Source organism: Cnephaeus nilssonii (assembly GCF_951640355.1).
Source record: "Cnephaeus nilssonii genome assembly, chromosome: 5".
Lineage (NCBI taxonomy): Eukaryota > Metazoa > Chordata > Mammalia > Chiroptera > Vespertilionidae > Cnephaeus > Cnephaeus nilssonii.
This window is the reverse complement of record NC_137076.1, coordinates 51,921,308-51,993,396: the sequence shown is the minus strand read 5'-3', so window position 1 is coordinate 51,993,396 and position 72,089 is coordinate 51,921,308. Positions and strand designations below refer to the sequence as shown.

The 72,089-nt window shown below is 44.7% G+C and overlaps 1 protein-coding gene across 1 annotated transcript; it reads right to left on the bottom strand.

Annotated features, from left to right (window-relative positions):
- Positions 1–15,798: 15,798 nt before the first annotated feature.
- TMEM154 (transmembrane protein 154) lies at positions 15,799–58,284 on the bottom strand. Its single transcript, XM_079773139.1, has 7 exons — positions 58,153–58,284; positions 41,180–41,452; positions 41,048–41,089; positions 34,694–34,721; positions 33,404–33,486; positions 31,590–31,647; positions 15,799–19,270 (listed from the first exon to the last, which is right to left on the bottom strand). Exons 1-7 carry the CDS (start codon positions 58,220–58,222, stop codon positions 19,255–19,257), a joined length of 570 nt encoding a protein of 189 aa, XP_079629265.1. The 5' UTR covers positions 58,223–58,284; the 3' UTR covers positions 15,799–19,254.
- Positions 58,285–72,089: the final 13,805 nt, after the last annotated feature.

Sequence of the window (72,089 nt, the reverse complement as noted above, 5' to 3'; positions counted from 1 at the left end):
AAGTGGGAAGACCAGGCAGGCAGACAGGAAGGGCAACCCCTTCTCCTCATAGTCTCCTCCTATCCTTGGGCCAAAATTTAGACATTTTCTGACCCTCTGCCTGAGGGGGAGAGAATCAGATGGCCTCGGTCATGGAGACAGCCTGGGAGCAAGGCGGGTGTGGTGGCATGTGGCCAGTCTCTGGTTTTCCTCCAGGATTGCTTTGCGGATTTCAGCCGGGGCGTGGTTGTGCTGCGAGGAATGAGAGTCTTCGTCTGGGCCAGTGTGTTCTGCGGGGAGCTGCAGTCTCAGGTGGGAGCGTCCCAAAGGGATGGTGAACACTGGGAAGCAGAGGGCACCCGGCTGCCAGCCCGGGTGGTGCTTTTCCCTCAGTGGCCGACTTTAGAGGCAGTTTGCATAGTCGTTATGCAAAGCAGTTCGTCTTGAGCCAGACTTTGTGGCTTTCTGTCTCAGTCCTGTCACTTATTGGTTGTTGATCTTGGGCAAGTTAGCCTCTTGGGGCCTCAATGTTATTGCCTATGAAAGGGGGATATTAGCAAGTTGGTTGTGAGGAGTAAACGAGTTCATTTGGTGATATGTCAATGCTACATGAGTATTAGCTTTTATCTGAAGATGGAGGATGCTGTTGGATTTCCTTACGAGAGTCTTAGGACCACTGGTGAAGTGGGTGAGCAGCTGCATAAGGCAAGGCCAAGGAGAAGAAGAAGGCTGGGAAGAGGATCAGAGAAAAGGACGATGTGGCCACCACAGGGTGAAGGGCAGGGGTAAGCGTTCAGCTTGGACTTGGGACCCCTTGATGGTAACAAAAGGAGTGGAATCAAATGAATCAACCCCACATGGAATGTAACCGTTCTATGTTTTATGATACAGTGACCTGGAGCACAGACTCGAAGGCTGTTGGGTGCAGCAACTCACCGAGGAGCTGATGAAAACTTTTAGTCATAAGGGGAGTCTGTTTGGCTCTTGTCTGGTGTTACTTCTTGTGACGCACAAGGTCAGCTGGTCTCCCATGAATTTAGTTTCCTAGGGCTGCCATAACAAATTACCACCAATTCAGTGGCACAAAACAAAGGAAATTTATTCTCTCCCCGTTCTGGATGCTGGAAGTCTAAAATCAAGGTGTCTTCAGGGTTCCTTCTGGAGGCAACAGTTAGGGTTCAGGCTGAGCTCGGTGGTTCCTCAGACCCTCCAGCTGCCAATGGGAATTACCCCTGGGACCGGCTGTGGGCTGGGGTGCCTGTGGCCAGGTGAGCGTTTGCACAGAACAGCACCAGGGCAAACGCGGGAGGGAGGGGCTGCATAAAACACTGTATTCACATGTTTGTACTGCCCCTTTCCACACCAAACGGCTACGCCTCAATCAGGGAATTGCCGAGTCTCCTCAGACCACAGCTGGCCACAGAGAAGGACAGAGAGCCCGGGGCAGGTCCTCTGCCCATAGAAACAGCCACACTCCTCACGGCTGGCCCAAAGGGGCCGGCTCCTGTCCTAAAGGATGGCCTGTGGAACCAAAGACGGCATTCCAGGCCACTTTATTTTCAAATGGGCCAGAGCAAATCAGCGCCCTTCCTCTCATCTGGCTGGGTATTCTTCACGCAGCGGCTCTTAGCAACGGCCTCGTCCCCCCTGATCAGTGCTGCCATCAGAGAAATGATTGCTCAGCACAGTGAGTCATCTCAGATCCTGACACTATAACCGTTCCAGATGGTGAGAACATCGCGACCATAATGGCCCTTCCTGTCAGCGCAGGCTGCAGATTGTTCTCGGAACCGCGGGGGACAGACACAAGCTTGTAGCCTGGAGAGATTTACAAGGTGTGGCTGTGAAGTAATGACACCGGTGCCACCAGCCGCGTGTGGGAGTCAGTCGCTTGTCTTCAGAGCTCACGAGGGGCCAGAGCGCAGCAACTGCGAGAAGCAAAGAACAAAAGGACACATACGACCCAGCAAAACGCCCAGCAAGACATGAGCCGCAGGAGCTCAGGCGGTCTCCGGGGCCGCGCTGTCGTCGTCAGGAAGGCTCTTTGGGCTTCTTTCAGACTGTCCCCTCGATAGGCTGTGGGCCTCAGAGGGAAAAATGGGCATCCAATACGTATGCCTTTTCAGTGTGAAGAAAAAGAGGCCATCTGCGGTTGCTCATGCAGACAGCAAAAAGGCCCAGCTTTTTGGCATTTGGAATCCTCGGGGAAAGATATGCTCAGTTAAAGGAGACTGAAATCAGTTTTTAGAATTTGTGCAAATGACTTCATGAAGCTGGTTGAGTTAAACAGTTCACCCCACCTCCTCCACCCACCCAAATGTCTGGTTTCTTTGGAGAGCCGTGGAGTGTACTAAGCACCGCTAAATTTATTTTTCCTATTTTCCAGCTTACATGATAAAAAATAGTACCGCGTGAAGCCTCATCATCGTTATGGCAAAGAGAAGCGCTCGTTTCACAATTGGTTGTTTAAAGTTAAGAGTAAATCAAGGGAGCAACCACTGAAAAGATGACGCATGGGCTTAATTCCGTGTTGTTACGGAGCTCGGCAGCTGAGTTAATATATACGTGGCGATGCTGGCAGGCGGCTCCCCTTGGTAATAATATTCATTTTTATGAAGGGCTCATTTATTTTTTATATGATCCTCTTTAGCCCTGCCCTCACTTCCCCCCTCTGTACTGAGTCTGGCTCCCAAGACTCTGAAGGTGGAAGAGGAAGTGGAGCGCTGCATTTTAATGGAGGGAATGAGCAGGCTGCTAACTTCAGACAGCTCCACAGCCGTGAAAAATGAAGAGGAAACAAAATTAGGAAAACGCACCAGGGGCAGGAATTGGCGTCAGAAGTGCCAGTTAACCGGTTACTGACTGAGTGAGTCTACGCCCTGTGTATCTTCGTAGGTGTTTGTTCCAAATCCAGGCAGTGACTCATCATGACATGATAGTGGCTCTCTCCCATCCGCTCACCTCCTGCAGGAGGAAACTTTATATGCATGAGGCGTTTATCTTTTTCATCTAATCACTTGAAGAATAAGAGGAGCATGGGTGGGGGGGGGGGGGGGAGGAGGAAGGGGAAGTGCAACCCCCAAAGGAAAATGCTCTAGACCTTCATCTTAAAGGTTGTGGGGCACGGGGGTGGGGGGGAGGGGGTGGGGGTGGGCTGGTGGTGGCTCCAGCTCCTGTTGGGGTGGTGTGCGTGTTTATAGCAGGTCCTGGGCCTGGAACGGGACAGTTGTCACTGCTGAGCAGTTCCTGTGTTTTCTCTGCCCACCAGGCTCTCTGCTCTTCCTAGGTTTTTCTGCCTGTTTACCTTGAAGCTGTCCTCCATTTCGCCCCAGAGTCCTCCCTCTGCACAGCCCTCCTCCTCCGCAGAACAAAGATGCAAATTGGGAAAGGGATGGCTTTTGGGGGGTTGCAGGTTCCAGCTGAGGGAGCGCTGAGACTCCTCCAAACATACGAGAGGCAACAGAGCCACGCGGTTGAGAGGTTGGGCTTCAGAGTTCGACTGCTCACTAGATGCACGACCCTCAGCAACGTGCCTCATCTTGTGCCTCAGTTTCTGGGAAATCCATACGACCATAACACCTCTCTCGGAGGTTTGTTGGAGGTTTAAATGAGTTAGGGCAGATGGGGAAACTGAGGCCTGGGGAAGCAGAACCCCCAGGAGAGAAGCGCAGGAGCGTTCCCACTGCGGATGCCGGGCCTTCCCAAACAAGTGCGCACCGAGTGCTGGCTCTTCAGCCGGCGAACAGTTCTGGCCTTATCGCCGCCTTTCACAACAGACACCAACTCTGCATTTCCAAATAAAACCGGAATCCGGTATATGCCCAATGAAAATAAATTAATTGTAATGAGGATCTCACTTATAGTGCCCATGGATTTTACATGTTTCGTTTGGTACTTTAGTGAGATTTTTACCTTTTTTTTTAAAGATAGGGAAACCATAACTACAACTATTTCCCAGCCGTTCAAATTCTATCACAATTACTAATTAAACACAAAACTATGTAAAGTAGCAAAGAGTAGATAATGACAGTTGGGAAAATGACAGCAATAAAGGGGGAAGGTAGGAAAAGTATTGTAGTACAGATATCTGGGTCTTTCCTCAAAGTAATGATGTCTTGGAAAATGTCATTAATGGCTCATGCATTTGTCATCATATTGTAAGTAATTCAAGGCCAGAATCTGACTATTGTCTTTTTAAACTATCCTACAACACTGAGCTCAGTCTTTTTTTTTTAATTTCTTTATTGATTAAGGTATCACATATTTGTCCTCATCCCCCCATTCCGATCCCACACCCCTCCCCACACCTGCCCCCACCTCACTAAGCTCAGTCTTATGCAAACAATCAAACTATGTCGCCTGGTGAACAGGAGAGGAAGTTGAGGAGAAAGTGAACTAGTGAGAGAAGGGATATGTGAGGGTGAGAAAAAGGAAATGAAATCAAGAATTGGAGGAAGACTGTGTCTGGCTAGTCTTTTATAGGACCGGTGTGTTTAGAAGGGGGTCAGGTGTCACGGAGCAGAGTGGCGGGGTTTGGCAGGTAGGCCGTGATGAGTCCAAGGAGGCACATATGTTAGGATGGCAAATGCAAAAAGCTAGAGTGATAGAATTGAAAGCTAGGGCATATTAAGAAGCTACCTATCCAACTTCATATCTCTTAGAAAACAAACAGCTAAACCATCTGAGATGGATAGCTGTCTGTTCTAGTTTCATTCATTCATGTTTTATTTGTTCACTGACTCATATAACAGTAGTTCCAAAAATATTTGTTGTTTTCTAATACCAACAATAATGATTACTACCGTTTACGGAGTGCCTGCTCTGTGCCATTCCCACATTATGCACAGATGAGGAGCAGAGGCTCAGAGAAGCTGGTAACTGCCCAAAGTCACACAGCTAGGATCCAAATCCAAGTCTGTTCCATGCCAGCCTGTCCTTTGAATCAGGCATCATGTTGCATAAAGTCAGTCCTTCTTCAGGCATGTTCAGAAGGGGCTGCCGGAACCTCTTCCACGCTGTTCTAGCACTTCATCCAGGGAATCTGCTTCTTGTCCCTGCTCTGCCCCCCAGTCACTGTGTGACATTGCCCATGTCTCTTCTGGGTCAAGTCTCTTCATCAGCAAAATGCAGAAACTGGACTAGGTGATTACTGAAATTCCTTGTGGCTCTAAAATGTCACGTATCTGTTACTGGGTACTCATTTCTCACATTTGGGGGAACATTTATGAAACTTCACATTTCTGTAGACCTCATCTAGGCTGTTGCTTCCTGTGGTAGAATCAGCTATTGCCGACCTGATGTACATTATCCTTAGTAGGAGACTCTGGCTTTCTTCAAGGTACCTATCTAAAAAGCTACATTTTTTTTTGGCTTTTACTTAAAGCAAGATGCACCCCTTTCTAAATTTTGGCCAATGAGATAGATGTAAGTGGGTCAGGCTTCCAGGGGAGTCCATTTCATCTTCCCCTTCTTCTGTCCTGCTTCCACAAAGACAGGTTTGATGACTACAGCTCCAGCAGCCATCCACATGCTAAGAATGGCAGTGCAGAAGAACGTGGCTCTCCGATGACAATGGAGCCACCTTACCAGCCCTGGACTTCCTACCTCCAAACTTCTTTTAGGTGTGAAGAGGGGGGGGGGGGAAACTCAAATGTAAAAGCCTCTGCAGGGTTTTTTTTTTTTTTTTTAGATTTTTTTATGCTACATGCAGGCAAACCAATTTTCACCGATATACCTACTAACTCTTCACTCTTCCTGTCTTTAGCTGTAATATTTTCCTTAGATTGTAATGTTAAATTTGCTACAAACTGCTGTACAAATTGATGATCTCCTGGCACCTCTGAATCAATACAGACAATACTAGATTTATAATCATCCTAGAAAACCATTTCTCCAGTGTTCCCTGTTGCAGTAAATGGCAACACCACTTTTCCTGTTGTTAGTGTTCCAAAGCCTGGTGTTAGCATTCATTCCTCTTATTCCATCAGTTACCAAATCCTATGGATTCTCCATTCATTGGTCTAACATTTGAGGGCATTTTATCTCAAGATATGATTGGTGCTGAGGCTACAAGGGTAAGCCAAACAGATATTTCTCTGCTCTCATGATGCTTAACAATCAAGGGCAGGCATTATCTGTTCTCATGACATTTATAATCAAGAGAGGCATTAGCTGAATAATCACACAAACACATGTAAAATTGCAACAGCAGCAAGTGCTGCAAGAAAAGAGACTGAGAACGTTACGATGGGGGCTGGGGAAGGTTTTGACTGAGCTGAAACCTGAAGGATGAGTGGGACTTACTGTCGCCAAGAGAAGGGAGTGAGGGGTGAGGGTTATTTTGCTCCCATTTTTGAAAGTCTTCAAGAGCTCCTCATTTCCTGCTACATGAAATCCAGCTTCCCAAGCCAGGGTTCAAGGCGTCTGGCCTCCTGGGCAGCCTTCATCACCTGCCACTCTCCCTCACACACCTGTGCCCCAGCCAAGTTGTACTGTACTGCACTGCCCTGTCTTTGTGCCCTTCCTCACGCTCTCCCTGGGAACTGGAATGTCAACTTCTGGGATTGACTGCTTGTCAAAACCTCGGGCTCTTTAAGACTCTGCTCCAAGTCAACTCTCTCCCTGAGGTTTTGCTGTTCTCCCCAACCTATTCATCTTTCCTCCTCTGTGTCTCTGAGCCCTGTAACTACTTCTCACCAGGAACTTGTTACTCTCTGCATTTGTGCACACACCTTATCTCCCAAAACAGCTTGATGGGAAGATCCTGGCCTCCTTTCTGCAGCTGACAAGTCCCACTGTGCCCTTCTTAGCGCAAGGGGCTCAACTGAAGGAGCAAATAAATGATACTCAAATATGTGGGCAAATAGCACCCAGGGTCACACTTTGTATGATTTCTTTGTGGGCAATGAAAATGGCATATGACATGGTGGCCCTGGTAACATGAAGGCTAGTTTTGGAAACAGATTACTTGGGTTCAAACCCCAGCTCCACTACATACTACCTGTTTGACCATAATGAGCAAATTGCCTCATCTCCCTATGCCTCCGTTTCTTTATCTGTAAAATGGGGTGATACTGTACCTACCGAGAGAGTTAATTCTGATGGAGCACTTAGACAAGTACCTGTTGCATACTAAGTACTCAATAGAAGTATTTGTCATCATCCTCTCATTTCTACCTAGGACTCTCACTGTGTGAGAAGGCACATGTATGCCCACTGTGACCTAATGACCTAGAAAATGGCGCCAGAGTCCTGGGCAGGATAATTTCCTGCAAGCTGTTCAGCAATGGGGGCCTCCCAACAACTCCATATCCTATCTAATAAAGAGGGAATATGCTAATTGACCATCACTCCATCACAAAGATGGCTGCACCCACAGCTGAGGCCAAGTTCCCATAAGGAGCCTTAACGAGCAATCAGCAGGGACCTGAGGCTATGCCCTCCCCCCGCCCCATGGGGCTTGACAGGGGACCTCAGGCCACACACCCCGACCCAGCACCGGGCCAGGGGACCTGAGGCTGCGCCCCCCTGCCTGGCGGGGCTTGACGGAGGACCTCAAGGCACACCCTCCGCCCCGGTCTGGGCTGGGGGACCTCAGGCCATGCCCCCCATCCTGGCGCCGGGCCAGGGGACCTGAGGCTACGCCCCTGCCCTGCAGGGCTTGCCATGGGTGGGACTGGCCGGGTCTGGATCTAGCCCAATGTGGGGGGGCCAGCTGGGTCTGGGTCTCACGTGATTTTGAGGTGCATGTGGGTGGGCAGGGACTTGACTGTGGGTCCTGTGGTAAGCCCCAGACTCTGACAGGAGGAAGGTTTTCATATACATTTTACTAATTTTCTTTCATCTCTGACACTTCTATTATAGAGAAAGGGCAAATAGCAATATTAAATTATTTCCTCTAATCCCCTTTTAATGTGCATGAATTTTGTGCACCGGGTCACTAGTCTTAACAAAACAAACCTGGTAGGTCCTTCATCTTGTTCTACAGATGTCCAGTTTGTACTCTTTCAGCCTCTGAACTGGGAACTTCTTAAGGGCAGAGACCATAACATACAGTTCTATACAATCGTATTACACAGTAGACACTGCTCAGAGCATTCACATGGATCAACTCATGTGGCTTTTCCAAAAATCTTGTGAGGGAACTAGGGCACAGAAGGTTAGGTACCTTGCCCATGGACACATAGCCAGCATCCAAACTCAGCCAGTGTGGCTGACGGGCTATGAACTTTTCTATGCTACCCCACCTCCCCTTTGTATCTTTAACACCTGGTGCATAGCGGGCACTCAATAAATGTTTGCTGAATGAATGGATGGATCCCAGCGGCATCTTCAGGGAAGCCAGCCCTCTAGTATTTTCTCTATTCAAGATTTCTGACTGGCTTCCTCGCTCACTAACCCTTTTAAATCCTCCAGCGGAAGCTTTGCAAGTAAGTTTCAAAAGATATTTATGCCGCAAGAAAATTACCCCATAAAGTAGGATTTTTCTATGTTTTGGTTCTTAATATTCCTACCTTGGTTAATGGAAACTTACTATATTATTTAACATATAGTGCAAAAGTAATACATATTAACGATAGAACATTTAGAAAATATAAAAAATGCACAAGAAGGAAATGAAAAGCATTAGTAAATTCACCATCCTGAGAACCGGGCTCATTCTGAAGTCCTGACGCTCTGGATGTTGATAAGTAAGTGGAATGTATGTAGTGATGGATAACTGTGGGCGTGGCTGCTCCCAAATGCCCTGCGTCGGATCGTAACACTGGTTCCCTTTATAAACTGCTCCCTGCTCCACCCCCCACCCCACACCCCCACCCCTGCATCCTCTTCCCACAACCAACAAGCAATCAACTAATCAAACACCCACCCACCCACCTAGCCAACCACATTCACCTACACACACCTGTGGCCATAGAAACAAATGTCAATCCCGGTCAGTCCCAACACCCATTTTCACAGGGTTAGACATAAAATCCAGACTGTCTAATCTATTTCTTTCTGGGAGACATTTCTTAATTTGATTCAAGGAAAGAGATTTCCCTTCTGCTCTGATGGCAAAGATAGAAAGATGAGCTCCCTGGAGCTACTCGCTGCAGTAGTTACCGCCTTCTGGAGAAAGTTGGTCTCAGAGTGAAGGAAAGACAAAAACGGAAGAAGCCTTATTGTGCTTGAGTCCCTGGTCTGGCTGTCCCCGAGGGCAGCAAATTCCTGCCCTTGTCCAGTTTGGCTGCATGAGCCCACAGTTCCTTTTGGTCTGGGTTAGTTTGAGTTGGACATTTTCTCACTGGAACCAAGTGTCTTATTTAAACCAACACACCAACATTGTGTTAAAGGAGAGAAAACTAGGAGAAGCATATTTATTTAGGATAATTTTTTTTACTTACTTAAGGGAAAGTGTTGGACCTTGCTGTGTCCACATCTCCTATTGCCTACGGTGGATCTGGCCAGAGATGTAGGTGCTTGCCCGCTCCCTCAGGTGACTCACTTAGCCCCCACCACGCCCACAGCTCTGGGAGGAGTCAGGATGTGCGCCCTGATGCTGTGGGAGCATGGGTCCCAGCCCAGGTCTGTTACTCATGCTGTCTCCCTGCAGCTGGGTTTCCCAACTTAACAGGAAGGATGGGCTACGCTGGCAGAGAGAAGGTAGTGGTTATCTAGTGTCCTTTCCACCGGTAGGCTAGGCTGACCACCGTTCTCTGTGCACCCGGTGGCCAATAAAGGTAGACTTTGGATAGCTCAGCTCCGTTGTGGAAATCACCAGAATCCTCTCTAGCCTGCTCCTGTCTGACCCTTACCTCTACTTAGTATCTCAGATTTTGACTCCTCTCCTGCACCTTTGGTCTTCACAACCAACCTTGGTTTCTCCTGTTTTACCAGAGAACTCCCTAAGTCCTTTTTCTCACATTCTCGCCACTGCTCACAGCCCACTAAGCTCTCCTGGGCCCACTCAGAAAACAAATCTCGACATTAATTCCTTTGGCAACTTCCCAGATATATTCCTGAAGGCAGAAGGCTGTGCAGTATGAGCAAAGAGGGAGGATGGAGGCCCATCTGGGATGGCACAAGGTGGGATATGAGCAGAGAGGCACAGCCACATGAGGTAGAAAGTCAGCAGCACCACTTGTAACACGATGGAGAAATTTCCTGCCCAGAGAAGTATTTTGTATCTTGTGTTTGCAATATCACCCAGAATAGATTATTTATACTTTTAATTGATAAAACTTGTATTTCTTTTCTCCATGACCCTCCAAAGAACAAAGAAGAGAAGTCCAGAGCTGAGGAAAAAAGAGTTGCTGAGAGGGTTTTAATGATCTGCTGGGCTCCTTCCCAGGTGTTCCTTCACCTTCCAATCAGGACCACTTTATCTCCTGCACCTCCACGTGCTTGTTAGTTCAATTATGATTGTTCTCTGTGTCCTTCCAGATTGATTTAAGGTGGCTAAAAATAGAATGCACATACAATAGGACAATTTCAAACAAGGATAAAAAAATTATATCAGAATCTTTTAGATGTAAGGTGAGAAAAACATAATTAAACTGGGAAACGTGGGGAGAAAATGGTGATGGAAAATGAACAGTTCTCTATTTGGGTCCTGCTCTCACTGACAATGAAGACTAATTAGATACTTGAGTAAGAGTGATGCAGTGACTCTTAACGCAGCAGGTGATTGGTTTTTCTATGATTACTGAGCATCTACTAGTGCCAAACACTGTTCAGGATACAGAGATGCTAAGTCTTTTTTATCTCTATTCTCAAGGTGCTCACACTCTATTTGAGTGTGAGCATAAGGTCCCATTAGAGCCTTATGTACTGAGTATCCATAAATGTATATGTGTCTGACCCACCCACACCTGTTTTGTGCCATGAATCATGCTTCATATAGTGGGTGAAACCAATTCTACCACTTACTAAAAATTATTGGACCAGAGATGTATGTCCAGGCTCAAGATAGCCACACAGGCACTGTACTCAGAGGAGGTCAAATATTGCTAAGGACACTTGATATGAAATTGCCTAATATATTTCCTCCATATTGCATGGGCTCATGCTATTTTTTGTCAGATTATATTTTCCAAAGATGCTTATAACATATCTCCTATCCACTTGCTTTTCTTACAATGTGACCTTGACACCCCTTCCATTGAATGGTGGGGTTTATGTCTTCTCCCCCTTGAGATTTGTGACTGTTTTAAACAACAGAGTATGACTTCTGAGTCTAATTTATAAAAATGCCATGTACTTCCACTTGGTTCTCTTGGGATACTTGTTCTTGGAACCTAGCTACCATGTTGTGCAGAAGCCCAAGAAGTCCTATGTAATAGGAACCAACGTCTCTGGCCCACAGACCTGCTGGGCTCCAAACCAATAGCTGGCACCAACTTGCCAGCCATGTGAGTGAGTCATCTGAAAGTCAAAATCCCCCAGCCCCCACTAAACCCCATCCACATTGCAGACTCATAAATGACTGTTGCTGCATCAAGCTACTAAGTGTTGAGGTGGTTTGTTGGGTAGCAATAGATGGCTAAAACACCAATCCAATCCAATTTTCTTTGGGGGAAAGTATGAATGCATCCAGAGGTGGGCTCTTGAACTCAGACTGAATCCTAAACCGTGCTGCTTTCCCTCTTCCACACAAGTCCTACCTACATGCTAGGCATGGCTCTTCTGAAAGGCAGCATGACTATGGCTATGAAAGAGGTGATATTTCAGGCTACTTTACATTCTTTCAAATTCTAGCACTAAACTCCTGTTCTTGAGAGTATCTAGGCATGCCTCTTGATTGCAATTTTAAAGAGTACAACTACTATCCTGTTGACGCTAGCTCTAGTAAATGGGAATTTTATTTTATTTTATTTTTTTGCTCAGTGACAAAACCTTTACCAGCACCTGCGTCCAGAAACGAGGTCTTTCCTTACCACCCCTATTCAAACCCTGGCTTTTTTTCAACATGATATACCATTTCCACTGGCCCTGGGGTCCTGCCATCACTGCCATCCTGCAGCTTCTGCTACTTACCTTAGGCCGTGCCCACTTTCAGGCCTCCTTGGCAATGACAGACACCTTCTTAAATATTTCCCTATTGCTTATCACTGGGGAGGCAGTGTAGCATAGTGATGTAAGAGCCTTGGGGAGACATGGGACAAGTTTACAAGTTCCCTAAACTTACCTTCAAAGTATATTCTGGAGATTAAAATGAAATGACATATGTTAAGTGCTTAGCACCTTATGGCCAGAATTGCTACCTCATCGGGTACCCAATACTCTTTCACTGCTTTGAGAAACAGAACCTTTGTTGTTGGGTGTGATGATGTGCCAGCCATGGAAACCACAGTTCTCTGCTGCCTTGTAGATAGGTTGGCCAATGAATGGGCTGAGTTGTTTCATTGGATGGATGGCTGACCTAGTTGGGAGGCTCTTACAAATATTATCCTTCTTATGAAGCTAGAGCAAGCATCTTGGATCATGTGGCTACCCTGAAGAAGGCAGCTCTGCACTAATGGAGGTGGGGGAGAGTTAGCAGAAGCCCAGGTCCCACATGACCATGGATTTGCCATACCAGCTTACCTCTGCACTCTCATGTGTGAGAAAAAGTCATCCTCGTTGAAAACAATTTTATTTTGTGTCTCTAGTATTAGAGGCTGAACTTATTCTTAATGGGTATACATAATAAATGCTGGTCAAGATTAATGGTCTCTCTTTGCATCATTCCCTAACTCTGTGGGACTGTCTGCTATGATCTCCAGGCTGATCTGACCCACAGCATTGGTCACTTAGTTGTTCCAGTTAAAATAGGAAGGGAAATACACACTGCAGCAGACTCAGAGGCATATTAGTGCTACAATTAACCAGGTTTTTCTTTAGTTGGAACCATGAGGAGCAATCTTTCTTACCCATTGTTTATTAATGTGCTAACCAACTTTTATGACCTGCAAGAACGCATCCTTGGTCAAGGAAATCTTCATATGACTTGCATGCTGTGAACCTGCCAGTCAGCTTTGCTCTGTTATAATGTCAAGATGTAGAAAATGAAATTAGAATCAAAGGCATGAAGCCCTGGCTGGGTAGTTCAGTTTGTTAGAGCATCATCCCTATATGCCAAGGTTGTAGGTCCTACCCCTAATCAGGGTACATATGAGAATCAACCAATAAGTAAGTGGAACAACAAATTGATGTTTCTCTCTCTCTTTCCATTCCTCTCTCTCTCAAATAGACTTTTAAAACATAAAAAAAAAGAATCAAATACATGAAGAAAAGTGAGTAATCAGAAAAAAGAGAAGGTTTTATCTCTAAGATTTTCCAAAACTATTTTTTAATTACACTCCCCATAGATAATTAAAATTTTATTTCTCAATTTAAAAAATATTTTGTAGGGAAGGAAAAAGACAAGAATATGTAATAATACATTTTAAATATACAGAAAATCTAATTAATTTTAGTCTGGACAATTTTGCATAAAACAGGTGCAATTCTATAAGAACTTTTTTGTTGTTGTTAATCCTTACCTGAGCATATTTTTTCATAGATTTTTTTCCTGGAGAGTAGAAGGGAAGGGGAGAGAGAAAGAGAGAGAGCAAGAAAGAGACAGAAACATCAATTTGATTTGAGATAAACACATTGATTGGTTGCCTCCCACATCCACCCCAACCAAGGCTGGGGGTTGAACCTGCAACCCAGATACATGCCCTTGACTGGGAATCAAACCCAAGACCCTTTGGTGAGTGGGCGAATGCTCTAATCACTGAGAAACACAGCCAGGGCTATAAGAACTTTTTGAATTGATATTTCTTGCTTATATAAAGACATATATGAATCAAAGAGTGCAATTATGAAGGTAACAATCCTACTTTTCATAGTCATAGAACTACATTAAAATAATTTTCCTTTAGAAGGATGCACAATTCATTCCTTTACTCTTAGTCATCAGCATTTTATTTTTATTTATTTATTTAAGTGCTTTTATTGATTTTTTAGAGAGCAAGTTAGAGGGATAGAAACATGGATGAGAGAGAAACATCATCCATCAGCTGCCTCCTGCACACCCCCTACTGGGGATGGAGCCAGCAACTAGGGCATGTGCCCTGACCAGGAATCAAACAGGTGACCTCTTGGTTTCTGGGTCAAAACTCAACTGCTGTGTCACACTGGCCGGGCAGTCATCAGCATTTTAGTAAACAAATATCTTACCTAATTGCCCCTAACTGCTTCTGTCTGCCAGCCTGATCACCCCCTAACCACTCCCCTGCCAGCCTGATTGATGCCTAACTGCTCCCCTGCCAGCCCAATTGCCCCTAACTGCCCTCCCCTGCTGACCTGGTCACCCCTAACTGTCCTCCCCTGCAGGCCTGGCCGCCCCAACTGCCCTCCCCTGCTGGCCTGGTCACCCCTAACTGCCCTCCCTTGCCAGCCTGGTTGCCCCTGCCTGCCCTCCCCTGCTGGCCTGGTTGCCCCCAACTGTCCTCCCCTGCTGGCCTGGTCCCCGCCAACTGCCCTCCCCTGCAGGCCTGAGTCCCCCCCAACTGTCCTCCCCTGCAGGCATGATTGCCCCCAACTGCCCTCCCTTGCAGGCCTGGTCCCTCCCAACTGCCCTCCCTTGCTGGCCTGATCTCCCACAACTGCCCTCCCCTGCTGGCCATCTTGTGTCCACATGGGGGCGGCCAACTTGTGTGTTGGAGTGATGGTCAATTTTTATATTACCTCTTTATTATATAGGATTATTATATAGGATATACTATACATTTATATATGAATACCTGATATTAATAAAGCCCTAAGTCATAGAGGAAAAATATTGTTATACATATTATTCTCAGCATGCAAGTTAGGAGGAAAAAACCTCAAGCCTCAATCAGTCTTTAAACTTTGATAGTTTTGCAAATCAGTTCTAATCATAGCAATGGGACCATTTCTTAGATGAGGTTTGAAAGTAGAATTTATATGTTGCTGGGACAAAAGCCAAGTGATAAACACAACATCTGATGATCTTACTGATCTCCTGAGGAAATACTTTACATGCTTGTAAAATGAGGAAGTCTAATATAGTGGAGTTTGTTTTTTATATTATTCTCACTAAACTTTACTTATTCTTATTGATTTCAGAGAGAAAGAGAGAGGGAGAGATAGAAACACCAATGATGAGAGAGAATCATTAATTGGCTGCCTTCTGAGCCTGCAACCCAGGCATATGCCCTGACCTGGAATTGAACCATGACCTCCTGGTTCATAGGTCGATGTTCAACCACTGAGCCACACCGGCCAGGCTCACGCTACACTTTAAAAGCAGGATGCACACATACTAAATTATTACTGATCTGCCAGATTGTTTTTAACTTGTTAAATAATTATAATCCCTGCTCTTTCTGAAAGCTGGCATTTATTAAACTTACAAATTTCCCATGTTCCTGATGTTAGTTATAATTTCAGGGGTTTCACCTAAGTTAGAGTAATACATGATTACTTTCATTGATTGCTTAGTTTGTAGTATCCATATATTATTCATTTAGTCCATCCATGCTGACAAAAGAAGTGGAAAATGTGAGGTATATGCTTTTTGTAAAATGTCCAGTTACTTACTTATAAAGCACCAAAGGCCAATGATGATAATGTGGTGTGAGCTCAGCGGTGTGATTAACGGGTCCCTCTGTACCTGAAGTTCAATTGTAAAAAGAACCCGTCCACCATGGGTTATCTTAAATAGTTCAACATTGTATTTATAATCTTGTACAGAACTGAAATTAAAGTATTGATGTTATTATAAGCTTGTTGGTTTAGGAATGTAACTTCTTAAAATATCATTTCAAAAAGAGCTGAAAGCATCTATAAAGTTGGTAAAAAAAAGTTTTATTTTATATAATTGTATGGATTGCTATCTCATGAGCATGTTATTTATAAAAGGTAACAGGGCAAAAAACAAAAAAACAAAAAAAGCCCACCAGGCATCTACAAATAACCACCTTCAAAAGGACTAAAAGGAAAATAAAATTTTGGTGCTAGATAATACAAAGGCAAAGTCAAAGAACTGCTCAAAATAATAATAATAATAATAAGTCATTTGGTTATGACATTATTAATAACCAATTTGACTAGTCCCATTGCTCACTAATATACAGTGACTCTTCTGGTTATTATAAGATCCAAATAATGTAATCTATGATGAAGCTACTCTGGACTGTCTACAATAGATACTAAATGGAAACCCCAGAATTCACCCAGAGTGTCTTCTGAGTGTGAAAAAGTGCTATGTGTAGTTAAAAAAAAATTTTAAATCCAATCTTTTACCCACACTGAGAATTTTAGCAGTGAATCCCCAGTGTAAAACCATGTCTTATCACTTCGCTATATTCAGAATTTGTACTAATACTGACAGAAGTTGAAACCAGAGTCTCCATTTTATGTTTACTCAACAACAGGCCTTCTTTCAGAGCTGGTGCAAACTGATAGTTTAAACAACCAAAATAAATGAGTAGGTAAAAGTGTTGTTTAAAGCACCCATTTCCATTGCTAGAGCTGTGAGGGTGTCAGTGGAAGTATCTGTCACTCCATGGATGTCAAGGTTGATCCAATGTTGTGTGCTCGTGTTTGGTATGACAATGACCTTCTTAGAGAAGTCACATCACTGGGTTAAGGTAGACACTTTTACATACTTATTAAAACAATTTTCCTGCCCTGGCCAGTTTGGCTAAGTGGATGGAGCTTCGGCCTGTGGACCAAAGGGTCCCAGGTTTGATTAGTTACGAGTCCTGGTTGGGGTTCGTGCAGGAGGCAACCAATTGATGTGTTTCTTTCACATCGATGTTTCTCTGTCTTTTCCTCTCTCTTCTACTCACTCTAAAAACGGATGAAAAAATATCCTTGAGTGAGGATTAAAAAAAAAAACACTAACAAGTTTCCTAAAAAAAAAAAAAAAAAGCAAAAAACAATTTTCCTTAGGAGTTCAACAAGGCAATGTTATTAACCTAGTGTGCTTAAAATGTACAAAAATGCAATAAAATCTATATCTCTAAAATATTCTAGTCAGATTTTGCTCTGATTGACTACCCAATTTGGGCAAATTGATTAGATTTTCACAAACAATCTGAAATATAAAATTAAATTTGGGTTTAAAATTTCTTGACATTATCATAAACCTATGATACCTATTAATTGGATGGTAATAAAAAAAGACACGGGATGCTGGAACTGACCCTTGACTGTTTTGACTCATACTAATTTCACATATCTTGCCAGAATTAACTATACTTTTAAAAATATAGTTATACTGTGCAATTATAGAGGTTAGTACATTTTTCAGATATAAACTCAATGACATGTTGCTGAAGTTGGCTTCTTCTAGAATTTGAAGTTATTTTAAATAGTGAATAAGAATATTTTTAAAAGATCATAAAATACTGCTTCATTGAATCTCTATCAAAGTAAGATTCCAAGACCCTTATACTTCTCAAAAGTTCTAAAGTCCATTATCTGATTGGGTTGGGTGAAATTTACAGGTCAAAGTGTTCAGCAAAAATCTTACCTACTTAGAGGAAGAACTGAGACTCTTCTGAGAGTCACACATTGATGAGAAACAAACTTAAAATAACCAAAATAGGCAGAAATGGTGATTCCGAAAGTGGCAATGTTGGCATAACTATCTGACAGTCACAAGTTGTGGACCAGAAGTTCAACATGAATATGTAAAACAGCAGTGGAAACAAACAAAAAATGCCATATTAGGACGTCCCAACGAGAATATGACTGATAAATCTGTTGAAGTTAGATACCACGAAGACCGTCTTTTGCCAAAGCTCTATGCAGTGCCAGGATAGCATAATAGCGGTGGTTAAACACAGCAGACAGTTCTATCGCTCACTGTGGGGCAAGACCTCCCTGGTTTGGAAGCCTGCCTTTAAAGTTAAGGGCATAGTTCAGAAGGCACATACTAGGTAAGGGATTCTGACAGGGAGGAGGGGCTGCGTTAACGCAGCCTTTCAAACACGAGGCCCCAAATTCAGCAGCAGATGTTTGGTGAACCTTATCTCCCCTCAGTGTATATGGGAAGCAGTAAAATAAATAAAGCTTTTATTCTTTGTTTCTTTCCTGGAATAAAGTATCAGGTTGCATAGATGACCTGAGGACTCCCCATTTGCTAGATTGCTTTAAAGGTCAGAATTTGAAAATTAAGGATTAACTGGAGATTGATAGTACGTGAGTGGGAGTGATAAACAGGCCCTTCTGCATTTTGCGCCATTGCCTCTAGCGTGAGGATGTCAACAAATACCACGTAGAAATCACGCAGAATGTCATCTCTGACGGGCTGATAGTGACTTCCTGGAAAGCTGAGATGAGGAGGACATGAAGCGTGTCCCAACAACGAGTGTGTTAAGTGACATCGGCCACAGATATTTGCTATTCCCGTTTGGCTTGTTTCAAGTGACCTTAACGATCTCAGAGACATACAAAGGTGGCAGCTGACCCCCACTACCCACTCTCCCTCCCTATATACTACATGCAAGGGAGCTGTAGTGAGAACAACAATGAGCTTTGAGGACATGTGAACAAGTAGGGGGTTTTAGCTGAGAAAGAAAACGTTTGCTCTTTCATCGAAGATTCCCATGCCTCTGACAAGTCCCCAAGAGTGACTCGATCTGGCTGACGTGGGTCCACAGGTCACCAAACAACATCTCCTCAGGACTGTGGACTCTCGCTACATCCTCCGGACAGGTAGAAGCCAGTTTATCAACCTCCTGGGATGGTGTAGATAGTAAAACACCTGCTTTGTTTGCTGTCTTCTCCGTGAGACACTTGCTTTGAGAAACCTTCCTGCTGAGTGCAGTGGACCTATCACTTGACTAATCAGAGGAAATTATCCAAGGCTAATTAGGTAACAGTGTGACCCAGAAGGAAACAGACAAAACAGCTGCCTGGTTTAAACCCTGAGGAATGAAGCAGAAAGGTACCAAGGACGCAGAGAGCATGGCCAGAGTGACCGCAGTCAATGAGAGGTCGGCTGAGAGGGGGGAGCACCCTTTGATGAGAGGTGACTGTATCCTATGGCTCCTCCACCCTCGGCGAGGGATGTCAGCCAGGCCTTTTCCTTGGGCTTCTCAATAGCACATTCTTCCAGGTACAGGTGATGCCATCCCGAGGAAGAGTGGGCGTTGGGAGAAGCAGCAGAAGGTTCTTGTGTCTATGTTGATTTGAAATTAATTAAATCTGTGTCCTCTTCATCCTCTGTTGGCAGGCCCAGTGGGCTCCCCCCGGGCGGCTCCTCTTGGAGAACATTAGCACCATTCAGTTTTAGGATTCATTATCACTGCAAAAAAACAGAACCGTCAGTGTGTTTCCAAGAAGCTACCCAGAGCTGGTCACTCCACCATGGAGGTGACTCACGAGAGCATAAACAGTCAGCAAGCCAACAGCCTTCAGTTTACAATTTCTAAAACAAAGGTCAATTAGGATATTTTATTTGATCCCTGAGAAGAAAATCTGTGAAGGCCAAGAAATAATCCCTAACTGTTGCTCTAATATCCTTCCCTAGTGCTGACGTGGAGGGAACCAGATGGAGTTGGGGGTTCCCCTTTTAATTAAATCTAATCCCATTCTCTATGAATAAATGCCAATTGCCTTTAAAAAAAAAATTTCCATGTGTTGTTTTCCCTGAAGAGTTTGTGGCCGGGGCATGATTTCCCCCTCCCCGCCTCCCCCTCCCCCAGCCCATTTTGTTCATATCCATAGGATCTGGAGGTGCCCTCTCGGTGTCCTTTAGAATCCGATCATCAGGCATCCTGGAGTGTGAGTTGACATTAATTATGGACGTGGTATTTGGACATGACCATGCTGGCTGGCTAACTTGTGCTTTGTTTCTAACGTGGCTATCTTTGCCACATACCTGGCTCTGTGGCTTTCCCCCAGTAGGACCAAGCCACTATTCAAGTCTCCTGGCAGGCAGGCCACTCTACCTCTCCTCTGCATCTCTCTTTACTTTGGTGTCCCTTCACTCAAGTCCCAGCACATCTGAATTTGAAGCGACCTCTGTCTCCAAGGAAGTGCCTGAATGAGAAGAATCAACACCACCTGGTGTCTCCTGAGTTGATAGGCGTATGTAGTCTGCAGTAGATTGTTCTTCTGACTCCTGCTTCGGTGCTCTCCTGCTCTGTGAAACACCCCGTGTTCCAAAAAGGACTCTGAAGCAACTTGGTAGGTATAGACAGGTAGATCCACGAAAAAGGAGGGAAACGTTGTGTGTGTGTTTGTGTTATGAAGATGGGGAAGAGGTTGTGATAAGGAGGGGCGATCAATGGGAAAGAAGGGGGAAGGCAGACATTGTCAAAAGGACAACTTCTATAGCAAAAGTTATTAAAAATGGAAACCTAATCGAAAATTAAGACCTTTTTCCCCCAATCCTCACCCGAGGATATTTTTTCCCATTGATTTTTAGAGAGAGAGTGGGAGGAAGGAGAGAGACAGAGAGAGAAAACATCGATGTGAGAGAGACGTTTACTGGTTATCTCTCTCACCCTGACCACGGACCGGGGATCAAACCTGCAACAAGGTACATGCCCTTGACCAGGAATCGAACCCGAGACTCTTCAGTCCAAGGGCCAAGGCTCTAGTCACTGAGCCAAACCGGCCAGGGCTTTTTATTTTTTTAAATCTAGAGAGTAGATGTAACAACGCACTTCACTTAAATCACCCTGAGCAACTCTTAAACTGGGTCAAGAAGTTTCATTTCTTGGAAATTGGTGGTAGCAAGATAAGATTTCTAAAATCCAGAGTTCATCTCCACAGAGCATGTCTCTTAATTCCATGTTTTCCTTTTGTTTACCTAACATTTCTGCTGCTCCAAGCTGAGTGTATGACAAAGCTGGCTAGGAATGAGCACAATGTCTTTTTTGTCCACAACACTGATCTGCGTCCAGCAGTTATAATAGAAGTGATATTAATTATATAACACCAATCCATATTCATTGTTGAAAAAATAGAAAATACAAATAAGCAAAACAAAAATATTAACAAGCTCACAACACTTAACATTTTGCTATTTACTCTTCCAAACATTTTTTCTGTGATAATGATATATGTTCTTTTTGTACAAAAATGGGATATTATTCATAGTGTGTGATAATTTGCTTTACTCACTCTGATTCACATATAGGCATCTTTTCTTTCTAATAAATATAAAATATCTTTTTAGTGGCTACAGCGAATTCCATTATCACTAGCCCCCCCTCCCCCCCAATATGTTTTTTTAACCCATAAGTTTACTGTTAAACATTTTGGCTATTTCCAATTTTTAGTTTTTATTTATTATAAAATTGCTGCATACTTCTAATTATTAAGCTTTGCATAAATATCTAGAAGAAGAATTGCTAGTTTAAAATATTTTCAATTTTAAAGCTTGACTAGCCTGCTGACAAATTACCCTCTTCCCTAGAAATTTTGTATAATTTACCTTCTCTCAACACTTTCCTTTAGGGAAATATGCTTTTCCCCACATCCTCTCCAATACTGGATTTTATTATTTTTACTGTTTTGGTAAATCTAATAGGTGAAAATAGTACAGTATTTACCTTTACTTTTTCTTTCATTATTTATTTCTAGAAAGAATAAACATTTTTCAAAGCTCTATTGGTAATTGAATTTCTTTTTCTGAATTGCTTATTGATACTTTGCTCATATTTAAAATGGATCAATCTCTTTTTTATTAGTTTGTGTATTAATAATAATATTTTTTTGTTCATCATGAACAAACACTTTTCTCCAGTTTTTCATTTTCCTTCTAATTTTATATACGGTGGTTTTTGAAGTACAGAAGATTTGAGTTTTTAATGTAGTTAAGGCTATCATTTCCTGATATGGTTTCTGACTTTGTTTCATGCTTTGAAACTTGTCTCTACGTTAAAATTATAATAATATTTGCCTATAATTTTTCCTTTATCTTTAATATTGAAATTTACCTGGGGTCTATTTAAAGTGTGAGGTAGGGTTTTAAGTCCCCCCCCCACCCCCCGCAAAATGTTAGTTGTCCGAAGACTATTTATTAAATTACCCACTTGCTGTGAAATATGACATTTATAATATATTAGAGGTTTACATATACTTGAGGCTATTTTATTGTTATTAAATTCTATTCCATTAATAATTCTTATTTGGTTCTGTGTGTACATAGCTGTAATGATTGGAGCATGTTCCCTGCAAATCCTGGCCCCTCCCCACTATCTCACAATTACTTTTTTCTTCTTTTAGAATTGTCTTGACTATTTATACACAGTGATTCTTCCAGATCAAATGTTCATTGGGATCTTTAAGAGACAGGGTTGATTTTAAAATGATAAAAATTTAAAATGATTTAAAATGAAAATCCTTTCATTCAGGAACACAGTATGTCTCTCCATTTATTTAACTATTTTAAAATAGTTAAATTAAAATTTGAACAATTTCTTTTTATGTTATCCCATGCATTTTTTGGTTATGTTTATGCCTGGGTGTTTCACATCTTGTGTTGCTTTTACGGTAGTGTGAATGCTGGATGTGCTAACAGTGGCTTTTCAGCCTAGTAGGTAGAGCACAGGGTCCGATGGCCAGATCTTGAACCATGGCTCAGCCACTTCCTTGTTGTGTGACCTTGGGCAAGTTAGCCTTTCTTAGCCTCAGTTTTCTGTTCTCATCTCATCTGCAAAACATACCTAATAATACCATGTACCTTATAGGGTTGTTGTAAAGAATAAATGAGACTCTCAGATGGAAGGGGTGGGGGGCAGGAAGAGATTAACCAAAGAACTTACATGTATATATTATATGCATAATCTATGAACACAGGCAATAGTGTGGTGAAGGCCTGGTGGAAGGGAGAGGGCTGTGGGGTGGAGGGCGTCAAAGGGGAAAAACAGGGACATCTGTAATACTTTCAACAATAAGGATAAAATTTTTAAAAAAGAATAAATGAGAAAATGTAGGTAAAGTACTATACCCCAGGCCAGTGGTCGGCAAACTCATTAGTCAACAGAGCCACATATCAACAGTACAACGATTGAAATTTCTTTTGAGAGCCAAATTTTTAAAACTTAAACTTCTTCTAACACCACTTCTTCAAAATAGACTCCCAGGCCGTGGTATTTTGTGAAAGAGCCACACTCAAGGGGCCAAAGAGCCGCATGTGGCTCACCAGCCGTAGTTTGCCGACCACGGCCCCAGGCCTAACATACAGGCACTTGAATGCATGTTATTATTATTAGTTTTTAAGCCGATAGCACTTGGTATTCCCAGGCAGTCTCCTATCCAAGTGCTAACCAGGTCCAACCCTGCTTAGCTTCTGAGATCTAACGAGATGGGGCGTGTTCGGGGTGGCATGGCCACAGACTGCATGCTATTCTTATTTTAAAGATTCTACACTAGCAAATATTTGTCTGTGAAACAGCAGCTGGAACACTGCCAAATTTCCAAAGGCTTTAAGAACCCATCTTCTGGAACAATCTTTCGATTTTTGAGCAGAATGTCCTTAAATGTGGTTTCTTTAGAACACTCTCCAAGCATTTTGAAGGCTTAGTGTGTGACACTGCCCACCAACCAGAACTCACTTACTTAAAGCACCAAAGAGCTCAGGAGCTCACCCGTGGCGCTTCCTGCTACAGCTCTGCAGACCCTGAGCAACGTGACAGACCCCACGACAAGAGACAGTCCCAGTGTGGGTACAAGTTGCTTCAGCTGTGGGCATCGTGCCATTCCCAGTGTCGCAACTCTCACATGCAAACTTTCAGCAGTGGTTCCACAGCCTGTTAGTAAGTCAACAACCTGGGATCTGGCCTACCGTCTGAGCCTGGGGGCATTCTCTCTCTCACGCATTCCTTTATTTAGTTAGATGTGCTTCCTGCTGTCTTTGTGGCTATTTATCATCTCTGTGAAATAATCAAATAAGCCCAGACGTTTTAAACTCTGGCAAATTCTAGAGTTCCCTGTTAAAAATATCTTGGCAAGCTGCCCCGAAATTGCAACAAATAAAATAAGTGATCTTGCTTCAGACCTCTATTGCTTGCCTTGATGTTAATTCGTTAGGTCTTAGTAACTTATTTATGACAGCAACATTAGTGAGTAATTTTTCTAGGAGTGTATATAGATATTTTAAGAATATGGGACAGCTTTCCCCAAAGCCTGTGTAGTAACAAGCCTACACACTATAAAAACAAATTGAATGGATTAAAACGCATCATCTAATTATTTTTAAGAAAGCACTTAATTGGAACGCTACCAGTTAAATGAGGACAGATGCAACTCTGACACCTTGTTTCATAACTGCCCCTTTGTTGCCGTCAGGATCAGATAAGCCATCTTTGTTCTGATCAGTTTATCGTGTAACAATCCCTCTTTATGACCACAGTTAATGTTCCCCTCTCTCCGAAGATGACAATAAACCTACGTTAAACCTTTCCTGCGATATGATGCTCTCTAACTTGCTTTTGGGAGAGTGCGGAGTTCAATTTAGCACAGAGTCACGTAACAATTAGATGACGCTCCCTTTCTCTGCATCAATATAAGGTCCCTTCTCCTTCCCGAAAGAGGCCTGGTCCGGGTGAAATTACAGAGGTCACGCATCTGGCTAACATCAGAGTCAGGCCTTGAATTAGTCCAGAGCATATAGATCATGCTCATAGTGTAGACTTAATCTGGGCCACTATTCAAGCAATGCTGTGGTTCATTAAATTTAGTACATCTTCCCACCTTCCTCCCCACACACCTGCATTTTTACAGTGTTACTTGAAGTTATCATCTTGTAGGATTATAAACTGTTCCATTGTATCCCTCGTAATACTTAGTTTAGATTTAAGGGAAGCCAGTTGGCACTTAATACACTTAATATTCAATCCTTCTTGACTTATGACTTTTGATGGACTCGAGAGGAAAAGAGGAAAGAGATCATCAACAAAGAAAATAATCGGAAGTGGCCACAGAGATTTACTTGAGTGGAGAGGCCAAAACAGTTCATGCAAAATGCCTGTTTTCTTGCAATTAATGGTTCGGGTCTCGTCAGTGACTGCACTACATGATGAACCATCATCCGCCAAATTCTTTCATGTATTAGCCGCATAGTAGCTGGCTTTCTTGCTGCTAAGCGTTATTGTTGTTGTTTTTTGTCTCCAATTTGTCTTTTAATTTATGGAACATCTCTTTTATTTTAACTAATTAATAAAAGAAAACAAAAAAATGCAGTTTTAAAAGAAACTCTTCTCTAGATTAACCTTTATCATAAACTGATTGTGTAAACTTGGACAAGTCAATTAACTTCTCTGAGTTCCAGGTTTACGCAGAGGAATTATTTCATTTTTAACTGGTTGTCTTGGCATGATGTAGACAGTGCCAGACACATATTAGGTGCTCAATAAATGTATTTTGAAAAATTACATCAACAATTGTACTTTCTCAAAAAAAAAAAAAAAGATAAAGAGCAGGGAAGAAACAGGAAGAAATTTAAAAAATATATTATATTAAACTAACCTAGATTTTCCTGAAAAATATCGAAGTGATTCATTTTTCTAATGTCATTGAATTCAGACATGAATCAATAAACAATAGTTATCTTGCCCTGAGCTATGCTACTCTGTGGTTAGAGCATTGGCCAAAGGGTTTCAGGTTCAATTCTTGATCAAGGGCACATACCTGGATTGCAGGTTCTAGTCCAGGCCCCTGTTGAGACAACCAATCCATGTGTCTCTCTCACATCCATGTCTCTCTCTCTCTCTCTCTCTCTCTCTCTCCCTGTTTCTCCCCGCCTTCCACTCTCCCTAAAAATCAATGGAAAAATATATCCTTGGGTGCAGATTAACAAAAACAAAAACAAAAACAAAAAACAACAACAAAAAACACCTAAGCATTGGACATATAGAAAATGCTATCTATACAAATGTCTTATTGTTATTATTACTGTACTTAACAAAATTATAAATCCACTTGGAGGGTACCTAATCTAATTTTCCCCCTGATCGTTTCCAATGATGTTACTGTGGCCAACAAGCATACAGGGAAAGAAGATGGGCACTTGGCTAATATTTGCAATTTCTTTTCTACAATTGTTCACCTAAGCTTGCAGCGATAAAAACACCAAGCTTTCAGGAAATCGTCTAAATATAAAGGCCTCGGCAAGAAGGAAGAGGCTTGGCTAGCCTGTAAGCACCGTAATAAAAAGGACTCTACCTTTCTGGCTTTTACCACTATCTAGTGGCACTCAGGAAGGTGTTGAGAGGGTAGGGTAGACAATGAGGGAGTGCATTCTTTAGAAAATGTAAACACCATGAAACCAACTCAGTGGGTTTGTTTTTTGCTATCACCACGAGCTGGCAATGCTTAACAATGTCAGTGATGACATCTCTCCAACTCTAAGGCAGACCTCTCCCACCGCCCGGCCCCACCCCTTGGACACTATTCCACTGACACTGTTCCCAATGCCTGAGACAATGCCTGGCACATAACAAGTGTGATTTGCAGGAGAAGGTGATAATGCGAGAAATAAGAATCTAGAACTCCGCCTCCCCTACAATTCCTTTGTCTTTTCCTACTGATTTTTTTAGAAACATGAAAACCATAATATAAATTCCCCATATACTTTGTACATCTCTGGCCCTTATTTAAATCCTATGCAAACTTTTAAATTCCACAGCCCAGGGGAAAATGTCCTTGCAATGAGGACAGGGCTGGCCAATGGAATATGTGGGGAAAGTTCAGAAAGACCTGAGAGTATGAACCCTAACAAGAGAAGGTTGAAGGGTTGAAGTTTCCGCACACAATGTGAAGCATTAAGTTTAGGATGGTGACCAGATGAACTCCCTTTCTCCAAAAGCACAAAAGACAATATATAACAGAGCTTCTATATCAGGCTGGCTTTCCAGCATCAAGAAGGGCTGAACTCTGTAAATAGACTCTGGAAGTCATCATTAACAGGAGGATGGGGAAGTGTGTTTTCCACTGAGATCAAGCCTCAATGACTACAATATACTTCCTGAAGCATTAGAATCACCTGTAACTGCTTAAATGGTAGAGGAAAGGTGACTCGTGTTGGTAAAAGCCAATGGGGAATTTGGGGGGTAATGATGTGTCAAAGTAGGTTAACTGATTGTCTGGTGGGGGAATCTCACTAGTGGGGGAGTCTGTGACTGTGTGGGGGGCAGGGAATATATGGGAAATCTCTGTGCTTTCCACTCCATTTTGCTGTGAACCTAAAACTGCTCTAAAATATAGTCTTTTAAAAAGCCAATTGGCAATGGAATACTATGCTGCAGTAAAAAGGAAGACGTTCTTACCATTTGTAACCGGAGAGCATTATGCTAAGTGAAATAAGCCAGTCAGAGAAAGATAAATATCCCATGATCTCACTCATTTATGGAATATAATGAACAACATAAACTGATGAACAAAAGCAGATCCAGAGACAGAGAAACATTGATCAGACCCTCAAACCTCAGAGGGAAGGTAGGGGAGGGTGGGGGTAAGGGGGAGAGATCAACCAAAGGACTTGTATGCATGCATATAAGCCTAACCAATGGACACAGACAACAGGGGGGTGAGGGCATGAGTGGGGGCGGGGGAGGATAATGGGGGAATAAGGACTCATGTAACACCTTAATCAATAAAGAAATTTTTTTTAAAAGCCAATTGGGGGAGGGGGAAGCAGTTGCCAGAGCATAAAAGAATTCTTTTCATTTGCATGATAATTTAAGACTTACAAAGCAGTTTTTTTTTTCTCATGAGCCCATGAAAATGGAAGAACAGGTGTCATGATTTCAAGATGAGGAAACTGAAGCTCAGCGAGTTAAAGTGACTTGTCTTCGAATAAGAAACAAATGACCATTCAAGTCAGGTCTTAAAACTAGTCTTCTGATTCTAAGTCCAATGACCCTCCACCTGTATCTCTTAGGATTCACAGCTTCTAGAGAAAAGAACAAATCTCATTTCTGCCCTAGATTAGATATTCAAAGTTCTGAAACACCTGAGATAATGGAGCCTAACAAGAGGAGGTTGGAGTCTTTGCGCACAGTGTGTGCATTAAGTATAGGGTGGTGACCAAATCCAGTGAAAGTAAGTTTCACCGGTTATCAATGTAATTAAGACAGTAGTAGGAGAAATAAATGTAAATGAAATCACAATGAAAAGTAAAAATTATCTAAACTATGAAAGTATCCAAACTATATGCATATCCTTTTAAAAGCTCCAGACTGCTAAGAGGACTGTTCTGAAATTACCAACATTAATGGGCCAATGCTATTAATGGAGAGGAATCAAACGTCTCCAGGAAGATCAAGCAAATTCCTGATTTCTCAGATCAGTGAGATTCAAAGAAGTCACCTGGAAAACCAGGTGCAAAAATAACACCCACCCGACACTCTAGATGTGCCTGGGCCTTAGGATACAGCCACATTAGCCCAAAAGACAGTGAGTCTATGTACCTCAATTTTAATTTATTAATAATAATAACCGATACTTGTTGAGAGCTTATTTTATGCCAGGCTTTGTTCTAAGCACTATGTCTTTTCTTAGTTTTTACTGAATAAAAAATACATTTGCTTTGCAATATTGTAACACCCTTTGAAGTAACCAGAAAGTGCCCATGGCACCAGACGTGGGACTTGCCACTCTGGTTTTATAACTCTGGTGCTGGATTCATATAGAGGAATGAGTGAAGGCCTGACAGTCATTCTGTGAATTACAGCCAGATGGTTCTGGGCCATCAGAAGAAGGTAACCGTGCCCTTTAAAGACAATAATTTAGCCCTAGCTAGTTTGCTCAGTGAATAGAGTGTCGGCCTTCGGACTGAAGGGCCCGGGGTTCGACTCCAATCAAGGGCACATGCCTGGTTGTGGGCTCAATCCCCCATGTGGGGTGTGCAGAAGGCAGCCAATCAATGATTCTCTCTCATCATTGATGTTTCTGTCTGTCTCTCTCCCTTTCCCTCTCCCTTCTCTCGGAAATCAATAAAAATGTATATTTTTAAAAAGATAATAATTTAGCATAAAGCAGATCTCCAAATAAGTTGGGGAGTTTTGCCTTACAAGTAGAAATGGGCTAGAGCTTATTTCTAAGAACAAACTCTCAATATTTAGAAAATATGATTTCTAAATTTTCTCCATCATACAAGGAAGGCTCTAATGTTAAGCTTCTTCAATGCTGTCAATAATTTAAAAAAAACAAAACAAGAGACAGACAGGCATATGAAACCACTGGCATTTTACACCATTTGACAGTACCCATCAGAGATACAGTACTTAGATATTTATACTAGTGGCCCGATGCACAAAATTTGTACATGGGAGGGGGTGTCCCTCAGGCCAGCCTGCACCCTCTCTAATCTGGGACCCCTCGAAAGATGTCCTACTGTCAGTTTACAGGGATCGGGCCTAAATTGGCAGTCAGCCATCCCTCTCACAATCCGGGACTACTGGCTTCTAACTGCTCACCTGTCTGCCTGCCTGCCTGATTGCCCCTAAGCACTCTGCCTGCCAGCCTGCTCACCCCCAACTGCCCCCCGTGCCAGTGTGCTTGCCCCCAACTCCGCCCCCTGCTGGCCTGCTCACCCCCAACTGACCCCCCCTGCTGGCCTGCTTGCCCCCACCTTCCCTACCCACTGGCCTGCTTGCCCCCAACTGCACCCCTGCTGGCCTGCTCACTCCAAACTGCCCCCCCCACTGTCCTGATCACCTCCAACTGACCCCCACTGACATCCTGCTTGCCCCCAGCTGGCCCCCCTGCTGGTCTGCTTACCCCCAACGGCCCCGCCCCCCACCAGCCTGATCACTCACAACTGCTGTCCCATCCTGGCCTGATCACCCACAACTGCCCTCCCCTCTTGGCCTCTAACCACCTCTATCTCGGCCCTGCCACCATGATTTTGTCCAGAAGAACGTCTGAAAGGTCTCCTGGAAGGTCTCCCAGTATAATTAGCATATTACCCTTTTATTAGTATAGATCAGTGGTCAGCAAACTTATTAGTCAACAGAGCCAAATATCAACAGTACAACGATTGAAATTTCTTTTGAGAGCCAAATTTTTTAAACTTAAACTTCTTCTAACGCCACTTCTTCAAAATAGACTCGCCCAGGCTGTGGTATTTTGTGGAAGAGCCACACTCAAGGGGCCAAAGAGCCGCATGTGGCTCGAGAGCTGCAGTTTGCCGACCACGTATATATAGATGGTTTTATTGATGACTTAAGCCCTATATTGGGCATACCTAGTGGCTCACTTTTAGGTAAGATAAAAATGCAGGGGAAATACTCCTTTATAATGTCCTTTGTGATACTCCCCCTAGCATTTTTTCTTTTACCTGTTTATTAATATCTGGTGTCTCATTTAGATAAGACAGAATCTTTTCTGAAGCAGCAATACATTTTAACATGCAAATACCTGGTGAGGTAACAACAGGTAACATCTGTGAAAAGATATATAGACTTCTATATCAGAGCAGTGGTTTGCTGCAGTAAGATTGAGGTGGTTTGATGTGGGGACAGATGCTATAGAATAGTGACTTCTTCAGTAAGGTTTAAGGGAAGGTGCAGAATAAGGGTCCAAAAGACAAACATCTGATTGCTCCAATAATCAGTCTTTTCCTGCAAGGCTCTGACCGAGGGCCCCAATGATAAGTGGCTGCTCTCTGAAGATGATTGGCACAGGACCTCCGGTCAGCATGGAGGGAGCGAAGGTGGGTGCTATTGACCCTGCTCTGAACGTTTATTCTGTTTATTCCGACCGAAGTGCAATGTCTCAATCATGGGCTCAGTCAAGTTCTCTGCTCACTGGTCATCTCAAGTCACCTCTGTCAACAGTTCGGTGCCTTCCAAATCACAGCAGTGCTCTGCGCAGCAGTCCCTACCTGTTAAACGGTCAGTCCTGTTTCCTGCGAGCACTTCCCACGTCCTGACCAGACAATTTTCTTATCAAAACACCTCAAACATGGTAATTTCTATCTTCACAAAAGATAATATAATTTAAATGAGATTGTGGAATGCTAAGACACCCAAGCCCCACGCACTAAAATTTTCTATCAAGCAGAGCCACCTAGTGGTAGAATGAAATGTTTTTTTTAAATTCTCCTTTAATTTCTCTCATATAATAATCCCATCCAGATGGGGTTCCCTCCCTCCCAGATGGGGTTCCCTCCCTCCCTCCCTCCCTCCCTCCCTCCCTCCCTCCCTCCCTCCCTCCTTCCCTCCCTCCCTTTCTCCCTCCCTCTCTTCCTCCCTCCCTTCTTTCCTGTTCATTTTACTCACTCCTGTTTTCAGCTACCCACTTTGAGACTATCACCTCTATTTTCCTTACCGAACATCTACTCATCCAAGATAAACAAACCTACAGTTTGTTATAATGAGAAAGTTTTATAACTGAAACAGAAGCGGACTTAAAAGTCAGTGTCTCTTTAGAAGGGCAAGAAAATGTCAATACTAAATTATTTCTAAAGATAAAGAGTAACTATTTACTTTGTACCTTTCTATTTTCCAAAACTCACACTTCCTTTTCTCCACACCACACACATATGCAGCCATGGGAAATGTCACATAAAATGTACAGGCAGAGAGAAGGTGAGCAACAGTGCTCTGCGGGGGTCTCCGGTCCCCACCCGGTATGCACATGGAATCTATGGCAGAAATGAGAAGTACCTTGGGCTGTGGTTTGACTCCTTTTCTTCTTTTAAAGTAGGTAAACATTCACTGTCAGCTAGGACAGAATGAAAGCAAACGCATTGTTAGTCACTGAAATTCTATTTTCTATCCATAAAACTCACACAGTTAAACGTCACATTTCCCCGGTCTGTATGTGCAGAAATGGCCTCGCCAGGGAGTTGCAGAGGTTCAGGGATTAATGGTGGCAAGGCTCTTGAAACGGACAAAGCACTAAAGCACAGAGGCAAGACTTCAGTGTGCGTATAGCCCTGTTGGAAAGGGCACAGATAATGGTGGCTTGATCATTCGGTCCCTGCAGAACCCCACTGTGGCTCCAAAAGCCCGAATCTGCATGATTCAGGTTGCTCGCTGGAATAAAACGGCTTCACCTGAGGTCCTGATGTGCCGGGAGAATGACTCCAATCAGGATGCACCATCAGAAAGAAGCAGGTAACGTGGGGGGCAACTAACCTTAAAGTCATCAGACTTCCATTACAACACTGCCATTTTTAAGGGAAATAAAGAACTATTGGGTCTATCACCTGTGTGTCAAAATAACTGCTTTAGTGTCAAATAGAAAGTCTTTTCCCCATTTTATGCTTTTAGTGAATGTACCAGGATCATGGTTTTGTATTTAAATGATCTCAGGAACAAAAGGGAATACACCAAAATTTTAAGAGAGGTCGCCTTTGAGTGGTGGAATTCTTTTTCATTCTACATTTTTTTAAATTGTCTAAATTCTACGGTGTATGTATTTTACTTTTATAAACTAAAAACAACAAAGTGAATCTACTTTAAGGATTGTTTCCTTTCCTCACATGCTTTCCAGAGCCATTCAGTCCTCAATATTGGATTACCAAAAACTTCAAAATTGTGCAAGTTAAGTGGTTCTAGTCTTTTGGAAAACTGGTCTTGATAAGCCTCTGGTACAATAATTCTACTAACAAATCTTTAAATTATATAAACTCCATTGTAGATTGTTGAATCTGACAGACCCCAGGGTATTTTTTATGATAAGTGTTAAAAATACAAATGATATGACAGTATAAATAGTGGATTTTATTAATTTAAGCTGAGCATTAAAAATAATTTATTGATTTTTAAAGAAATTAGAAAAACAGCTGTCAGTATTTTTAAGTCCAAATAGTTATTGAAAACTAAGAGACATATACTGCAATTACTGCCAGATATTAATTGGAAATTAGGTTATATGGGAATATTTATATCACTATTTATGTTAGTGCTGTCCAGTAGCCTTCTTTACAGTGATGGGAATGTTCTAGATTTTCACTATAGTAGCCACTAGCCACAAGTGGCTATTGAGCACTCAGAATGTGGCTAGAGTGACGGAGGAACAGTATTTTAAATTTTATTTTTAAAATTTTAATCTCAATAGCCACATATGGCTAGTGTGCATTGTACTGGACAGCACCGATCTGTCAACTATATTTGATAAAGTTTACAACCGGATACAGATTAAAATCATAAATCTCTAAATATAAGGTGATGCCAAAAGCTAACTTTTTCCAGATAATTTGGACTCCGATTTCCTTGCTTGAAAAAAAAAGACCATTTTCTTCTTGAAAAAGATCATTTGAAAAACGTGAACAAAAACAAAAACAAGCGGCAATGATGCGATTATTAAACTGAATATTTAAGGATGGTCAGACCCAAGTGTGTTATCTGTGTGTACCAGAGTGTTTGTGGACTGGGCTCACATGGTTCCACTCCAGGATTTATGGGGGATTTACAAAGTTATTGCAGCCTTCGGTGAGTAGAGAGGACAGAAAAAAAACAAGGTTACCACATACCATTTCTATGCATGCTCATCCATTTATCAAGCTCTTCCATCTCTATTTCCATAACAGAGGGTGTGTCTTCCTCAAAAATAGGGCTAGAAAGAGAGCAAAAAGCTTGTTGAAAGAAAGAAAGGTATGGTGGGCTGAATTTCTGTGGGGGCGTCTAGCATGTTGACTGTGAAGAAGATGAACTTGATTCAGTGTTTTACACTCCAGGGTAGACTCAGCGTGTGCCCTGTTCAAATGTACCAAACTCTAACAGGGAGAAAATAAGAACAACAATCTTGACCTACCACTGGTCCGAAAATGGAGGGCGCATAACCCAGCACAACCCAGTGTGTGTGTGTGCGGGGGGAGGGGGGGGCCGGGTAGGGTGGCGGTGAAAGGGAACCGGAGACTCTGCTCCCCGGAAGGCACACAGGGGAGCACACACGGCTTCCACTGCGCAGCTCCTCCGGGGAGTTGCCACATTTAGCATTGTCACCTTGCTTAATTTCACTTCCCTTTCTTTGGTGTTTTTGATCGGTACCCCCAAGTCAAGAGGCTACAGTCAACGAATTGCTTGCATCACCTCTCCCTTCAGTTCCCATGCTTTTCTGTCTTGGAGAAAGCGAGCAGTTTCTTTGAGAAATCCACTGCCCTCGCTTGCCAGGGGAGGTTTAGAGCACCCAGTTTGGAGAAAGAAGCCCCTGGTTAATGGAGGTGGGGACGAGGAGGGGGGTCACCAACTCTGAACAGCTGCAAAGGTGTTACACCTTGAATAGGAAGCAAGCGAAGTGTCAGAGTAAGGCTGCTGTGGTTGGGGTGGGGGCTGGAGGAGGATGTGGGCATCGCCCTAGAACATCCTCCCGTGGTAAATCTTCTGCTTCCCCCCTTCCACCGATTTTCCTTCCTCTCCCCTCCATTCCCCTTCTACCAGGGATCTCCTTCCTTAATACCAGCTGAACTATCTTCCCTGGTGATAAAAATTGTAATCCAAATAAATGAAGCAACGTCTTTGAAAACCACCCAGCGTCAGACTATTTACGATGCGTTTGGAATTGGCAGCAGGAGTCAGAAAAAGATTCTTTTCTGAACAGAGGACCCTGTCCCCAGCCCAGGTCCCCTTCCAGGTTGAGGCTTGAAGACAGGGACATCCTTCCAAAGGCTGTAGACCACGACAGGCTGTCTTCTGGGGCTCAGGAAGCAAGAGGTCCCCGCAAGGAACAAAAACTCCTAAGGACCGATGGCCCTCCAACCTGCTCCCCTCCCTACCGTCCTTGTCCACGCCGAGCTGGGCCGGCGGGAATGGGGAAGACTTACACTTTCAGGTTGTCGCCTCCCGGTTCATCTAAAAGGGAATACACAGAAAGGTCATGCTGGCTTTGTTTGTCTGGAACAGCTTTTTATTTCAACAACAGCTGAAATCTGCTTCACAAACAGAACAGAACGGCCTTAAGTAAGTTGCGGGTTTGTTTTGTTTTTTTCTTCTTTTTCTTTTTTTCCTCCCCTATGTTTCTGATCTGGGCACTACCAGGGGCACTTACTGCCCGAGTCAGTGAATCAAGACCAGCAGATTCTCTCCGAGAACTCTAGCACACCAGGACAATAGCTGTCAAGATGTGACTCTAGTCTCGGGAGTAAGTTGCGTTTTTAAAGGAGCAATAATTAACCTCTAAACCAAACGTGCTGATTGCCATATTGAAATGAGGTCCCAGTCCATTGGAAACCTGTTTTCCTTTAGGTAGGAGGTGCTCTGGGAGCACTCACTTCAGCGCAGATGTCCGTCCCTCTTTGCTTTCTCCACACAAAGAGGACCAACGGTGGTAAGGCGGCAAGAAAAGGGTCTCACAAGAGGGCCTGCTCCTTGGCCCCCGGCTCCAAAACGTCCCAGTTCAAAGCTCTGCTTTTCACCTACTTGTGACCCACGGAACCCGACACTGTGACTGTCCCTTTGACCCAAGTAAGATGTGGGGACTCCATCCAGAGCGCCCCTCGGAAGTGTCCCGGCACCTGCCCTTTGCATGGCTGGAACCCTCACTTCTATCCTCAACTTACACACTTCCCTCAGGGAGGCCTCCCCCAACTCCTCTGCCTGAAGTGGGGGCCCATCTTCCCTGCTGTTCCCCAGCGGAACACGTTGCTCGCTTCCTTCATAGCACTGGCCCCAGTTTGTCACTGATGGATTCATCTGTTTAATTCTTTTCCATCGGTTTTTTTCCAATGGACCATTGCTCCCAAAGGGCAGAGATTGGGTCTGTCGTGTTTGTCATAGCGCCCCTCTCCTCCCATCCGTCCAGCACAATACCTGGGAACCACTCAGCAGTCATTTCCTGAGTAAATGAACAGATCTTAACCTGGATTTTGTCCAGCGCTGGGTTAAATGTATGGCTGGTGTTTGGGACTTAACATTATCAAATAGTGAAACTTCCAACGAGTCTGCTGTTCCTTGCTATTGGTTGAGGTAAGAGGCAGACCAGAGTTTGCCAAACAGCTGTACTGCATGCCTGCTTCCAACAAGCCAGGTTTTCCCTGCCTTCCCCTGCTTTTCCTGCTACTGGTTGAGATAAGAGTCAGACAACAGCTTGCAAAATGGCTCTGATGCATGCAGATCAGACTCCAAATGAACATGTGGCAGGAATCAGAGCCCAGTGTCCCAGCGCAGGTGGTGTTTTGTTTGGCAAGAGGATCAACGCACCCAGAGAAATGAGGCTACGATGTCAAGCAAGTGGATAGCATAGGCCTGCTGCCCCTTTTATGATGCGAAAACCAGTAAGAAACAAACCACTTTGTAGAGGTCCACCAAATAGTTGGATGTTCCTAATCCTTGGCCGTCAGAGGCCTCATTTTGTCTGGTCTGCAGAAATGCAGGTCCCCAGTGAGGGGACATAACCAGCAGGCACTTGGCACTGAGCTCCTGGCCGCAGCTGGGAGCGGCTGTAGTTTTCTGTGGGTTGGCAAGCTTGAATGGCATTGCTAATCCAGGAAAGCTGGGCACAGATGTAAGTTTCATGCCATCACTGCTTACCTTGCAGGAGCTGTAGGTTATGTCCTCCTGATTCCCACCCGCTGCCCCCAAATAGGAATCTGAAGATTCCTGCAGAGGCCTGACTCCTTAAAACTTTGGAGGAAGGGGAGATGTACATCGTATATTTTATATTTATATACATCATATATATATATATATATATATATATATATATGTGTGTGTGTGTGTGTGTATATGTGTGTGTGTGTATATGTGTGTATGTATGTATATATACTAATATATATTTTTTTCATCTAAAATTTACATGCTGTTTCCTTAAGGGCTTTTACTATAAATAAAGCCACTACAGGTGACCCATAAAAATCCCCTGTTTTGTCATTCCCTCTCCCTCTTCCCTGTTTAATACACCCCCCTCCCCCCCCCCCCCCCCCCCCCCGCTAATTTCTCAGGGAGCAAGTGTCCCTGGAGCCTCACTGTCTAGGGCATGGATTTATCTCTATAATCTGAGCGCCCACAGGCTTTGTGGTGAGTAAAAGCTAGCCCTCGCTGCAGATGATGGAAAAGTTTAAAACCCCATTACCAAAGTGCTCCAGAGGCACCAAATGGGAAGCTCCTATAATCAGTATTCAAACAGAGCAAAAAGCTTTCTGCAGCCTCATCTCCCCTGCTCCAGGACCATTACCCCTGCCCCAGCCGCCATGGCAACAGAGAAACATCTGGGAGAGAACACCAGAGCAGAGCATTAAACCAGGAGGAAGACCAATTACTTGTCCTCAGCAATCAGGCCCTGCCCGCTCCACTCCACCTGGCCTAAATCTCTTTATTAATAGCCACCCACTCCCCTGCATCCAGGAGGCAAAGGTTGCTCTTACACAGCCCCTCACCCTCACTTGCTCCCATTTTCCCTCCCATCGCCTCCCGTTTCACATCCTTCCACCCACTTTGTCCTCCTCTTTCAGTTCCTACGTTGCACCCGCTTGGCCTGACAATGCCCCCTCTCCCGCAGCTACCCTGTGCATGGGATGGTGGGATTGCTGGGGTGCAAGGATGGGGGCAGGAGCCCAGCAGGGGGCTGGCTCGCTTATCTTGTTTCCATGCTGAACAGTGAGCAAGGGAGACAGCCTCTTTCTAGAGATTTACTGAGCAGAGCCAGGTGTCATGTGGCCACAGCCTGTTTAAAGTGATGGTTTACTGCCAGCTGTTTCCCCTGCAGCTCTTTCAAAGAGACACAGCACACCAAGACATTTAATAATAACAACTGCCAATGCAATGCCTGGAGGTGTAGGAAGAATGACAATAGAACATCGAGTTACTACACACAGCATTTCCCTTTTCCTGGACGGGAACCTGCTAGGCCCAAAGAAAAAAAGGCAATTCCCAAATGGATGAAGCGTTCTTCCTAAACATGTTGGCCAAGTCATTGCCAGTTGTCAAATTTAAAGATTTACTTTCTGGTGTAGAAGAATATGTGAAGAAAGAAACCGTGTGTTTATTGCTAACTCTGAGGGGACATCATCCATGCCCTCCCACATAACAGTCCTTCGGGAACTTTTTAAGTCCCCTGGAACTTTTATTTTTCCTGGAAAACAAATGTATTTAAATCAGATTTTGTGAATTTAAATACTATCCTTTTATTGGCTTGCTTATGATGTTAAATATGAATGGGCAGAATTCAGTGGGCAGTCATCATTAACCCTTTAGCATTCAGTTTGTCTGAGGAGATATGCAAGTGTTAAGCAGTTAACCACCTGTATCTATATTAAAGGAGTGGATAGTAAAAGAAAATATTCAAGTCAAACTCTATATATTTATTTACTTATTTTGTAATAAGCAACTTCTTCAAAATGCTAAGCTCTCTATGTTGTGTTTTCTTAAAGTAGGGCATATTTAAACTAAACAGAATGTGCCAATTTATAGTAAGAATATGTGAAAATTTTGTTTTTTAATCTCTGAGAATAGGTGTTCTTTAAAATAAGTTATAACATTGTTCCATTTACTCAACAAACATTTACTGAGCAGCTAATCTATATGTTGGGCCAGGCACTATGTTATGTAAAAGGGATAATAATAATAAGCTAATACAATATGCCAGGTATTGTTTTTTCTAAGCCCTTTTCGTAGATGAATCCATTTAATTCTCACAACAACTCTGTGAGGTAGGTTTTGAATTCGTCCATTTTACAGATGAGGAAGCTGACAAAGAAGTCACAGAACTGGGAAATGCAAACGCCAACTAGGCAGTGTGGTTCGAGTCTGTCCTCTCCACCTCCAGCCCACACTGTTAAACAGATAAATAAGACAAGTTCTTGCCTCTCTTGGACCTTAAAGAGAACGTAACCTAGTTAAGAAAGACCCAAAAAAGGCAAGTCCCCAATTTATGCCAATGCAAATACTGTGCACATTGTGACCACAGCCGATGCGAGCACAGTAGAGGTGGTGATTAATTTTGCCTGAGGAGTGATTACTCAAGCCTTCATGAAAACTTTAGAAGTGAGCATTGAAGAATGGGGCTGCAGTTTGCCAAGCAGACAAGAAGGCAATCCAGACAGAAGAAATGGCATCACCCAGGCATGAAGGCATCCTGAAAGTACAAGCCCTGCTCTGGGAACAGCAAACACTTCAAATATGGCTGCCGTGTAGGATGCACGGGCCATGTCTGAGGAGGAGGCTGGTTCTCACTTATGATGGCTTCTGAACTTTGAGATTCCCACAATAAAGTTCCATGAAAAAACCCTTTCTGGGTTTAGAGCCTAAGAGTATGACCATTTGACTGGATACCCCCAAATTCCTCCCAACCCCATGACCCCATTAGGTAAAATCAGCTGTGGGGCTATCTGGTTTAGGCAGGAAATTCTCACCTTTCCTACTAAAAACAAACAAAAAAAAATTAGGCCCATGCAGCTCTGTTTGCCTTTGCTTTTTCTTTAGCTTACAGAGGAGCTCCCATGTGATCATGGTTAGTAGGTCACCCCAAAATTTCAAGCAATGGAGGAACATGTGTATTTCCTACTTCCTTGAAATCTATTATATCAGCCCCTATCGTGAAAGGTAACGAACTTCAGTGCGTCTTCCCCGGCTCACATTTGCTGTACCTGAGGGCATAATGGGAAAAGACCATTTACGGTTCCTGCCGAGAGCTTGAAGGCTTTCCTGGTGCTAGGACATGAGCAAGGCCTGCAGGCCAAAGGCATGACCTCAAAGCCAGAGATGCCCTGTTAATGGGCATGAGGGACATCCAGTGAGTTTTGTATGCACATATGAATATGTATCTTATTAGAGAAATTCTCGTCCCTTGAGTGATCTTTGGAGTGACTAAAGTCTTCAACTGAAAAATCTAATTGGTGCCCTGGTCAGTGTGGTTCAGTGGTTAGAGTGTCGGCTCGCACACTGGAGGGTCACAGGTTTGATTCTCGGTCAAGGTTTCGCTCCCTGGCCCTGGTGATATCTCTCTCTCACATTGATGTTTCTCTCTCACACCCTTTCTCTCCCCTTCTCTCCCTCCCTTCTACTCTCTCTAAAAATCAATGGAAAAAAATCCTCAGGTGAGGATTAACAACAAAAAAATCTAATTGGAATCATTTTTTACCAGCATAAGCCAAAAGTATCCAAGTCTCCTTTGGACCTAGATACCCTAAAATCTAGTATGTGATGCTCCTGGAATAGGAACTGAATACTTTCAGAATGAATCTCTGACCTGGGGAATTTTCTATGAGACTGGTTTTCTAGGAGATTGATGATAGCAATCTTTAGCCAAGTAGGACTTTGCTTATGAAAGTTAGCATAGCTTTCATGGGAATAAGAACAATGCGTCACCCAGGCCTTTTCAAAATCAAATTGGAATGTGGCATGGGGGAGAAAACAATATCTGTGGCAGAAATATAGGTGGAAGAATCCCCTTCTTGCAGTATGATGCCATGGTCTCTGCCTTCCCAACCCTGACCCCACTCCTTCACCATCCTTACCTTTTCCTCCAACCGTAGGAACATGTTACATTGACCTATTGGCCAAGATTATACGAGGGCATTATCTGGATTCGGTACAGAGCTGGTAGCTGTGTATATTAACTTTCAATTTAGGCTAAAAACATTCTCTTTTTTAAAAAGAACAAAATATGGCATTTTTAAACTTTGGAAAATTTCATTGAAATATGTCATTCATGACTTATTATTATCCTATATAATAAAACCCTAATATGCAAATCGACAGAATGGCAGGAAGACTTATAGAATGACTGGTTGCTGTGATGTACAATGACCACCAGGGGCCAGACACTCAATGCAGGAGCTGTCCACCGGTGGTCAGTGCCCTCCCACAGGGGGAGCGCCACTCAGCCAGAAGCTGGGTTCATGGCTGGCAAGTGGTGGCAGGAGCCTCTCCTGCCTCCTCTGCAGGTGGGAGGTAAGGAGTGAGGGGTCCCGAACTGCAAGAGCCCTGGACTGCGAGAGGGATGTCTGACTGCCAGCTTAGGCCCAATCGTGCCTAAGCCAGCAGTCACACATCCCCCAAGGAGAACTGGACTGCAAGAGGGCGCAGGCCAGGCTGAGGGAACACCGCCCCCCCCTCCCAGTGCACAAATTTCATGCACCAGGGCTCTAGTTTTATATAATCCTTGTTGCTTAACTTAAAACCTCTCATTTCCTTCTCCTATCCTATCCCCAACTCCAGGCAGGTGTTAGGATAATACTCACATGTCTGTAAAACACTCTGAGATCCTTGGCTAGAAGGCAGCTCTGTGTAGAAGCAAAAAGTATTTTGTTTTAGTGTTTGGCCATTGACCCATGGAGCAATTGTCTGGGATTGGGAACACACAAAATATTTACCTTGCTTAGCTTTTTCTCTTTTACAGTTGATTACAATGAGTACCACTGATATGAGTAGGAGTGCCAAGAAAACCAACGGGATCAACACCATCAGTATAAGCTCTAGCTGAGTATCCTCCTCATCATTGAGGGTATAATTCGTATAGTCAAATTCTATTTCTGTGGTCAATGCAGCAACTGTACTTATAACAGTAGTATCTTCATCTGTAGGTTCCACATTCTGGGTGACATCTGTTGACTCATCTTCTGACTCATTTTCTGCCTCAGAATACTCTGTGAGAACACACACACAAAATTGAGATTGCTATGGAGACAAAGCTAGTAAGTTATATTTTCAATGATATTTTAAAATTTTTCCTACATGCATCCAGTGGTAAACTTGATTTCCTGAATTGGACCTTCCAGTTCAGTGTGTTACAGAGTATTGAAGTAACATAAATGGAGCTCAAGCTGGGAGTACATTGAACATGGAATCAGAGTCCAGATAAACCTCCCACAAATGCAGACAGTTTAGCCTTGACCGATACTTTAGATACATTTAATCAAAGGCATTAAAAACCTTTGCCCTGTCATGGATGATATTCTGAGACATCTCCTATAGGGTATCATATTTTAATAACATTTCTGAATAAATCGAAGCCCACATGTACTGAAAGGTAGGTACTTGCCACATAACACTGAAAGGTAGGTACTTGCCACATAACACTTTTAATAAAAGGCTACCTATCAGTGGAAAAGAATTTTTTGAAATTGCGGTGACTGCTTCAGTTTCAGCATCAGGGCTCACATTCTGCAGAGAAACGTGTCTGCCTCCGAGATTATCTGACAGAAATCCTCCTGGATTCTAAATAAAAATACAATGTGTACTTCCTTTGTAAAGTGAAATTCCCAAGGGGAATTCAGAGACTAAAGAAATGGTACCAATATTTAAAAGTATTTAGTAAAATGAATCTTTAGAACTTCCCCTATGTAGAAACTCTGAGCAAGTTAATTCTGTTTGAACTTCAGATTGTGTTGGAAAACCATCATGTGGTTCATCACAGCACTGGAAAGGACTATTATTTGAAAGATCTTTCCTTGCCTGGCTATGTGATAGGTGGGCTAAAGGTTTTCACCTACCATGTTACAACGTTGCCTATCATTCAGAGGGGGCCCAGTTGAGGAAAATAGAATATGAGTTTAGTCTACAGAACACTTATCAGATGAGTTAATTTTTGTGAAAGCTCTTTCTAAGGTGTTATGCAAATGGAAAAGTTGGCTGTTTTAAACTATGCCCTGTTGCTACAGGCTAGACCAGTGCTCCATAGAATGACCTAGCTGGCCACAGCAGAGGCAATCCAGTACCTTGTCTAGATGCATGACTGTATGACAACGGATTCATCTGACTTGATTTATAAAACCTTTGTTTGATCACAGTCTAATTATTTTGGTTATATATATATAAACATTTCCGTTTTCCCCAAGACCAGGGAATCCACTTGATAATCACATGAGTGATCCATGCAATGACGAACTGCAGAATGTAACTAACTGGTGCTCCTCACCTGTATGTACCAAAAGCAGGATTAAAAAAAAAAACAACTCTACCATTTATTGACCTCTGCCTTCTGGATTAAGTGACTTTGCCCTATATTTATGTCTTTGAAATAAAGTAAGTCAATGCTGTATTCACTCAAGCTTTGATATATCACATATCATCCTGGGTCAGGAAAAGATATTTGTCTACCAGGCAGCGACCTCATTAAACTCATTCGCTTGTAGGACTGCTAGAAGCAAAATGCATTCTTTACTGAAAATCCAGGCCACTGAAGACCTGACTGGGGGGTGGGGGCGGTGAGTGGGGAAATGGAGGAGGGGTACATACACAAGTGGAGTTGGTGGTAATGACCCTTTTCCTTGAGGTAAGTGCTTATGGATCTTTCTCATACATCCAGATTCCCCTTTTATTTCTTTTGCTGTCTTCTGCTATCACTATAGCTGCTGCTACGATTCCAAGCGAACCTTTGTAAAGAACTTACTAAGAGCCCAGTCCTGTGCTCTGCCTTTTAGCTGGATGAATTCATTTTGTCCTCACCACTTTTTCAGATAGAAACTGGGGCCAAGAGGTTCCACGACTTGCCCACGATCACAGAGCTATCATGGAGGAGTGAGGGTTTGAACCTAGGCGGGCTGATGGCAGAACCTGGCTGGAATGTAATGATTACAAATCCTGACGTGGTGAACAAGAGAGGGGACCTCATAGTCTTGCCCATCAGTTTCCAAGGAGGTGGCTTCCTGGCTTAAAGGGCAAGGGAGAGTAAGGGTTCCCAGAAGCCTCGGCCGTGCCAGAGCTCTCGCTAAGCTTCTCAGCCCAGACCGCTGTGAACAAAGCTGCCGGGATGCAGGGTCTTCTCAGTGCCTCTCCAAGGAAGGCCAGCAAGTTCCCAGGGGAACACTCAGCACCCTGAGTCACCACTTGACCCGTGGCCCCAAAGAAAAGAAAACGGGAAAATAAATAAGCTAGCAGGGAAAAGGAGGGCTTTCCGATAATAGGAAATGAAGGAGAAATGGAAAGAAGGGCAGCAGATGGTCCTGGGTTGTGTACATTTGTTTTTCAGCATAAGAGACAATGCTGGTTCACTGGTGGCCATTAGTGGCCTTTTTGAATGAAAGGGGCCAGAACGTCTCTCTACAATATCCCTCTCACACATATGTTTTCCATGTTAAACATCATTTACTCAGTAAGATTCTCTAGTGGCTAAATAAATGAGAATCAAGTCTCTCTCTCTCTTTTCTTTACTCTGCAAGCCTTCATCTCCAGACTCTCCTATGACATCCTTCCCCACAGCTCTCCCTGCCCAAACCCTCCACGATAGCTTCAAAGTAATAAACAACAGCCACTGACATTTACCGAGTGCTTAGTATGTGCCAGGTACTAGGATAAACATGCACTACCTAATTTAATCTTTACAACTTCCTTGTTCACATTTTTAAAAATATATTTTTATTAATTTCAGAGAGGAAGGGAGAGGGGGCGGGGGAGAGAGAGAAAGAAACATCAATACTGAGAGAGAATCATTGACTGGCTGCCTTCTGCACATCCCTTACTGGGGATTGAGATTGCAACCCGGGCATGTGCCCTTGATCAAAATTGAACCCAGGATTCTTCAGTCTGCAGGCCGGTGCTCTATCCACTGAGCCAAACCAGCTAGGGCTCTTGTTCGCATTTTACAGTGTGAAGAAACTGAGTCTTGAATGTCGGGCTGGAGTATAACCCTGTCATTTAGGCTGTAAGTCCCACTGATACATAGGGTTTTTGAAGCTGCATCCCCTCGAGCATAGGTGCCCAGTGACAGTGAGGGGCTTAGTCATCACTTTTCACTTAGGAAGTGTGGGAATTTGGACAAATTATTTACCCCTTAATGATAATGTTCTAATCTGTACAACAGGAGTGATCGATCCCCAAGGTCCCATCTATTGCCACATCTTTATGTTGATTCTAAAGCCTTGATCTTGTTTTTCATTAGAATTTTTGAATAGGTGCTGTACACATGGTACTAAGCTCAGCAAGGAAATTTCTCTACCACCCTTTCCCCCGTTTGTTACCCTCCCCAGAGATAACCACTGTTTCCGCTGCCTTCCCAAGAAACTCTGTGCCTATACAAGTATCATTTCTTGTTTTATGAACACAAATGACAGCAAAAGAAGTTAAATCTTGTTCTGTCTCTTATTTCACTTAAAATTTGACTCAAATATTCTTCCATGTCTGCATATAGAAAGCTGTCTTCTGTTATTTGGAAGTATCATAACCTATTCCTATTAATAGAGATTTAGGTTATTTCTTTGTATTTTTAATGATGCTACAACAAACAGCCCTGCACACCCTCCAGTTTACACATTTGCAAGTACTTTCTGCAGTGTATCTCAAGAGGGGGGCCGCAGAGAAGGGGGTGTTGGGTGTAATGGGAAGGGGAACAGCATCAAACTACTCTTGGTGGTCCGCTCTCACAACTTCTCCAAGACAACTCTAGCTCAGTCGTCATACAAGAGAACTGGCAGAGATGAAGTCAGGAAAGGGCTGGGTAAGCAGGGAGTCTATGAAGGGAAAGAGGGGGAAGTTGTAAACATTGGGGATCAGCCCCAAGAATTTGTGCCGGAAGCATCAAATGTCTTCAAAGGGATCAGGAAAACCAGGTGGGCCATAGAATCACATCCTCAGTAATCAGGAGGACAAAGGTGAGAGGAAGAAAACCAGAGGTGGACAAAATCAAGGTGGAAACAAGAGAGGAGCCAGAGTCACAAGAGTAGGGATGGAAGTGGAGCTGGCCGAGGGCAGCTGGGGGGCTTTTACCGAAGCATTACAAGTTCCTCCCATGGCCTGTGGGCTAACAGCAACTCTTAACCCAGTGGACACGGGACCCTCTGACACTGTGCGGCCTAAGACACCAGGGACCCAGCCTTCACCAAGAAGCACTTGCTAAGGCCCAATACAGTCAACAGTGATTTCCTGTAGGAGCCATCCTATGCTTCTTAGATAGAAGTGACATGTACAGCCTTAGGAGCCCAACACCACTATTGAGGAACCCAGAACTCTTTTAGGTAACGAGTTGCAGGATGAACCCTGCAGAAGGTGTAGAGCAATTCCTGCATTGTGTGAGGACTTCCTGGGCATCTCCATGGCACCGTGGAGAAAAGGATTTGGATTCAGAAGAGGAGGCTTGACTCTGTAGAGGGGAGGGGGTGGAAGGGAAGAGATTAACCAAAGAAGTTATATGCATAACCCAGGGACACAGTAGGGTGTTGGGTAGATGAGGGTCAATGGAGGGATAAAAAGGAACATCTGTGATACTTTCAACAATAAAGATAAATTAAAAGGAGAAGAAGAGTGGGGCTTGAGACGGTGCTGCCTTCTCTAGCAGTGGGGCCTGGGAAGAGCCCCTCACTTCTCCAGCCCTTCCTTCCCTAAAGGCCAAGAAGGGAGGCCTGCTGCTCTGGACAGGCCTGCTGTCCCAAGGCGTTTGAATGAAGAGCAAAGGAAATCACAAACGTGAAAATGCTGTATAACCCACCAGGTGCCACACCTATGCCAGGGGTCCGTAGATTTGCTATTTCCTCTGTCCTCCACCCATTTCTGTCCTCATCTATAGATGTATCTGTTTCTCAGGAGACTAATCTGCCTGATGTAACTTCTTCATTTTAGTGTTGTATCTTCTTATCTAAATTTGAACATATTTCAGAGTAAAAGGGGTGGGGCCGGGGGTAAACACAGAAGAAGCTGCAGAGGATAAAGATGAAGAGGATCACATGTGAGAATAAAGAGAGAGGCATCAGCCAGCAAAAGTACAGAGAAGAAGAAAAAACAAGGACAGTGTATTAAGAGCAAAAGGGCTGTGAGACAGTCAGCTGGTGTGGCTGTGTACCCTATGTGAGACCTGCCTGTGGAATGATGGGGGTGGGGGGGCAGGGGCGGGAGTGGGGGGCTCAAGGAAGCAGGCTGGCCCTAGCTCTCTCTTCCTTTCAGGTGGCCCATCATGGCTATCTCAAATGACCCCAATGAAACTCTCCCAGGAATTCTCCCTCCTACCATTTCTCTTTCTCTGCTCAGATAATGGAGCATTATGAAGAGATCATGGGAGTGGTCAGGTGAATGACGAAACTAAGCTGAAGTATTTCACTTTTAATCCAGATAATAAGCTGCACCATGTATAGAGTCAGTTACAAATGATTATTGACAATATCCATGCAAACAATCTGGGACTCCTATTTCACACATCTGGTGAGGACCCTGGGGGAATCCTTATAAGTGGGAAAATGGGGGAAATGCATGAGTTGAGCCTGGCAGCTCTAGCAGCAGAGCGGGCACGTGGCCACCTTTATCACTGCTCTCAGCATCATCACTAAGCGGAAATGACTCTGCTTCCTGGTGAAGCAAACGACCCACTTCCCTTTTCTTGAAAGTGGAGGACCTTGGTGTTGAGCCATTGGAACCCCTTCCTGCATGGACACTGTCTCTGAAGTGCTCTGTCTTCTCTCTGGTTTACTTGGTCTCAAAACAGTATTAACTTATTGCTTAGTGTCTGAAATCATCATTCATGTACTGTACCTGCTTATTGTCTGTCTCCTCCTCTGTTTCACACTACATCTATCACAACCTGGAACCTATCTGCTGTGTAGTGGGCATCCTATCTAATAAAGAGGGAATATGCTAGTTGACTGTCATGCCCTCACAAAAGATGGCGGCGCCCACAGCCACAAGATGGTGGCGCCAGTCCCCTCAGTTCCGCCGGGGTGGCAGGTGCGTAGCACGGCCAGGCTCACCCCCAGGTGGGCCCGGCCGCTCCACAGCCTGCCTCTGGAGTCCCCCAGTCCCCTCAGCCCCCCAGCCACCCAGAGCCGGCCCAAGGTGCAGGCAAGCCTCGGATGTTGGCTGCCCAGCCACTCAGGGTTGGCCTGAGGGACGACCAAATGACTGAACAAGCAGGCTGTGTGGGGCAACCAGGCCGGCAGGGGGGTTAGCAAGGTATGACTAAACAACTGAACAACCAGGCTGCATGGGGCGACCAGGCTGGCGGGGGGGGGGGGCAGTTGGGGGTGACCAGGCAAGCAGGGGGGGCTGTTGGGATGACCAGGCTCGCAGGGGGGGCAGTTGGGAGCGACCAGGCTGGTGGGGGAGGGCAGTAAGAGGCAACCAGGCTGGCAGGGGGGGCAGTTGGGGGCAACCAGGCTGGCGGGGGGATCAGTTGGGGGCGATTAGGCTGGCAGGGGGAATAGTGAGGGGTGACTAGGCCAGCGGGGGGGCAGTTAGGGGCAACCAGGCCAGTGAGGGGGGGCAGTTAGGGGCGACCAGGCTGGCAGGGGGGGCAGTTAGGGATGGTCAGGCCAGCGGGGGAGGGGCAGTTAGGAGCAACCAGGTTGGCAGGGAGGGGGCAGTTGGGGGTGACCTGGCCGGCAATGGGGGAAAGTTAGGGCGACCAGGCCAGCAGGGGGGGCAGTGAGGGGCGATCGGGCCGGCAGTGAGGGGCAGTTAGGGGCAACCAGGCAGGCAGGCAGGTGAGTGATTAGGAGCCAGCGGTCCAGGATTACGAGAGGGATGGCCCCCAAGGGATTCCGGATTGGAGAGGGTGCAGGCTGGGCTGAGGGGACACCCCCCCCCCATGCATGAATTTCATGCACTGGGCCTCTAGTTCATAAATAGTTGTTTAGGAAATTAAAAATAGGCCATATTAGTCTGAGGTAAAAAGTCACACCTCTCACCTTGTTATCAAGAGTCTAACATCCGCCGAAACCGGTTTGGCTCAGTGGATAGAGCGTCGGCCTGCGGACTGAAAGGTCCCGGGTTCGATTCCGGTTAAGGGCATGTACCTTGGTTGCGGGCACATCCCCAGTAGGGGGTGTGCAGGAGGCAGCTGATCGATGTTTCTCTCTCATCGATGTTTCTAACTCTCTATCCCTCTCCCTTCCTCTCTGTAAAAAATCAATAAAATATATTAAAAAAAAAAAAAAAGAGTCTAACATCCACTTGGCCGGTGTGGCTCAGTGGTTGAGCATCCACCTATGAACCAGGAGGTCACAGTTTGATTCCTGATCAGGGCACATGCCTGGGCTGCAGGCTCAATCCCCAGTGTGGGCCATGCAGGAGACAGCCGATGAATGATTCTCTCATCATTGATGGTTCTCTCTCTCTCCCTTTCCCTTCCTCTCTGAAATCAATCAATCAATCAATATATATATATATATATATATATATATATATATATATATATATATATATGAGTCTGACATCCTCCTCTATCTATCAACCCCCATTTAGAAAAACACACAGGGTATTCTTTATCATGAAGAGAAATAGGAATCAAAGGTGGTTTTCTCTCAAAAAAACTACATGAATTTTTTAAAGACACTGGGGTATGAGAGGAATTGCTTAATGCAAAGTTGTGAATCCCTAGTGATGAAACTTCATGTTTCTATTTTTTAGTTTTGTTTATTTATGTTTTTGGCAGGGGATTTAGTGTTCCCCATGGCTTCCACATGTATAGGCCAAGGGACTTTGTTCTCCTGGGAGCTGGATGCTCATGGGGAGAGAGTGTAGTTTTCATTAGAAGCTTGGTTGTACTGCGTAGTTGACAGTGTTTATTAAGTGAAAACATTCTCTTGATATACTTTTCCTGACATACTCACTTGAAGAATATAGGGTCAGAATAAACAGCTGGTTTAACAGATGCAAGGAAAAGCATGCACGGAACGTTAATGGCAGATTTTACATATTGAAGGGTAGTTTAGGTAAAGCAGTGCCGACGTTTTGTACACCCTTTCATGTCAGCCATCGGCAGTGAAAATGACTGTTAAAAATATATTTCTTTTGCTTATTTTGAGGAGGGTCATCTGGTAAGATGCTTTCATGCCATCATCTGCTCTGGGAATTGACTTGTGAAGCCAAATTGTTGTTTTTTTTTACCTCATTGCCTTAAAAAATGCACACCTGCATTTTCAATTTATTATCAGACTAGATTGTATGCTGGTACGGTCCCTAGGACTAGCCTGCGATCAGGGCCATCTTCCCCAGCTGCTGGCAGCTGGTCCCTATCCCCCGCTGCCACTCACCCCAGTTCCCTGTTTGCCATCCAGTGATGGGAGCCTGATGGCTGGGGGAGGGACTGAGAGGTCAGCTGTTCACGCCCACTCGTCGGCCCCAACCCCGCTGCTGGTCACCTTCTGTGTGTGGGGAGACCAGTGGGGCAGGGTCCTTGGCCTGGCACCACCGCATTCCCCGCCACCCACTCTGGGTCACCGTTTGCCATCAGCAATCGGAGCCTACCATCCAGGGAAAGGGACCAAGAAGTGGTCAGTGCACCTCATAGTGACTGGTTGAGTGGTCATTGTGGTCATTCTGCCATTATGGTTGCTGGGCTTTTATTATATAGGATTAAAACACACCCCACAATGGGGGCCCACGAAGCTCTGATGTCTGTTTCTATTTTATTTTGATGTCTTTTTTAGAGAAAGTTTGCTCATATCTAATCAGACTTTCCAAGACCCTGTTGTCTCTAGTTTGAAGTTAACCACCTGGGGAAGCTGGGTTTTTCACTGTCCGACTACATTTTTGTATACTGAAATCCTATTCTGGCCTGTAGTGACTAGAAGATTCAAGGAATGTATGTATTTTTTTAAATATATTTTTATTGATTTCAGAGAGGAAGAGAGAGAGAGAGAGAGAGAGAGAGAGAGAGAGAGAGAGAGAGAGAGAAACATCAATGATGAGAGGGAATCACTGATCGGTTGCCCTCTACTGGGGATTGAGCCTGCAAGGCAGACATGTGCCCTGATAGGGAATCAGACTGTGACCTCCTTGTTCATAGCTGACGCTCAACCACTGAGCCACACCAGCTGAGCCAGGAATGTATGCATTATATATGTTTAAGTGCACACACACACTAGAGGCCCGGTGCATGAATTCGTGCATGGGTGGGGTCTCGCTGGCCTGGCCCCAATCAGGACAGATCAAGACTGGGCCTGTTGGGAGGAGGAGATGGCGGGAGGTTGGCGAGTCAGCCCGCCCTGATCAGGGCCCAATCAGGGCCTGGCCGGCTGGGGGAGGGGCTGCGGGCAATTGGCCAGCGGGCCCCACCCCCAAATGGGATGGGGGGTTGCTGACTGGGGCCAGTGGCCTGGGGGAGGGGCCATGGGTGGTTGGCCAGCTAGCCTACCCTGCCTCTGATTGGGGTGGGGGAGCCAATCTGGGTTGGGGCTCGGTAGGGTGAGGGGCTGTGGGCTGATCAGGGTGGTGGGGGCCCATCAGGGGTGGGGCTGGCCAGGGGGTGAGGCTGCAGGAGGTTGGCAGGCCGGCCCCACCCCCTATTGGGGTGGGGGGTGCAATCAGGGGTGGGGCTGGCCAGAGAGAGGGGCTGCAGGCCAATCAGGGTGGTGGGGGCACATAGGGTGTGGGGACAGCCAGGGATAGGGCTGCGGGAAGTTGGCCAGCCAGCCCCGCCCCCTATTGGGATGTGGGGGTTCGATCAGGGGTGGGCTGGCCGGGGGAAGGGGCCACAGGAGGTTGGCTGGCCAGCCCCACCCCCAGATCAGGCCAGTTCACTGGCCACAGTGGGCATCATAGCAACTGGTCATTGTTGGTTCCGGTCGTTACAGATGCTGGCTTTTTATATATATAGTTATTTTAATTGATTTCAGAGAGGAAGGGAGAGAGACAGAAACATCAATGATGAGAGAGAATCATTGATCATCTGCCTCCTGCATGCCCCCAGGGGGGATCGAGCCGGCAACCCAGGCATGTGCCCTTGACCTGGAATCTAACCCCAGGACCCTTCAGTATGCAGGCAGACACTCTATCCACTGAGCCAAACCAGCTAGGGCAGATATGTATGTATCTTTATGGGACAGGATACAGACACACTTTTAACATTTAAAACTTCTTCCTACCATCAGTGGAATAGTAGACACAAAGTGCTTTAAAAATGAAAGGATCAAGGATTATGAAAGGAAATTGTTAACGTTACTAACCTGAATAGGTTTCTGTTGTTTATTATATTTCCCTCTCTCTCTCAATTTCAAAATTACAATTTAAAAGAGTAACTTAATAACCCATGTTCCTCGCCATGCCCTACCCTCTACCTGCTGCCTACGCCAGCCTCCCTCTGAGTGGGGAAGGGAGAAACGCAGCCCATGGGATGAAGTGGCTGGGCTCTTGTATGGGTCACCGCAGCCCTCCGTCCTGGCATGGCACCAGCACAAGCTCAGCGTTGCCAGAGAGGCAACTGCAAGACAGAGACAAACCACAAAATAAGTGGTAGGTGTATGTTTGTGATAAATCAGAGATCAGGAAAGCAGGGAAAAGAGATGTGGCTACTGATGTACCTTCACCATGAGCTACAGGAAGAATGAGGAGCGGGTGCAACCAAAAGTTCCCTGTCGCCCACCTATGGTGGAGCAGAGAGCAAGAGTCTGTTTATTGTGTGAAGGTTTTTTGGAGGGTCAGGGAGGAAGCAAGTGCCTGAGGTACCTGAGGGGAGCAAAATAATGGGTGAGATTTTCTAGGATTGGCAATGACCTTGAACAGGTCTCTAAAGCTGGCTTGCTGCTGATCCTATTTCATCTTGAAAGAGAATCAATCCTGCCTTTCCATCCCAGGTAGCTAACAGGCCTCAAGTAGTCAGAATTTTAGTATTGCAGCTTGAGTAACTGATGTTGTGCTATTCTCACTCTCTTATTAACTTCTTTTCAATAATTATTAATGTAATCCTATTATTCTGTTCTCATTTAGTTTTAATGGGATAAATCACATGGATAAATTCTCTAACGGTGGTCCAGTCTTGGATTCCTGGTCTTATTCTACTTACTCATTGGTAGTTTCTTTTCTTTTCTTTTCTTTTTTTCCAAGATGGTTTCTTGTTATTTCAATGGCTGACCTAGGACTCAGCCTAAATATTCTCCTAGCATTTATTAGTTGGCAACATGGTGTTGTAAGACCCATGGAAGAGGAGAGTTTCAATAATTGGTTAATTAAGCCAAATGGCACAGAGAAAAACATAAATTAAGGATGGAAATGGGTCCTGTGGATTAAGCTATTAAGAGGCAGTGGTACCCCAGATAAAGCAAGTGCTGTGGTTGACATAGTAGCCAGATTGCAGTGGGCCGAGAAATGAATGGAAAGTGAGAAAATGAAAATGTCTTTCAAGGAGATTGGGGAAATCTCTAAACGATGGAGGAGAGCGAGATGGGGACATGGGAGTGCTGGGAAAGAATGCAACAGACTCTCGCATTATTTTTCATTGTGAATGTATACCTGTCAAAAAGAACAGAGAAAAATGAAACGGGTAACATGGTATTATATTAAATATTTCCACATTGACTAGAGTGATTGGCAAACTTTTTCTTAAAGGATCACAGAATAAGTATTTTAGGTCTTGAGGCCAAGAGGCAAAATACAGGCTATTATGTAAGTTCTTAAGAGATCATTACTTTTTTTTTTTTAAATCATTCTTAGCTCAAAGGTCAGTTACTATTTTTTATTATTTTGAGGTTACTATGGAGTTGGTTGAGACAGCAAGAGCTGTGAGGAAGGTTGTCACAGGACTGTCCTGAGATGGAGGCTTGAAGATTAAAAAAAAAAACAAGAGAGGGGCGGGGATGGAGGGAGGGAGAGAGTGAAAGGGAAAGAGGGAGAAAAAATAAGCAACTGCAGTGATTTCAGTAAAGTTCAAAGTCCAAGTCAGATGTGCCACCCCAGGCTGATCCACCGTCATCCATCATCCTGACACTGTGGGCCTGGCCCCTCCTCTGGTTTTGAATTTGGTTTTGTCTACTTCTTTCGCTTTGGCAATCACTTTGGTTTCCTTGATTACCTGCTTCTGGTTAGCGACTTGGCTCCACTGCTAACTCTGGTTTGCACTTTTAATAAGGTTTTGGCACCTCCTTCTGTGACTCCTGAAGGCTGACCCCAGAGGCCTGCCCTCCCCATCCCAAGCTGAGGTTTAAGTCTGAGGTCCAAGCACCAGCCCTCCTCAAGCCCAGCACATCCCTGTCTGAGTTTCTTTCAAATTCTATTTTGTGGTAACAGGGCAAGGGTTGTATTGGTTAAATATTTACAGTAGCTTGGTGATAGGGTCAGAAAATTTGGGGTTCTGCTACATAGGGTGAGTCACCCTCTGTGTGCCAGGTTCTGCCCTCAGTGGCCCCAAGATTTCCATCACGAATAGGAGTTGACAGATACAACAAGCAACAAGAATAATAGTAGGTCTACAAAATCTTCAGATAAAAGTTATCGAATAATAATATGTTTAAAATAAAGACATAAAAGAAGAAATAAATAACACAGGAAGATAATAAAACCAAGACACAATATATATAATATATTGTAGATGAAGGATTTTCTAGAAATAAAAAATATGATAGCTGAAATTAAAAGCCCAATGGATGTGTTAAGCAGCAAGATAGACTAGGTGAAGGCACTCATCTACCCTTCCACCAGCGGTTCAGAGTTCCTGTTTCTCCACATCTTTGCCAACATTTGAGGGTGGTGCAAACTATACAAACTATGCACAAGTAGGCAAATTGCAGGTTGCATTGTTTCTTTACAGAATTGAGCTCATCCCAGCCAAGATCCTGCCCCCTTCTGATTTCCTGGGTCATCCTTTTAGACGCAGAGGGACTTTAAGCCTCAGTAAATCCCTCTCTGCGTGTGTGTGTGTGTGTGTGTGTGTGTGTGTGTGTGTGTGTGTGTGGTGTGTGTGTATGTGTGGTCCTTGGGGTCAGTTCTCTCCCACAGCAAGGCTGGGCTTTTCCTCCCTGGTTCCCACACCCTGAAGCCTCTTATCCAGTGACTTCAGCATTGGTCTACCTGCTTCTGGTGTTAACTATGCTAATCCCCAGATTCTGTTTTGTTCACTCTATACCTTTCAGCCCCTCCCTTCCCCCTCTCCAGGCCAAAGTTTAACCCAACTCTCACCACTCCTTTCCCTGTCAGCCAGTCTCTGACCACACCACAAACACCTTCTTTATTAACATGTGGTAAGTTACCTTAGAGCCCAGCCAAGAGTTTATGTGTGTCTACCTACAGTTGGGAAGGCACCAGAGACATATTTTTCCAAACCTGAAACTAGACACATAGCCTGAAAACCCAGAGGCAATATAGTAGTGTATAGTACTGTGGTCGGCAAACTGCGGCTCGCAAGCCACATGTGGCTCTTTGGCCCCTTGAGTGTGGCTCTTCCACAAAATACCACGGCCTGGGTGAGTCTATTTTGAAGAAGTGGCATTAGAAGAAGTTTAAGTTTAAAAAATTTGGCTCTCAAAAGAAATTTCAATCGTTGTACTGTTGATATTTGGCTCTGTTGACTAATGAGTTTGCCGACCACTAACTGTTAGAGCATAGACTCCTGAAGCTGAATCTTACTTAGATCTACTGCTTAGCTGTGTGACCTTGGGCCAATCATTTAACTTCTCTGTGCCTCAGTTTTCTCAGATGTAAAACAGGGATACTAGTACCCATTGTATAAGGCTGTGATGAGAACTAAATGAATTAGTTAATGGGAAGTGTTTAGAATAGTGCCGGGCATGTAATGAGCACTGTATATGTTCCCTATCATCATCGTTACTACTTCACTGGGACTGTCCCAGAAAATCGCAGGTGGCAGTCACACTCATTGAAACGAGGACAGTGCCAGAAAGTGCCACTTGGTTTACGCAACTGGCATTTTCTTCTGTTCCTTATCTTCTTCTCAAGGTTCACTAATCAGTAATTACATGGTTCTTACTCTTCTGAAACAGCCCAGACTATCTCCCAGTCCTCTCTGTCAAATCCGGTGTTTGACTCTGGCCACCCAAACAGGGGCAGCCACCTTGTTTCTGCCTTCTGCCCTTGACTTTCTTTCTACAAACCATCCTGCCTGCAGCAGCTAATAAATCCCATGCCTTTGGTATCTGAGAAGTTGCTTTTAGCTTGCTGATAGTGTTCAGCTGACATTGACAGGGCCCAGGGTAAGGCATGAGGTAGGCATGTCTCCTTTCACTCCGGGGGCAGAATGTCACCCCTTGAAGCTGAACTTTCTTAGCATCTGACACTGGCCAAGATACCTGGGCCCAGAGCTTTGCTTTAACTACGGTATGCTCTTCTGTTTGATCCAAATCCCAGAAAAGCTGTTTTCTCATTTCCCTCCTGGTGACTTCTAAGTGGATTATTCACTTGGGATAGTAATCAATTCTTCATCAGGCTCTCAATCTACACAAAGAGAAAGATGCTGACTCAGAGGTAATGAGGCAGGCCTCAAGGAACTGCAGGTATTAGATAATGTTGCCTGATTGTGGTTACTAAAGGCCTCATTTGAGACATATCCCTTAATATGCTCACAAGGGAACGTTGGGCTGTTCAGGAGATTGGATTCTCCCACCAGACAGCTCCAAGGAAATACAAGTGTGACACCTATAAACCAACTCACATCCTCAAGTCTTAGGCACCATCAGATCAAAAGGATATACATTAATTTAAAAATTATATATTCAGTCTTTAATTTAGAATAGCCTTTTCCTCGACTAATCTCAAAGTAATACCCTTTGATTATACATACATTTTGCAAGGGGCAATTTTGTATTTTCAGACCTGGGGAATCCAGGAAGGGCCCAATAAATGTGTTGGATTAGCTAGATAAGCCCTGTGCTTGACTACAATGCAGATTATCATCTGTGATTTAAATGCAGCTTTTCATCTTTGACTTCTGACATGCTAACACTACCTGTTATAACACTACAGCTCAGTGTGACTAGAAGGGTGTGGCTAGGGAGTGGGAGGACACATGGAAGGAGGTGCCACTGGGAAGGAGATAGGTGTGAGTCCAAGGAGCATAAATGAGGAGCCACTGGAGGTTTTTAAGAGTCACATGATCAGGTAGGGTCTCAGAAAGAGAAGTTTTAAGGATCGAGTCTCTTCAGATTTTCCTTCTGCATCTCCCCAATTGCAAATACTTCTATTCATTTTTAAGAAGCTCAAGAAAATCCTCAGGCAAGATTAATATTGCTCTCGGGGGAGGGGAGGGGTGTTTGTGGCAGTCATAAGGGTTACAAGAGGTGGAAATGGGATGGCTAGGCTCCACTTCCTTGGGTGTGCTGAGGGGTGCCCTGAGGAAAAAGGAGTCTGGTTCAGTGGTCTTGGCAGGGGGTGTGGTTGGTCCCCTCGGCGAGAGGAGAGAACCCTGGAGTCCATGACAGAAAAGCTGACTAGCAGGGATTCAGACGTCTCAACTTCCTCTGCCTCAGTTTCTTCCCCTGGACCCCCCAGTGCAGCTCGAGCTGCATAATCTTTAGGCTCCCTTCCAGCTCCAAAACTTTGTGCATAAAACATTGTCCCCCAAACTTATTTTAAACGCTATCCTCAATTTCAACCAAACACCTTTTCCGTTGGAATGGTTTGCCTTTCACCTTTCATTTCCCATCTCAAAAGCCTGGAGGGACCATGTGGAGGGCACTCACACGGAAAGAGAAATTGGAGGGGTGGGTGTGGTTGGATGCTAACTGCTAATCTCCAGGAAGTTGTGACATCTGTTAGATCATCAGTGCCTAATGCCCCATCCTAATTAAAGAACTGCAGCTTGAGAACTCTCCTGTTGCTTGAAGTTCTGCCCTACACCAGAAGCAGGTAGCATGCCCTGAAGAAACCATGGGCAGCAAGTTTATTTACCCAAGGGCGAGTCAACACAACCGTAAGAGGCATTTGAGGGTGACCATGCTTGCTGTAACAACTGTCAAGGATATAAACCGATAGCTGCTCTTAGCGCAAAAGAATTAGATTTAACATTTTGCCCTTTTCAATAGCATTGTTTGCAATTATTAGCATATCACTTTTTTAAACAAAGCATCAGTAACAATCAACTCAAAGAAATTTTCAATTGTCAATTTTGTTACTCCCCCCATAGTAACAAGATCAAATAAAAACAAATGAAGGGCCTTTCTTGAAAAGTTAAGAGTGGATGCCTGGGAACGCCTCAGATAATTTCCTGTTTGCATTTTTCTAAACTTATGTTTTTCTTTCGTAGACTTTCCAGTAGTAAATCTCCATACCACAATTTCTCGAGGCGTTTTTGAAACCAGCAGACTTCTCAACCCACACGGTTAAAATCAAATGTATTATTATTTCTCTGTTTCAGCTGAATGAAACGTTCTTTTCCACGAACTGCCAAAGACTTTATGGTTTCCTTAATATGCCCATTAAAGCGGGTAAATTACAGGGACCCACATATCTTAGAAGACAAAAGGATTGCAGGGAGGTCACGGTAAGCGATCGGGCTAGAGCACGATTTGATAGCTGCAGGGGAAGGCAAGTTCACCCTCCCACCCCACTACCTTAAAAAGACAGTTCGAATTTCCTGCACTTCTTTCACAAAAAAAAAGGATTACATTTTTCTGGGTGTTAGCCTCCCCGGCAGAGTTCTATCGCCTCGGGCACCAAACAAGGCTTCATTATCCTCCTCCCTGCAGTGGAGGTAGCTTACCCTGAGCCCGGCCAGTGAGGAAGAGCGCGATTGTCAGGGCACAGAGGAGGGCAGCGCTAGGAGCCTTCATGTCAGCTGGCCTGGGCGCTGCCTCCCGCACGCACGATGCTGCTGCGCTGGCTCCAGCCTCCTTGAAACGTGAACATTTCCTGTTTCCTGCTTGTTTGGGTAGGTGCTAACTTGAAGGAGAAGTGTTTGCCTGTTTTTTTAGGAAGTGATGTAATTCTGCAGGAGCCTGTCAGACCAGCAAGGATTGCAAAAGAGAAGTTGCTCTTCAATCGCTGATGCAGTTAGCACGCCTCCCAAGCCCTTTCCAGCCCCCGCCCAGCCACGTCCGTTGCTCAGGTGTCGTTCGGAATCTGAGAGTGGGGGTCCTGAACCACGTGCATTCTTGATTTGTGATTTTAGTCAACCGGCAGGTGAGTCTCTGTGGCGGAGTCTAGAGCAGCGTTAGCCAGCGGTAGGACTTCCTGAGATGATGGAACTGTTCCAGACCGGTGCTGTCCAGGACAGTAGCCATTAGCACTTGAAATGAGGCTAGTGCGAACTGCATATTTAGCTTCCTGCTTTATTCATTTAAGTCTAAATAACTCCGTGTAGCTAGTTCTGCCACGGTGGACAGAGCAGGAGCATCAGCACCACCGTGAGATCAAGGCCAGGCCACTTCTCTCCAGCCAGGCCCAGCCTCCTTCCTGGGCCCTGGAGGAATGCCCCTCCATCAAGGCTCAGGGAGAGGGAGGGGCCCATGCCACACCCAAGCCTGGAAGGTGTGCTCTGCTTCCCTGGAGAGAAATGATCTTTTTATGTTGGTTTTGGGGAGTTACTTTCTGTTCATTTTGTTTTTTTCCTTTTTTTCTTTATAAAGACTTTATTTATTTTTTTAAGTCTTTAGTTTTAGGTTCACAGAAAAATTAAGAAGGTGCAGAGATTTCACCTATAGCCCCTGCCCCCACACATGCATAATCTCCCCTATTGTGACCATCCCCCATAGGCTGGTACATTTGTTACAACTGATGAACACGTCATAATCACCCAAAGTTCACTCTTGGTGTTGTACATTCTATGGGTTTGGACAAATGTGTAGTAATAATGACATGTATTTTCATTGCAGTATTGTACGGAGTAGATTTACTGGCCTAAAGATCCTCAGTGTTCCACTCAGCACCCTCCCCCAACCTCTGACTGTTACAGAATTTTCCAGGGGACCGAAAAATATGCAGGAGTATCGGAGATACAGGAACAAAACATTGTTTTTCAGATGTTTTACATGTACTAGTACAGTGACTCAGCGGAGACTGTTTCTCTCCAAATCCTGAGCAAACCAATATGGTGGAAGCTCTTCTTTTATCCCCTTTGGTTTCTTTGTCCCCCAAATATGGATGGGACTTCCAGATCTTTCTCAGGCTTTGCAAAAAACCCTGTGTGTTGGGATGGAGGCCGTGAGACCACACCTAAAGGCCTGGCCTGGTGCCAGCACTGATAACCCCCTCCGGGGGTTGTATATTGTTCATGGTTTATGGCCTCTGTAAAATGGGAGCATTTATGTAACAGGTCTCAGAAGACCAGATTGTGGAGAAAGGGGCAGTGACTTAATTATAGGCTATCAAGAATGTACATTAGGTTACTGGCACAGATTCAGATTGCTAGCCCCCCCCCCCCCCCCAAATGTCTTATTTTTCCCATCATGACAACCATTGATCTTTTTACTGTTTCTGTAGTTTTGTCTTTTCCAGAATGTCATATGCTGGACTCATACAGTATGTAGCCTTTTCAGATTGGCTTCTTTCACTTAGCAATATGCATTTAAGGTTCCTCCTTGTCTTTTTACGGCTTGATACCTCATTTCTTTTTAGCTCTGGATAATATTCTGCATGTACCACAGTGATTTATCCATTCACCTACTGAGAACATCTTGGTTGCTTCAAAATTTTGTCAATCCTATATAATAAAGAGGTAATATGCAAATTGACACTCATGACATTGCACAAGATGGCCGCCCCCATGTGGTCAAATATGGCTGCCACAAGATGGCCGGCAGGGGAGGGTAATTGTGGGTGATCAGGCCAGCAGGAGAGGGCAGTTAGGGGCAACTGGGCCAGGAGGGGAGGACAGTTAGGGGCAACCAGGTCTGCAGGGGAGGGCAGTTGGGCGTGGCTGGGCCAGCAGGGGAGAGCAGTTGGGGGCGATCGGGCCAGCAGGGGAGCAGTTAGGCATCTATCAGGCTGGCAGGGGAGTGGTTAGGGGGTGATCAGGCTGGCAGGCAGGAGAGTGGTTGGGAGCCAGCAGTCCTGGATTGTGAGAGGGATGTCTGTGGGATTGGGCCTAAACTGGCAGTCGGACTTCACCCAAGGGGTCCCAGATTGGAGAGGGTGCAGGCTGAGCTGAAGGACACCCCCTCCCCAGTGCACGAATTTTGTGCACTAGGCCTCTAGTTAAAAATAAGCTGCTATAAACATCCCTGTGCAGATATTTGTGTGTATGTAAGTTTTCAAATCCTTTGGAACATTACCAAGGGGCCTGATTGCTGGACCATATGGTAAGAGAGAAATGATCTTTTAAAGGGTGTATTTCTAAAGCAGAGTCTGTTGGGGGTTGGGGTGGGGGGGAGGGGGTTGCATTTTACCTTTCTTCCTCTTTGCATGACAATAAATTCCTCCGAGGTTGTTAACAACAAGCAAAATAGGACTGAGTTGGATTAGAATGGGGTGGAAATTCTACCCAATTAAAACAATGCAGGAAGGAGGTATCTTTAGGCCAGTGTGCAGGGAGATTAGAGTGTTAGGGTTTTGTGTTCTAACTGAAGTCCTTCCATTGGTTAGGGTCAGGACCTAAGCACTAGAGAATGCAATTTCATAATCATGGTTGTTTTGGTGCTAAGAGAGACTGGGCAGACTGAGAGGGGCATCAGACACCTATCTGTAACCCTTTCCTGCAGGTTACCATGAGTCACCACTTTCCAGTAGGTTTCATCTGCAGTGATCTGGTTGGTGTAAACACTCGAGGTGACTGGAATGTCTCTGCCCCTGACACAGCCATTAGTTTTTGGTTCAGTGCATTGCTGCTTTTTAATGTCATTAGTCACTGTTTGTCTCAGTTCATATGCACAAGAAGTAGGTTGGTGATTCGTGTAATGAGCAGTTTGCTAATGGGTTTACAGTATGGATTTTATTGTTTTAAACCGGCAATTAAGTCAACTCCTGATTTAATATGCCTTTGCCCTTTAGGTGACAACACAGAACAAATGGTGGAAGAAAATAGACGCGATCAAAACTGGATGATTGATTGGAAAGCAACAGGGAAAGAACTATTCATCAAACGCTTGCTGCGCAAGTGAATAGGCCACTGGCTCTGAGACCCTCCAGCGCTGAGTTTGGTTGGCAGTTATTCCTATACTCGCATGCATTTCTCCAGCTGCCACACACGTGCAACAGAGGAGGCCCAGGGCTTGGAGCTCTCTTCACTTCACCACACCCCCCCCCTGTTAAAACCATTGTTGGATCCCAGGCTCAAGGCACATGTTTGGCAAGGGCGAGGGGTCAGCCTTGGTTTCTTTGATTTTAAAACTACAGCTGGCAGGAGGCTTTGCAGAGTCGGGTATCTGTGGCTGGACCACAGGCGGTCTTATTCTGCAGCCCTCTGCAGAGCCTGCGGCCTGGCCAGGCAGTTCCTCAGAGCTGCTACCAGTGCGCCGTGCGTTACTTCTGAGCAAGCACAGCCCTCCATCAGTTAGAATGATGTGCAGAATACACCGAGGCCGCGGAGACATCCTGCACAACCATATAATTTTCTTTTGACCTCTGTGCTCCCTGAGACCCTTGCCATGATTAAACTGATCTTAGGGGGAAGAAAATTACCATCATTGATCAGAAAATGGCAGCACCTGGCGATCTCTTTACTGCAGTTAAAATCACAGGGAGACTGTGTGGTAGGTAATGGGCTATTTACCCCTGTTTGTTCTAATTTTACCAACCTTTAATTTTGGCAAGTGGCCGTCCAGCCTCAGGTTAAATCCTGATACACTCGTGGCAGGAAGTCAGGGCCCCAGTCTCAACGGGGAGGCACGGGGAGCCTCTGCAGGGGACCGCGGGCACACAGCAGGGGTAATGACGCCTGAGACCGCCTCACACGCAGGAGGGCACGAACAGAAAGTGCTTGCTGGTTCTGGGGACTCTTTATTACTTTACCCCAACAAATCCGGCTTTTACAACCACCTCTCTGTGTTACAGAAGAGACTCTCATCCAATCCCTCCTCCCTTCCCTCCTGTCTCCTTATCTCCCCTCCCTCCCGGCAGCTCCAAAACAGAAGGGACAGACGCTAAGGGAACAAACCCAGAAATGATAAGATTTGTAGTCAGTGCAGGCTACCCCTACATTCCCTCTTACCCCCAACATTGCCATTTTCCCCCAAAAAATAGACACAGACTCACACACACACACACACACACACACACACTCAGACACGCTCACGCATGTACACAGCACTCCCTCTCACACGCACGCACACTGTGGAAATCCATGGAGACCAACCAAATGAGAAGAAGCAAAGGCTGTTTATTCCGGGCTTGCTGCAGCGAGGGAGCCCGCCACCACCCCTCGCGCTTCGGCTGAGCCTGCCAGGCAGGCAGAGGAGCGGAGCCCTTCGCAGTGGGAAAAGGCGAGGCTTCGGTGTGCCCTGGTGGATGCTGTTGGCCTGGGGAACTAGAAGGGAGACTGAGTTATTGCTTCGGAGGCACATATTTCTCCTCCTGAATGGAAAGTGGGAGGGGGAGATTGGGGCCAATAGTTACGGGGATTGTGGTTACTAGAGGTAGGGTTTGACTTCCTGCACGTTGGCTTACAGCAGGCGGGCTTCCTGGGTTGTGTGTTGCAGATGGTGGGTGTGGCCATTGTCCGACTGTACTCAGTCTCTCAACACCTACCACATGCACACTCACTCAGAAATATACACACATCTCACACCCACACCCACCCACCCACACACACACACACACACTGACACACGGGCATACGCTTTCTGGGGCTTCTTGTTCTGTCTGAACGCTGACCTGTGGCAGCTGATGACTCTGCAGTGTTTGCTCACAAGGTGGCCAGGACTCGGCTATGGTAAGAGTGATAGGTGTGCCTGTCGCTCACTCTGAAGCCATTGAGGAGGGCACAGGGGGCAGGTTTAAGGTTCCAGGCTCTGAAGGAGTTGCCAGAGAGATCCATGGGCATGGCTGGGGCAGAAGGATTAAACGGAACCCCAGAGTGAGCAGAAAAGCTGCAGCTCGGAGAGGGGCTGGTAGCAATTCTCCTGTGTCCTAGTCAGCTCGGCTGACACAACAGACATTTATTTTCTCATCGATCGGGAAGGCTGCAAGTCAGAGACTGGGGAGCCAGCACGGTCAGGTTTCAGTGAGAGCCCTCTCCCTGCCTGGCCACCTTCTCACGGCATCCTCCACCGGCAGAGAGAGGGAGCGCAAGCTCTCTGGTGCCTCTTCTTACACGGTACCAATCTCAGCATGAGGGCCTGGCCCTAGTGACTCATCTAACCCAATTATTTCCCACAGGCCCCATCTCCAAATATCATCACACCGGGGGTTAGAGACTTCAACATCTGAATTTCTTAGGGGGGGAGAGGACACAGTTCAGCCCATAGCACAGCACCTTTGAAGCTGGGAGCCTACACCACCCACGTTCCCCCGAACCTGCCCCTCTGCACTTGTCAGAGCCCTCAGTGGCCTCTGTCCTTGCATTCTGACCGCTGACCCTGGTCACACACTCGTCAGCTCGTCACTCGGAGCAGCTGCTACAGGGTTTGGAGACTCCTGGGGGCTTCCACCCTAGGCATCAGCCTGGACCGCCTCCAGGACAGAGTCCCAGGGCCTAGGCACATAGCCTGGTGACCGAAAGTGAAACTGAGAAGGATTGTGGGTAGGAGCTGAAATCCTGTGGAACAAGGTGCAGCACTCTGGTTTGGAGGCCCTTTTGGGGGGCACCTGAGGGGCAGGGGCAGAGCCTTCAATTCTGTGGTTCTCCCCTAACTGACCAGAGTGTCTCTGAGTGCAAGGGGTTTCTCTGTCTTGTTCTCTGGTCTATCCCTACATTTAGGACAGTGCTGAATGAATAACTGAATTAAAATATTCCTTTTAGCGTGGCTCAGTGGTTGAGTGTTGACCTATGAACCAGGAGGTTACCATTTTATTCCCAGTCAGGGCACATGTCCGGCTTGCAGGCTCAATCCCCAGTGTGTGGCTGGGAGGAGGCAGCCGATCCATGATTCTCTCTCATCATTGATGTTTCTATCTCTTTCTCCCTCTCCCTTCCTCTCTGAAATCAATAAAAATGTATTTTTAAAAATTCCTTTTACAGTAGTGTATTCTTAAGTGGGCTGGAGCGGGCCACCTCCATCAGAATTATTTGGGGAGCTTGTTAAAATTCAAAATCCTGGACCCCACCCTAGAACTATTGACTTAGACTCTCTAGAGCTGAGGTCCCATGGTGTTTGGGGGATTTTTTTACACAAAAAAATACTTGAGAATCATTATTCTAGAGTTTCATTTTTAGCACTTAGAAAGGCATGTCCCTTTTCTCAGACAGTAAGACATAAATAACACAGTAGTTCTCCCTTTTGCCAGGAAGCCCAGGTTTCCTTACCACTTCTAAGAACACTTCTTTCCCTGGCAAACTCTGACTCATCCTTCAAGACTTCGATCAGGAGCCATCTCCACCAGGGAGCCCCGGCCTTTCCAGAGCCTTCCCTGTCCTTGGGCTGGACTAAGTGTCCGTCCTCCTCCTTACCCCCAGGTGCCCATCAGATTATACCAGGTCTCTGGTTACGTCCCCCGGGACTGCCTGCCCCAGTCTTACTCATCGGTGGGCCTTCCACTCCTGTTCAAAGGAACCAAACTTCCTCCCACTGCTGTTTCGTTTTTGATCAAATCCTGCCTTTATAACTTTTTTTTTCAAAGTCTCTTCAAGTATTTTTGAAGTAGGAAATATGTCATTAATAAGTATATAGTTATCTATACCTAAATTCACTTCAGAGTGATAAATGCAGATTAGTGGTCTCAATGCTTTTTCCTGTTTTTCTGTTTAATTTGACTTTCCAGATTCATAGTTGAGAGTATCCTGGCCCACCAACTCCTCAGCAAACCTCAGTGAGATCACAAACCTGATTCCAGCCTAGCACAGATCTACACTAGGGACCCATGATTGTAAGCTACGCAGAGATTTAAGATGGTTTGTCACTAATATATCTCTTAAGATTCTTCATTCACAAGTTGTAAACCTGAATGGAGTCAGATAAGAAAATAAGAGCTGCTGTTGGCAAAGCGTTGAGGCACTGAGAAATATGGCGATCACACCTTTCTGTAGACATAAAGATAGGACTTGTAAAGACAGGGCCGTTCACCCCTAACTCACTACTGCCATCTTCTTCCCTCCTCCTGCAGGGACCACCGCTCAGTCCAGAACCAGCAGAGGTATGTGTCTGAGTCATGCTGTGGAATGACCCCTGGCATTCCTGGACCTCTGAGTCCCTGGATGGTTGCTAGAACCCACGTCCATGGCAGTGTTTATTGGGGAGGAAGTATCCAGTAGCATCTGCATCACTGTAGCTGTACTCATGATCTTACCACATTATGCTTGGATTATGTCATTTAGACAATCTCTTTCTGGCCCAATTGACCACGTGTTCTGGAGTTAGAAGCCATGTCTGAGTTAACTTTATGCCTTCCTTCTTCTCAAAACTCTGCCCTACAAGATACGGAATACATTAACTCAACATGTATTAATGAAGCCAATTAATACATGTTGAATGAACAAATGAACGAAAGAATCTAAAAATGGCCCTTATTTGCTCTGGTCAGGTGGCTCAGTTGGTTGGAGAGTCATCCCATGTACCAGAGAGTTGCAGGTTCGATTCCCAGTCAGGGCACATACCTAGGTTGTGGGTTCCATCCCAGTTGGGGTGTATGTGGGAGGGAACTGATCCATGTTTCTCTCTTACATGGACGTTTTTCTCTCTCCGTGTCCCTTCCACTCTCTCTAAAAATCAATAGAAGCATATCCCTGGGTGAGGATTAAAAAACTAAATAAGATGGGCCCTTATTCAAATGGGATTTTTTAAAAAAATCTCTTCTCAACACTTGGGCACCTCTTTTTGTAAATGATCACAAGTTACCAAATAAGAAACTAAATAATCCTTACCATCTCCCTGCCAGGAGTTTAACTCATTAAACTCAGCCAGGGAGAATGCTCAATGGAATGAGCCCCATGCACACCCTGCCTCAAGTCTCCGCTGGGTGGTCTCCCCCCGCCCACCCCCCCCCCCCCCGCCCCTTACATAAACCTGTCTGTCTTCTCTCTCCTTAGACTCCTTTGCAAAACACATCACCTCTTTTTAAAAAAAATCAAACGCAATAGGATGAAGGTTTTAATGTTGTGGGTGTTGTGTGTGGCTGCCTGAAGGGGTTTGCTTGGCCGAGTCCGGAGGCCTGTTCAGGCTGCTGACAACTCCAGCACACGCGGCGCCTCTGTGGGGCTCTGGCAGGAGGGGGAGTCTATTTTCAATACCTGCAGAGCACTAAGAAAACCTCCTCTTTGGCCATCTGTCCGCACTGAGAATTATTATGGCCAGGCAGAGACTAAGAGGAAATCATTGTCTTCACATACAAACAAGAGCATGTTGAAAAGGCAGTGAGAAAAAAAGTATGCTTGCATATGGACAGAGAACAGGAAGGATTGGATCCACCGGGAAGGAACAGTGTAATCCTGGAGAGGGACATGGAAAGCTGGGGGAGGAGGAGGGCCAGGAGGAGGAAGAAGAGAAATGAAGAGGGCAGATTTCCTTTAATAACATTGATGTTATTTGGGGGGAAGGGATGGAATGTAATACCACATATTACTTTCCTAATAATAATAATAAAGATGTGTGAGGAGAAAAGGAGACCTGTAATTCTGGAATGACTTTTAGTCCCATGGGTAGGTAGTTTGGTGATGCCAGTGGGGAAGAGATGACTGGAGGAAAGGATGTTTAAGGGAACTTGCATGTCCAAAGTAGGACTGGCTAGTACAAAGATGGAAGGGATGAGTTAGAAAAGAGGAAGCGTTTTTAAGTTCAAGGTCCAGGAAAGGAAGTTTTGTTCTAGGAGATTCTGTGGACAGAATCCAGAGAAGTTACCAAGTCTGCACATGGACAACTGCAAAAGCATCTCTGTGCAGGTCGGCCGTGTTGGGAAAGGCCTCCCAACAGGGAAGTTGAAAAAGCCTTGTATTTTGAAGACCAGAAAAGACCGTGGACGGGGTTTGGGGGGGAAATTAGAGGAAAGAGATGAAAGGGTGGCCAGCATACAACCCTAAAAGCTGTTACGAAACCAGTGGTTCTCACCAAGGACGATTCTCTCCCCAAGGACATTGGGCAGTGTCTAGAGACACTGTTGGTTGTAACAACTTGGTGCTACTGGTAACTAGTGGGTAGACATTCTGCGACACACGGGCCAGCTCCTCTACCCCCATCCAACACAGAGTTATCCAGCCCATAATGTCCGCAGCGCTGAGGCTGAGAAACCTGTGTTAGCTAAAGGGAATAATGAGATGTGTTAAGATGTTAACACCTCACACTGTGCATGTTCTACGGTTTGCAAGGTGTTTTCACATCTATTTGCTTCTCATCCCAAACCCTGAGGTGAGCAGGGCAGACATCCTTATTTTCCCGGGGCAGCTGAGGAAGTGCAAGTCCAGGGACTGACCCAAGGCCACACAGCTTGGAGTCCATACCCCCATGCGTGGCCAGCTCTCTTGTGGAAGCACACTGCCGGGGGTCTTGTCCAGCATCTAGAAGGGTTCGGGAATCTGGAGAAGGGGCTGCAGTAAATGATTAAAGAGTCCAGAGACGAAACATAACTTTGGAAGGCATTTTGGGGAGCCAGAGAAGACTTAGCTAAAGAAACCAAGTCCTGCTGTCTCTCTGGACCTCTTGCTTTTTATTAACACAAATTGTCCAAAGGCAAAATAGATATACAGATCAAAAGCAAGATTTAGTATTCAGAATCCATTGTCAGATTGGGGCAGTGGTCGGCATGCGGCTCGAGAGCCACATGCGGCTCTTTGGCCCCTTGAGTGTGGCTCTTCCACAAAATATCACAGCCTGGGCGAGTCTATTTTGAAGAAGTGGCGTTAGAAGAAGTTTAAGTTTAAAAAATTTGGCTCTCAAAAGAAATTTCAATCGTTGTACTGTTGATATTTGGCTCTGTTGACTAATGAGTTTGCCGACCACTGGATTGGGGGAACTGCCTATGGCTGTTCAGGTGTTTGGCCAGTAGGAGGCAATAACATGTAGATTGAAATGCCCTCAGCTGTCTTGCAGCAAGCAATCATCTATGCAAATCTTTAGGTGTGGGGAAATGCCCTCAGCCATTTCTAGCAGTCAATCCTCAAGGTTCCATCAACCTTTGGATGAAACTTCTTGCATTTATGACGTGCTGGAATTAGCTTCTGGCAGCACACATGACACACTGAAGAAACTTTGAACTAAATGTTGAGTGAATATGTGCTGTACTCCAGAAGGTGGCTCAGGGAAAGGGATAGCCATGGAAGCAAAAAGTAGAAAGGTCTCGCCCGGCCTCTGTGGCTCAGTGGTTGAGCATCAACCTATGAACCAGGACATCATGGTTCAGTACCCAGTCAGGGCACATGCCCAGGTTGCAGTCTCGATCCCCAGTGTGGGGCATGCAGGAGGCAGCCAATCCATGATTCTCACTCATCATTGATGTTTCTATCTCTCCCTCTCCCTTCCTCTCTGAAATCAATAAAAATATATATATTTTAAAAGTAGAAAGGTCGAAGTGAGTGGAAGAAACTGATGGAAAATTATTCAACTTTCAGGGAAATAGCTATAGAGTTTTCTCTCTGGTAGTGGCTTGTGGCCACATTTTGTCTGCACCCGCAGGAAGAATTTTTGATGCACAGAGATCTGAATGTGCTAGGCCTGCTCAGGGAAAGGCAGATATGTGGTTAGAAGCGGGGTGTATAAAGAGATATGGTGGGCAATGAGGCTGGAAATCCTTTACAACAAGCATGTCAAACGTGCAGCCTGTGAGCCGCATGCGGCCACAACAAATATTTTTGCAGCCCAGCCAATATAACGGTATGTGTTAACGTAAAAAAACATTGAAACCTGTAAAGGATTTTTGTGATTTATTTGAGCCAAACTGTCAACATATGCCGGGAAGCAGAACCTCAATGAATTGAGATAATGCTCCAAAGAATGAGGAGTTCATATCTTGTTTTTTTAAATTACCATCAAAAGGAAAATATGAACCTCAATAAATTGAGATAATGCTCCAAAGAATGAGGAGTTCATATCTTGTTTTTTTAAATTACCATCAAAAGGAAAATATGTAAGTGGGTTACATGAAATCCACTGGTGATAGATTAAGGAGGTGGGATAAAGCAAAGCTGGGGAACCTCTGGGAAAAGATAAAAAGTGAATGTGCTTCTTTTACATAGATGGATACAGGACAGTTTAACACAGTTAACAGTTGACTAGATAACAATAACAAGGAGGGAATGTCCTGGTGCCATTTGTTGTGCCCTGAGGGGTCAAAAAAAAAAAAAAAAAAAAAGAAGGAAGTTACAAGTTACCCAGACATTTCAGATATGTTATCGTAGATGCAAAAAGACAAGTGAGCTCAGTAAAGATCTGAGTTGATCTTTGTCAGGGAAAATACTGGCCTAGGACATGACTACCCACTACAACCTGTTTTTAGTTAAAGTTTAATTTCAGACCATCCTTTGTGGTTACTTTAGGTCTCTGATTTTGCAAGACCACCATGCAGGCCTTCCCTGAGCTGGTCAGGTTAGCATGTGGCCCCTTTTGTCCACATATGTAAGAAACGTTTTAAGAAAAATTTTGTAACTTAATACATAATTATTGTAACTGTTATACATAATTATTAATAACGAACTACAACGTTCACTGATGACTGATTACTATAACCGTGTTGCATTCATTTCCCTTACGTGTCTTATGCACAGGTGCACCATTTCTCTCCACTAATACTGGCAGCGAATATTTTAGCAGCTGATTGCCACGTCATTAGTCTTGTACTGACTTGTTTGGTGTGCGCAACAGGAAATATTTCACTTTCGGAGAATAAGAAAAATAGGTTTATTTGCGTTATGCTTATTAATTTGTGCAGTTATTCAGTGTCTGTTAAGTTAATGTTCAAGAGAAAATATTAATTTTTATTAAAATGTTCTGTTTATTTTGTGTTAACGATTACTCATTTATTTCAGTCTCTATCGAAATAAACCTCTGTTTCTATGAAAATGGAAGCTTTTGTTTTTTTGCGGCCCACATCAACTTCAGCCTTGTTTATTTGGCCCATGTTAGCCTTTGAGTTTGACATGCTTGCTCTACAAGGTCCTGGAGATCAAGTTATGACCGGAACTGGATTCTGTCAGCAGTGAGTAACCCTGGACATTTTTAAGGGCAGTAGCGATGTGACTTAACTGGTATTTTAGTCAGTTTACTCAATGAAGAACATTTCTTTTAAATAACATTTGTTCCTCCTGACCATATTACAAAATAGGTTGTTCTTTTCAGCATTGCACTTGATGTTGGTGGGTTTTCATCGAGGGACCAGTGCTTCGCTCCGATTTGGAGGAAACAGTTTACTGAGAAATGGAAGGCAGATGAAAATAGCTTCGTGCACAGCTGTCCTTTTGGGTGGCTATTTAAGTACAGAGTAAGTGAAGTCACAGCACAAATACTCACATGAGTAACTATCATCTGACACTAACCCAAATAGGTTTATTGCTACAATTCTAAATCCACACGAATCAAAACAGGCTACAGTGTGTTCCCAGGGTGTCTAGTGTCAGTGACATTGGCTAACCCTGGAATGGAGATCATCACCTTCAAAGGCACGAGAAAGGAAAGTCCTTATTCCGTTTTGGCACCAATGCAGGGTCCTGTACTGAGTAAACTGCTCTTTTCTGCATATAACTTTTGACTCCCCAAAACTTAGTTGTTCCTCGGTATCCACAGAGGTTGGTTCCAGGATCTCTCCGCAGATACCCAAGTCAACAGGTGCTCAAAGTCCCCTATATGAAACCATGTAGATCAATGCATACAGTTGGCCCTCTGCATCCATGGGCTCCAAACCATGGATTGAAAACAGCAGCTGATAAAACCCCACATCTGTGTGGACCTGCACGGTTCAAACCTATGTTGTTCAAAGGTCAACTGTACCAGTATATTACTTAACGCAAGAAGGCCTTCTGTGCCTGTCCTTAGAATTTCCCCCTTCTCTCTTCATACTACATTCTTATATGTTCCTGATGTTTGTCCTCCTAATTAAATATTTAGATCTATGTTCTTCTCTATACCAGTAAATAAGAGTTCTTTGGGAACAGAAAAACAACAAAACAAAACAACAAACAAACAAAAATCCCCAGCCTCACACTCATGCCCAGGGCTTGTGAACGGGGTGAGAGCACTATTCAAGGGCATCTAAGAACAGCACGTACTTAGTAATCATTTCCTCAGCATTCTTGGGATCTGCAGGGTATGGGTTAGAATGGAATACACCAACTGGTAAGTCTAAATGACTTATAACAGCAGCAAATATACCATAATAAATACATATAGATTTCAACAAATGAAACTTACATGCAGCAGCAGCAGCAGCTAAACAACATTCAAAAATTAATAGCTGGAATTTGAAGCCCTCGATAGGGCAATAAAATCTAGCAATTCTCTGCTCAGGTGAGTCTGTTTAGGGGCTCACAGCTGTGCAGTCTCAAAGGAGGATTCTGCAGGGTAGAGCCATGGCCCCTTGAGAAACAAGCCCCAAGTCCATGTCTCTTCCAGGAAAGACCTTTCTCCAGTAAAACTGGAACTGCCAGGTGATGCCCTGGGCTGTGGTGAACTCGCTCAGTCACACCAGATG

What these genes read in the sequence shown, in the direction of transcription:
- TMEM154 (XM_079773139.1), bottom strand. Translation starts at nt 58,222, where the DNA reads ATGAAGGCTCCTAGCGCTGCCCTCCTCTGTGCCCTGACAATCGCGCTC. An exon ending in AAGAGAAAAAGCTAAGCAAG is followed by an intron (nt 41,090 to 41,179) that starts GTAAATATTTTG and finishes GCTTCTACACAG; the next exon opens with AGCTGCCTTCTAGCCAAGGA. An exon ending in GATGAGCATGCATAGAAATG is followed by an intron (nt 31,648 to 33,403) that starts GTATGTGGTAAC and finishes ATTCTGTCCTAG; the next exon opens with CTGACAGTGAATGTTTACCT.